The 72,089-nt window shown below is 38.6% G+C and overlaps 4 protein-coding genes across 5 annotated transcripts; 2 read left to right on the plus strand and 2 right to left on the minus strand.

Annotated features, from left to right (window-relative positions):
* Positions 1 to 4,860: 4,860 nt before the first annotated feature.
* Positions 4,861 to 17,775, plus strand: LOC107830585 (uncharacterized). 2 transcript variants are annotated; one of them, XM_016658198.2, is made up of 16 exons: positions 4,861 to 4,987; positions 5,815 to 6,323; positions 6,552 to 6,792; positions 8,038 to 8,312; positions 9,324 to 9,491; positions 9,579 to 10,355; positions 10,451 to 10,542; positions 11,119 to 11,181; positions 11,289 to 11,377; positions 11,476 to 11,541; positions 12,789 to 13,433; positions 13,688 to 13,762; positions 13,977 to 14,047; positions 14,133 to 14,190; positions 16,196 to 16,409; positions 16,809 to 17,775. In XM_016658198.2, exons 2-16 carry the CDS (start codon positions 5,905 to 5,907, stop codon positions 17,474 to 17,476), a joined length of 3,921 nt encoding a protein of 1,306 aa, XP_016513684.1. In that variant the 5' UTR covers positions 4,861 to 4,987; positions 5,815 to 5,904; the 3' UTR covers positions 17,477 to 17,775. The 2 variants fall into 2 exon arrangements, with proteins under 2 accessions (XP_016513684.1, XP_016513685.1); XM_016658199.2 differs by having other exon boundaries at positions 16,196 to 16,403.
* A 15,000-nt stretch (positions 17,776 to 32,775) lies between these two features.
* LOC142168327 (uncharacterized) lies at positions 32,776 to 33,252 on the minus strand. The gene has a single exon (XM_075228994.1). It carries the CDS (start codon positions 33,250 to 33,252, stop codon positions 32,776 to 32,778), a length of 477 nt encoding a protein of 158 aa, XP_075085095.1.
* Positions 33,253 to 34,906: 1,654 nt separating this feature from the next.
* On the plus strand, positions 34,907 to 35,773 carry LOC107830588 (germin-like protein subfamily 3 member 2). The gene has a single exon (XM_016658204.2). The coding sequence runs from the start codon at positions 35,046 to 35,048 to the stop codon at positions 35,679 to 35,681; it is 636 nt and encodes a 211-aa protein (XP_016513690.1). The 5' UTR covers positions 34,907 to 35,045; the 3' UTR covers positions 35,682 to 35,773.
* An 851-nt stretch (positions 35,774 to 36,624) lies between these two features.
* Positions 36,625 to 39,452, minus strand: LOC107830584 (protein trichome birefringence-like 36). The gene is made up of 5 exons (XM_016658197.2): positions 38,988 to 39,452; positions 38,245 to 38,416; positions 37,884 to 38,065; positions 37,597 to 37,755; positions 36,625 to 37,160 (listed from the first exon to the last, which is right to left on the minus strand). Exons 1-5 carry the CDS (start codon positions 39,299 to 39,301, stop codon positions 36,863 to 36,865), a joined length of 1,125 nt encoding a protein of 374 aa, XP_016513683.1. The 5' UTR covers positions 39,302 to 39,452; the 3' UTR covers positions 36,625 to 36,862.
* Between the last annotated feature and the right edge of the window lie 32,637 nt (positions 39,453 to 72,089).

Here is a 72,089-nt window from a genome sequence, read left to right on the forward strand (position 1 = left end):
TCGCAGAAGCGGTCATTTTGTCACATAAGAGACATCGCAGATGCGCATTTTCTTCCGCATATGCGAGCTCCTGTTGGGCAATGGATATTGGGACTTTGCAGATGCGCATTTTGGCTCGCAAAAGCGAGTCCGCAGATGCGCAAATCTGTCCGCAGAAGCGGAACTAGGCAGAAACATATAAGGACCAAAAATGGTCATTTCGCCATTTTCGATTGGATTTTTAGAGCTCGGTTTTAGGGCGATTTTGGAGGAGTTCTTCATGACTTCGAGTTGGGTCAGTATCCTATATCCAAAAGTGATTATTTTTCATAAATCCATGGTTATAATCATCATTTAATTCGGAATTAAATGGAAGAAATTGGGATTTTTGCAAAATCTTTTAAAGAATGAAAATTTAAGATTTTTGAGGTTGAGTTGTTATCGGAATTGGATAAAATTGGTATGGTTGAACTCGTATCAGAATGAGTATTTGCATTTCGTAAAAATTATGTCAGGTTCCGAGAGGCGGGCCCCGCGTTGATTTTGGTTGACTTTTTATAATAAAATTTTAAATCGCCGTTATATTATTCGGAATTGGTTACGATGAATTTTAATGAAGTTATACAATTAATTTGAATAGATTTGAGCAGTCCGAAGGATTAACTCAAGCAAGACGACTATTTTGGAATATCAGTATAACTTCAAAAAGGTAAGTATCTTGCCTAACCTTGAGTGGGGGAATTACCCCTTAGGCATTGAGTTGTATGTGCTATTTGTGTAATGTGAAAACCGTGTACGCGAGGTGACGAGTACGTACTTGGTTTATATGTGCAAATATTATTGGTTGAAATTCGTAGACGCCTTTATGTATTAAATTGAAAAATTGTTGGAACTTAGTAAATCCTTGAATTGTCATGCCTCATTCCTTGTTTGTCGAATTTGTATTTTATATGATAATTGGTATTATTGTTACTTGTATTTTCATGTGAATTCTATGTGTTGTTGATTTGATAATTTTCTTGGAATTAAATTCATTATGAAAATTCTTATCTGCAAATAATTATTAAATAAGCTTAAAAGAGGCGTTAATATATTTATCAAATTTTTGGATTAAAGAAGGCGTTGTCCTATGCTGAGTTATTTTTCCATCTCTGTTGTTGTTTTGAGGTTTTATATGCGTTGTGCGGAGCCTTGGGCTATTTGTTGAGAAATTTATTGATTTTGCTATATCTTTGAAATTGGTTGTGGTCATTGGGAATAATGTGTTGTCATTTAAACACTCTTCTTGATGTTGCTTATGTTTCCTACCTTGGTTGTTACTGATATACATGTGCTTGGTAAGGAATAGTGTAAAGCACGAAGGGTGATGTCGTGCCATTTGAATTATATTATGATGTGAAGGAGAGTGTAAAGCACGAAGGGTGATGCCGTGCCATTTGAGAGTGTAAAGCACGAAGGATGATGCCGTGCCATTTGAGAGTGTAAAGCACGAAGGGTGATGCCGTGCCATTTCATTTATATTATCATGTGAAGATGAGAGTAAAAGCACGAAGAGGTGATGCCGTGCCATTATTTTTATATTATCATATGTTCATGGCACGAATGGTGTTTCCGTACAGGCGAGGACAAGAGACATATATTATATTGTGTATCTTTTCGTTGTGTATACATTCATGCCTTTATCTTGAGATGTTATTGTGCACATATATTTTCTATGTGACTTGTAGCCGTTGTTGCTTCATGTGTGCCTCCACTTTATTTCTTTATTGTTATTGGTATTTCTCCCACCTAATTGGTACTTTATATGTATGCACGGTGAGAAAGATATAAATGCACGAAGGGTGTTTCTGTACTAGTTGATTGGGTGAGAATGAGACAAGTGCATGAAGGTATTGCCGTGTCATTTGATGTGATATGTTGAATATATTTCTCACGCCAGAAAAGTTAAATGAGGTGTCATATGGTGACTTTTATTTGAAAGAATTATATTACAAAGATATTTATTTGAAAGAATTATATTAGAAAAATATTTACTTGAAATAAGTATATTTGAAAGATATTTACTTGAAAGAATTATATTTGAAAGATATTTACTTGGTAAAATTATATTCGGATGATATTTATTTGAAAGAATTATATTCGAAAAATGTTTATTTGAAAGAATCATAATGGAAAGATATTTATTTGAATGAAGTATATTCAAAATATATTTATTAAAAATGATTATATTCTATAAACTTTTATTGAAAAACTTCTAGATAAAAGATGTATATTTTGAAGGACTTGATTAATTGGATGTACCTGATTATTATTCATTTGAGCAATATTCATCGTGTTCATGTTGCCTTGCTTAGGGCTGTTTATTTGGATCGGATATCCGAAATTCGAACCGATCCGTTCAATTTCGGATTTCGGATTGTGTTTATTAAAATTTTGGATTTCGGATTGGTATACTTTTAATACGATCCGATCCGATCTGAAATTTAAAATTATTAGGGCATGTATAAATTCTAAACTTTAATTCGGATAATTAGTACTTCCTTTATATTTTTCTCCAATTTATTACCTTTACAATTGATGGATTTAGCTCTATTGGCACCATAGTACTCTCATAATTGTATAAACATAATTTTTTCTTACTGTACTACCTCTTTTACAAAGAAAATATACATATGAGTTTGCAACTTTGAGGCATAATAATCCGATCCGAAATCCAAAATTCCGATCCGATCCAAACTTTAAAATTCGATCCGATCCGATATTAATTCGGATCGGATTCAGATTGTATTTTCTAGAATCCAAAATCCGAAAATTCGATCCGAAACGTGCTAAATCCGATCCGATCTAATCCATGCACAACTCTAGCCTTGTTGTTTAAATCACTAGTTGATTGGTGTTGCTATCACTGCTATTTATTTTCTATTAGACCATATTACCAACTAAACACATTTTTTTTCCCGAGGGTCTATTACTCCATGAACTATTTTAAAATAAAATTATTTACTCCTTAAAAAACGACAACCAGATATGTACAAAGTGGTAAAATACACGCACCTAAAATGTGTATTTCTTACTTAAAAACTTTTTTCACCCTTTTCTCCTTCTTCCTTATTTTTCTATTTGTAGACATTCATTACCATATCCGGCCAAAAGGCAAAAGCCTCATATGAGCTCCAACTCCAAAAGATTGACAATCTGGACGTCACCAACTTTTCTTTGCATTATGGCCTTTTGTTAAGTATGAATTGTAAATTTAGTAACTTTGCTAATGGGACAACTAATGATTAAATCAAAAAATTTGTAGTTCTTCCACTCACGGTATCAACACATCTCGCTAGACACGGACTTTAATATGTCTAACATAAAGTATTTTTTAAAGCATTATTTTTTTTCTCTTTCCTAATTTCTCAATCATTTTTCATTTCAATGGCCAGAACTTGTTAGATTAATTACATTTTTCATTTATCACGACTTGTCGTATACGACAAGATCTTTATTCTCTGGCGAGCTAAGTTTTTATGGTTTTTATATAATACTTGTTTGATATTGTCAGATATGGCTGGAGAACGAAACTCCGACGAAGACCTTTGCTCTGGTGAAACTCCATTGTTGTTGGCCGTTATGACTATTCATAGGTTCTTCACTAAATCATGCTCGTTGGTCCCTCTAGTTGTAGCTCTGTTTTTGTTATTAAACATATTTGCTTTTGATTTCTGGGTTGATTTTACGTTGTATTGGATTTTCGCTTCGACATTTCGCTGTTGAAAAGATGTCCCCCTTGTTCGTGCGAGAAGAGGTTTAGAAGACAGAGAAGACTAATTAATTATATGTAATGTCCAATCAAAAGATGACACTTGTACATGTTAATCAATTTTAAAATTATTTTTGTGCCATTAAGAGAGTGTGAGAAGACTAATTAATTAGATGTAATGTCCAATCAAAAGATGACACTTGTACATGTTAATCAATTTTAAAATTATTTTTGTGCCATTAAGAGAGTGTGCACACTCTCTATGCTAGCCAGCACTTAGAGTGGTGTTTATTGCATTTTAAAATAGTTCAGGGGTAATAAGACACCTGAAAAAAATGTGTGTAATTGGTAATATGGTCACAGGTCGGGAGGATTTTATGCATTATCCCAAAAGGGATAAAGGATAATGCATACAATCCTCCCCGACAAATAAAGGATTCGACGACAAGTACACTTCCTCCTTTAGTCATTGGCATCCTCCCCGACAAATAAAGGATTCAACGACAAGTACAACAACAACAACAATCCAGTAAAATCCTACTAATGGGGTATGGGGAGGGTATTGTGTACGCAAACCTTACCCCTACCCCAAAGGAGTAGAGATGTTGTTTCCGAAAGACCCTCGGCTCAAGAAAACAAAAAGACAAAAGGACAAAAGAAGACAATATTAGTATCACCACAACAATCATAGTAAAAATAGGAACACCATGAAATGCAAAAGAAAGGTGCAAAGCAAAAGCGATAGCTAGCAAATAGGACATATATTGAAAAATAAAGTAGTAAAATACAACATTTTCACTAGCTATCTTAGACAAAAACCCTACCTGGCTAGTACTGCAATAGTACGAAGTAAGTCAAGACTCAATTATATCCTAACCTACAACTCTAATACTCAACCTTCACATCTTCCTATCAAGTGTTATGTGCTCGAAAATCTGGACAAACGCCATATGCTCTCATGTTCAACGATAAGTACACTTCCTCTCCTTTTAGTCATTAGCATAAAGTACCCTTGTTTCTAAGGGAAACTTTTGCTAATAACTAAAAATCCTTTTTACCCCCAAAATTTAGCGCGGGCTAAACAACCGCGTCAACTAAATAAAGAACAACAAAAGAAAAAAAAAACAAAAATCAAGCCCTCCATTACACTATTTTGTCTCTCTCTTACACTTTTTTATCTTTCTTACTTTCTCTCTCATTACTTCAAGCTTTCGCTGTTTCTCTCTCTTCGATCCCTTCCCGATCAGTGAATGCTGGGTACGTTCTCGAATCTTCCATAGCTCTGTACTTTTCACGCAATTTGTGCGAATTTGTGCAGTTTCTACGGGTTAGGGTTTGGGTTGATAAACCCTAGGTTTTCAGCTTTACTGAAATTAGGGTTTGACGATCAGTTGAAGTGTTGTGAATTGTCAATTGTTGTATCATTCTGCATTTAGGTTTTGTTCAATCAGCTCTACGAGTTCCAGCTGAATTTTGCTTCAATTGAGTGTGTTCAATTGCTCTTAATTTAGTCAAAATTTTCAATTTTTTGCCTTTAGACTTGGTTTATGGAATTTAGTCAGCTGTGTGTTACGGCCATGTGATATGAGTTTATGTTCTCTATTTTTTTTTGTCTTAATTTTGGTTGAACTTATTTCTGATCAGTATGGAAAATTGGAACAATTAATAACAATTCATGGATGAGATGCTTTATATTTTGCCCAAATAAATGGATAATTTTGTTGGAAATTGAATAATTTTAAACTGTTAGATGTTCTAGAATTTCTTTCCCTAAAATCTACTCTTGGTTGCAGTAATAACTTATTTGTATATATGATGTATAAATATGCGTCTCGCTGTATTTGTAGTTATACTGTGTTAATTTCTCGCGGTGGAAAGGTTTTTTGTGAGGTAATGATCCATGGCTTCTGAAGGTGTGTTAAGTGGAAAGGACAATTAAATAGTTTCTCAAGGGCATTGCTTAGGTCCTCGTCCTGAATTTTGGCGAGCTTGCATTTCAGAGAATGATTTTTCATTGGCTTTGTAGTTTTAAGATTTTTTGGCAAACCTGGCGTTTGATTGCCTCTTATCTTGTGTCTTTAAAGGTTGTAGCTTTAAAACAAGCCAATTTTTCTGGACCCAATTGTAACCGTGAAGATCTTTGGAGATATGATGTTCTAGTTCTGAGTTTGTAAATGGCTGGAAATGGGAGATTTAACTTGACTTCAGCTGGCAGTGACTCGGGTTTTGTTGGAAACTACACCAATGGGCCTAAGGGGAGCTATACTGGTCCCACTATGGACAGGTCTGGGAGCTTCAGAGAGAGTTCAGACACCCGTATATTTGGTTCAGGGAAGGGTGCATCCAGGGGGACCGGTGCAGTCATGGGTGATTTGCCATCCCTGTCACAGTGCTTGATGCTGGAGCCGATTGTAATGGGCGACCAAAAATATACTCGTTCAGGTGAGTTAAGGAGAATGTTGGGTGTTGCTGTTGGGAGTACTTCAGAAGACAATTCTTTTGGTGCTGCTCATTTGAAGTCTACACTTCCTGTGTCTGTGGAAGAATTAAAGAGGTTCAGAGATAGTGTTGCAGAGACGTGCAACAAAGCCAGGTATTTTTTTCCTGTTAATCAGTAAACTAGTTTTTATTTGGATTAATTAGTTCTCTTGCATCCTTCTTCATGGATTTGTATCTTTACTTGCACCGATCATCTCTCTCCTTCTCTTTTTGTGTGTGTATTTGCGTTCTTTCTTGGGTATTGGATAAACTTTGATTGAAAGTTACCCTACTTTAAAGTTAAGTTGTATCTGCTGAGTATGCTGTTTTTTTCCTTGGCTAGTGGTAGAGCTAAAAAGTTCGACGAATGCTTGCATAAGTTGTCAAAATTTTCTGAAGGCATGATTTCTAAGAAGCAACAAAGGAATGATCAGTTAACAAATGAGAGATTAGGTGGTTCAAGCATGAAGATGGGAACACAGATACATCGAGGCCCTTCAGACCCTGTAACACAGAAGATAGAGGAGCGACCTAAAAATAGTACTCTGAACAAGCGTGTACGCACATCAGTGGCAGAAACTCGGGTTTGTAATTGATATCATGCTATTTATTTTGGTTGGCCTTCGAGCAGCTACTTTCTGTGACAACTATATTCTCTATCCAAGGAAAGGAGGTGTTTACCGTGTATGATAAAGCCGTATAATGCTCTGAAAATTATTATTTTTACCCCTTATATGTTCTGCATAGCCCACAGGGTATACATTTTTTTTGATAAGTATAACCCATAGAATGATGAAAAACTATTTCTAGAGAATTGTACAAAATAACTTGGAGAAAGACTGTTTAGACTTTTTAAAAGATATATAGGAGAATGATGTATCTTTTAGTTGGCGATCTACTTTTTGGTATACCTCTTGCATAGTTTTTTTTCTCACAACATCAATAAATGCTTTCTTTAAAAAAAAACATTACTTTCATAACAAAAGGATATATGGAAGAAATATCGTTCTTCCATGTTGCTCATGGGGTAATGAAAAGCTATTTACACAGGGTTTAGAAAGTATATGTGTACATTCCATCTACTTCAAGTTTAGAAAATGATTGAGAATGATGCCAGGGCAGTAAGAGGAAGAGAGATTGTCCCCTAAACTTTGAATGTTGGTTTTATTTTTGTGTAAATAAGTGATTTGAAGGAAGGAAAGCTCCTTTTATGTTGTGATTGGCAATTAATGAATTAAATGTAAGTAGGAGCAAGTCGCTTTTTTCTGTTTTGCAAGTTCCATTTACAAGCAGTGAGAGGCTGGTGTTCCTCAGATTTTTTGAATTACCTCTAATTGAACTGCCATAGATTATTTAGATCTTTTTGAACAGGAAAAGAGTAAGTTCTGTGATTTGGACAGATTATCTAGATCCTGTAAAGATGGAAGCACTGTGTCAGGATGGTCTTCCTCTGGTTATTCTTCAAAGATAGAGAGAAGTATAGCAGGACAAGATTAAGTGCCATCTTTAGAACCATCATTTCTACTGGGTGGTGCATGATACCACTTGTTTTGTTTCCTCTCTTCACCATTAAAAGGAGCTCAGAATACACAAGTATTAGCTTTCATTCAGCGTATTCTTTTTTTTTTTGGGGTGTTGCAATGGAAGAACTGTTTTGCTCATCATCTAGCGGTGCATGGTTAATGAAAATTTTGCTTTCTGTCGAATGAATACCCTTGCATATTGCTTTTCTTTTTAATCTTACATATTGCTTGATGAGAATTGTAAGCTTCATATGCATCTCCTTGATCAAATCGCCTAATGACCTTTTCCTTTTCCATATAATTCAGGCGGAGTACCGGAATAGTGCTCTATCCAGGCTGCCTATGATAGTAAAGGACCGGGACATGTTAAAAGATAGTAATGTTGATTTTGATATGGCTGAAGAAAAGATTCGCAGATTGCCAGCTGGAGGTGAAGGTTGGGACAAGAAGATGAAAAGGAAACGTTCAGTTGGTGCTGTCATTTCTAGGCCCTCGGACAACGATGGAGAGCCTAAACGAATGCTGCATCATAGACTTGCCAGTGATCCTGTTCTGTCACCTTCTGATTCCCATGGTTTCAGGTAATTACTGTCCTGTTCAGAGTTTCTGGGAATTATCCCCAATATCATCACTTTCATGTTGATTTCACAGTTTTGTATAAGAATGTTTAGTTGCGCTATTTACCATCTAAGATGAAGGATAAGATTGGTTTAAATGCTCTGGCCTTGTTGAGTTAACACATTGATGTTAATTTGGACCAACTGATGCTACATTTTGCACTCAGTTGTACAAGACTAGAAATGTTTGCATATGATGGCTTTAGTACAGCATTGCAAATTTGACTTCGAGGAAGTATTAGGACATTTCTATTCTGTATTATCCAGGTCTAGATAGGTTTATGAAGTTAAAGGATTTACTTTGCATTGTGTTGTAAAGATATAGCGGGCAAGTATTTTACTTCGTCGAAATGCTGTACTCTTCTAGGGCAGCAGCTTAAAAATTAACCATCTTGTTTTAGTTGGAATGTGTAGAATCACTTAGGAAAATAACCAGTGGGGAGCTAGTGGCCTAATATAGATATTAAGTTGAGTTTGTTCTTTGGTTCATTGTTTTCTAGACCCCTCATCCCATCAAGTTCCAGTTCTTCGCTGGTAGGCCTACTTAAGTTAGGGGTAATTGTCTTCTACCAACCTCTAGTGTTTAATCGACGTGATTCTAGCTAGAAGTCAGTCAAATAAGAATCACTCATTTCTTGTGTCATCAATCTCTTCATTCATTGCGGTTGCTGCTTCTTTGTGTGAATAGTGCTTTTCATGCCCCTTACAAAAATATAGTTGTTTTTCATGCCCAAATGAGAAGATTGCAAGAGGAATCACATTTGGCTTTATTTTTGTAGGTTGAAGTAAGGAACTAAACTGAAAGTGGGATACATAATTTGATGCTTTATCATGCATGTTTGGCTACTGTGGTCTTTGAACATTCTCCTTTTAATATGCCTTCATGTTGTTTTCATTTTTGCACTGACTTTGTTACCTAGCACATACTCAAGATGAATAACTATCTATGTTGTACTCACTAACACTTCTGCACAGGCCGGGAATATCAAGCGGTGCTGGTAGCATTAATAAGTCAGATGGCTCATCACCTGCTGGTCCTAATGCTCGTTCAATGCTTAAAAATGAACAGGAAAAGGCTGCTCATTCTAAGGATCCAACTACTGGTCTGAATAAAGAACGGATGCTGGAAAAAGGCAGCATTAAGTATGTCTTGGCGCATGATTAATTAGTTTTTATCTCCTAGTGGTTGTTCTCAAACTGATTTCTTACTATGCGGTTTTCTTTCTCTAGGTTGAATAGTCGTGAGGAGAACCATGCTGTCTGTCCCAGTCCAATAACAAAAGGGAAGGCCTCAAGGGCACCACGAAGTGGCTCCCTTGCTGCTGCTAGTTCACCCTCTAACATTCCCCGTTTACCTGGAACATTGGAAAGCTGGGAACAGCCCCCAAATGTCAACAAAAATCTGGCTGTAGGCGGGGCTACAAATCGCAAGCGTCCGTTGCCTACAGGATCCTCGTCTCCGCCCATAACCCAATGGATTGGTCAGAGGCCTCAAAAAATTTCTCGTACAAGGAGGGCTAATCTTATTTCACCAGTTTCAAACCAGGACGAGGTGGAGGTGCCATCCGAGGCATGTTCACCTTCTGATTTTGGAGCTAGGTTAACTCCTGGTGTAACAAGTGGTTCTATTCTTTCAAAGGCTGCCAACAATGTTACGCAAAACCTTAAAGTTAAAGCTGAAAGTGTTTTATCCCCTGCCAGACTCTCTGAAAGTGAAGAATCCGGTGCTGGTGAAAACAGATTAAAAGAAAAGGGTGGGAGTACTTGTGAAGGTGAAGAAAAAATTGTAAATACTGTTCAGAGTAATGGGATCTCCACCTCACATATGAAGAAGAACAAATTTCTTGTCAAAGAAGAAATAGGTGATTGCGTGCGAAGACAAGGCCGAAGTGGAAGAGGCTTGGCATTTTCTAGGAGCAGCATTTCTCCTACAAGGGAGAAGCTTGAAAATCAAGTCACAGCTAAGCCGCTTCGTAACTCAAGGCCAGCTTCAGAAAAGCATGGAAGGTGCTCGTCTTTTACTGAAGAAGTTTGATGTTTGAGTTTGGGCTTTTACTGCTTCTCTTTCTCCATCAACTTATATATTTATTTGATTGTGGCAGTAAGTCAGGCCGTCCTTTGAAAAAGCACTTGGAACGCAAAGGGTTCTCTCGTCTTGGGAATTCATTGAGCAGTGGTTCTCCGGATTTCACTGGTAAATTCCCTATTTGCTTACTCAAGTTAAGTCTTTCAGTGTAAATTTTTCCTTCGTTAATATGGGGTATGTTTCTTAAATTCTTAGGGAACTCGGCTGCCCTTCTCCAGGATTTTGCTTTTCAGTTTCATGCAGTCTCTATTTGTCTTTTAATGAACTATTTGTCTTTATCCATGATTTGGCTTTTTAGTTTCTAGCAGTATCTGTGTGTGTCCACCTCCTGACGGGGGTGAAGTAGGTGGAGGAGTAGCTGATTCATTTTTGTATTTCCTTCTGTTCTCTGAAATATGAAGTCAATTTTCAGTACATTATCAGCTGTATAAAATGAAGCTGGTATTGACTGTGGACAAATAATTGAAGGGGTGGTGAAAGAATAAGAAATGGCTAAACTTGTATCTTTGATACTACTGAACTTGTGTGATTTTCTAGTGATAGATGCATTCCACTGTTTGGTATGTAGGTTATATTTTTGGTGCTGTCCCTGGTGCGGTTGACAATTAGTAAACAATCTACGTGGTTCTGGTTTTTCCCCTGCCTCAAACAAATAATCCTGCTATCACATTTTCCATATTTCAGGGGAATCAGATGATGACCGTGAGGAGCTTCTAGCTGCTGCAAAATTGGCATATAATGCTAGTTGTATGTGTCTGACATCAAAGTTTTTCCCTCACTCTGTTGTATCCTTCTTTTCTGTTGGAAAAAATAAACATACTGGGGCACTTAATTTATTTTGGTTGCTGTTTTAGTTCATGCTTGTTCAAGTGCATTCTGGAAGAAAGTGGATAGACTTTTTGCTTCTGTCAGTTCCGAGGAGAAATCCTACCTTCTAGAACAGGTGACAACTAATGATGATTTTGATTGTACCACACAGCTATCGTCTTTTGTCTGATATTAGATGGTCTCACCAAGTCTTATTCATTGATGTTTTATCAGCTGAATTCAGTGGAGGAATCTCATACGAATCTCTATCAAACAATAAACCATACCAATGGTGTTCTGGTACTTACTGATCCATAATTTTCTTTTTCTTGCACCATAACTTTATTTTTAGCAGTGATTTGGTTGGTAGATAGTTTATGCCATAACTGGGATAAGAAATACTCCCTCTGTTTCAATTTAAATGACAACACTTTCCTTATTAGTTTCTTCCCAGAAGAATGACACATTTCTATATTTGGAAACAATTTAATTTTAAACTTTTTATTTTACTCACTTTATCCTTAATGAGAAGCTTTTATAGCTACAAAAATGTCATGGCCGTACAAAGCTTTTGCCCTTTAAGCTTTTAAGACCACATGTTTCAAAAGCCTTCTTTTATCCCTTAAACTTTGTGTCAAGTCAAACTACATCTAAATTGAAACGGAGGGAGTATCTGTGTTTGATTTCTTTTGGGGGATTGGTTTGGATTCTGGTGGGCCAGCTAGGGCCTTGGGATGCCTATATCCCTTTACTAAATTCTTTCCCCCCAGCTTCCTCAGATTTTCCTCATAGCTAGGGCCTTGGGATGCCTATATCCCTTTACTAAATTCTTTCCCTCCAGCTTCCTCAGATTTTCCTCATAGCTTTTCGGGTTTCACTTTCATTAATATGTTAGCCTCAATCCCTGTGCCACCACCTGAAATTCTTTTCAAGGTTGGTTATCTTTTATTTTTGTTTTTATTAGGGTTTCTTCGAAATGTTTCATTTGTTGCTTGGAGCACACTACTGTATAAAAGTTTCGTAATGTATTTAAGAGTATTATCAGTAATTCCTGGTGATTGTCACTTGATTCAAATCCAAATTCTTATCTTTCCTTTAATCCTATGCACAGACAGAAAGTTTATCCCCCTCTTAGTCCTCCACAATTTACGTGTTTTTAAATCTCTCCTAGTGGATTATACACTTCTTATTTATCCCTTTTAACAAGAGAGGTACAATCGACAGCGCAGATGCTCTCTAGCAATCTTGTTTTTAGAGAATACGCTCCTTTATATCTTTAGTATTAAGAGTTGTATTGATCTTTATCACTTGACATGCTTCAGTCACTGTCTAGCTGGAGCTTCCTAAGTGTTACCTCCTAATGCAAGACTATTGTTATTCTTTGTATGCTTACTGCGAACTATATAATTAAAATGTTCGATAGGTCTAGCCAATTCTCATATTCTACTGCTGCCTGTTGGAAATTAAGATATCATTTTAACAATATATCATATGTTATTGGCATGTGTGCTCTAGCTAAATACTTCTCGTGATGCTTGCTTTTCCAGGATGATCATGATGAAACTGTTGAGAAGAATAGATGCATCAAGAATCATAATGGCTCGAAAGTGTCATCTGATACACAACTGGTCGATCGATTCCATGATTCTATCCTTAGTGCAAAATTTGACTCAGATAGAATTTTTGATAAAGTTACTCCACTTTACCAAAGAGTACTGTCAGCTCTAATTATAGAGGATGATATTGAAGAATGTGAAGAAAATGGGTTTGACATATTTACGTCGCCGCAAAATGGTCCAGAAACTTTATTACATGGTGCTTGTATCAATGATTCTCAGACTAGAAAAATGAATAGGCCAGAAGTTGAGTATGAGGCAGTTTTTGATTCTCAGATAAAGAAAAATGGGACTGGAAATGAGTTTGTTTCCTGCAATGGATATAGTGCATATCGTAGAAACCCTGATGTCCGAGGACCTCCATACAGTGATGAGATGTCACGAGGAGATAATGGATATTTGCATTCAGATGTTGGACTGTTTGTAGGCCTTTCCGAATGTGATCCAGATGTACCACAAAGGTTGCAGATTAGTAGTTTTGGTGTTTCCTCATTTGAACGTCAATATGCAGAGATGGCTCTTGATGATAAACTCTTGCTAGAGCTGCAGAGCGTTGGCCTCTATATTGAACCTGTGGTATGCTTTCTCCCATTGGTCATTGTAAAAGAAAGATATTTCTCATCTTTCATTTGGCCTCTAATTTTGAGAGTCCCCTCCTGTCATTTTCCTTCCTCTGAAATGCTTATTAATTTGCATTTTTCATTTTGAGTGGCGTCAGAGGAGTACTTTTCACAAATTGCGACAAATTATATGCTTTTTTCAAACATTTGTATCTATGGTTATATGATTTAATTTTTCCCATTCCTTTTTCTTTTGCATCCTTGTTACAGCCTGACTTAGATGATAAAGAAGATGAAGTGATCAACCAAGAAATTATGCAGCTGGAGAGGGGACTCTGTCAAGAGGTTATCTTGCGTCACTACATAGCATCCTAATAATTTGCTCATTTTCCGTCTCTTTCCTTGTTTTGATTGTTGCTAAATATGCCAGCAAATATAATTTCATGAACATTGAGAATAGATGGTTCAAACAAAGACGGTCTCTTTCACGTCTATTTGGACATCTTTGTGTACATGCCGTATACCACTTTAGTAGTTCATTTTGTTCTATTTGCTGTAGATTGGTAAAAAGAAAGCATATATGGAGAAATTATCTAAAGCAATTCAAGAAGGCAAGGGCGTGCAAGGATGGTAAGATGTTACATGCCATCAAGTTTGCTTCACGTTTCTGCAATGTGAATTCATGTGTGCCTTATAAATCCAATTGAACTTCCAGGGACCCGGAGCAGATTGCAATGCATAAACTTGTTGAGCTGGCTTACAAAAAGCTCTTGGTAAGGATTGCATTCTTTTATCTGTATGTTCATCAAGCTTTCTTGTACTGTGCTTCTTGTTGTAGCGCCTGCTATTCTCAACAAACTATTTTGTGTTCTTTTTATTTTGCCTCTGTACCCCCTCGGGGAAGGGGTAAGGTCTGCGTACACATTACCCTCCCAGACCCCTCTAGTGGGATTTCACTGAGTCGTTGTTGTTGTTGTTGTCATCCCTTTTTATAATCTTCTCCTGCTACTGTAGCTGCTCTCTTCTAAAGTCCTGTATTTGCTTAGAAGGTTGCTGTGGCATTGAATCTTTTACTCTGACACACGCTGCTTTTCATTGCGAGATGTTGTGAAGGATACTTGTAATAACTATATAAGATCTTTTGATACTTTTAAGGAGTATAAGTTGTTGACCGGAGCAGTCTGAGAATTTGGAGAAAGCTAAAATTTGCGAAGCTTGCTCCAAGCAACTGACTTTGTAATACGTGATCTGAAACTCAAATGCAATATATATATATATATATATATATAGCAGCAGATATTATAGATTTTTAGAGGCAATTCTAGTTATTGTGCCTTTTCTCCTTAATCTCTATGTTTGAAAGAGGAATAAAGAAGACTCGGCTGATATTTTAGGAATTCCAATTATGTTTTTCTGATTGATTAAGGTTTGATGTTTATTGACTAGATTTTAAAGTTCAATTATAAGATTCCGATCAAAGAAAAATCGATCCTAGTCTAGGTTTTTTCAGGTCAATTAGATTTTGTTGAAAAATGGCCCCAGCATGTATGGTCATGCTCAGACTAAAAAAACATAATAAAGATAACATACAAATTGCGCTAACAGGTGTATCTGGTATTGTTTTAGTACTAAGGGTTCTTCAATTGTTGTAACAATTAAACCCTAATGATGCTGTTGAACATGGTGAATTTTAGTGAGTTGTCCATAATTTCAGCAGGTTAGAACAACTGCAATATTTCTGTACTTTAAATATTGTGGAAGCATCATTGGAACTACATCCAAATATTAAAAAGTTAGAGCAGGTAGTTTCTCTCACTCTGCTGGAGTTTTATTTTTCTTCAAAAGCAAGTAGAAACATAGCGAGTAATGTGAATTACATCAAAGGGGCCCTTACAAGAAAGCATTTGGTGGGCTACTCTTACCTAGTTTGAATCCTAACTCTACTCTAGATTCTTCATCTGAATCTGAAAGTAAGTAATATCAAAATATCCATCAAGTTTTTCTATCCATACAAGTTTCCTAAGATATTTTTTTGATCAGATACATCTTTATATTGTAATTTTTGACTATGCATCTACTTGATGCCTCTAGTAGATGCCTCTTGAATGAAACCTTTTACTTCATAAAAGAAAATATATTTTTGATCAGTAAATAAGAGATTTTATAAATAGAACAAAACCAGACACCAAGATTATTTTGTGTATCTCATATACATCCTGGGGTTTACACCAAAAAACTAGCACATACAAGCACCTATATTCATCTCCTGTGCAGTCATTGCTTCGTCCTCAAAACACCTAGTGCTCCTTTCTTTCCATAGAAACCCAACTAACACATGCTGGAACGGTTGTCCGCTATTGAAGAATTTAGAAGATTTACTATTGGATAAGGCTTATTGTAATTAAAATGATGAAACTTTACTAATTGTCTTTGCTTATATTTTACATAAAGCTGTATCTCCTGCAAAGTATGTTGGCATCTTACATATACATTACGGTAGTTAAATAAGGGTAGTTCATTAGCTAGCATACCGACATTGCAACTCATAAATCCTAGAGAATTTGTACAGACTTGGCTGAAATGAATTAAATTTTGTAGAGATTGACCCTCCATCTGTTAATGGCTACCTGATTTTGGGCAATTTGAATTTATTTATCTTTATGCTGTGCATCATATTAGTTGCTAGAGCTTTCGTAATTGATTTACTACGGCATATGGACGTGACTTAACTTTGTGATTCAGTTTAATAACTGCTAATACTTTGGATTAATTTGACAGGCGACTCGAGGAAGTCTAGCTTCCAAAAATGGGGTTCCTAAGGTGTCAAAGCAGGTTGCATTGGCTTTTGCAAAGAGAACACTTTCCAGGTGTCGGAAGTTTGAGGACACTAGAGCTAGTTGCTTTAGTGAGCCTGTGCTCCATGACATTATTTTTGCCGCTCCGCCTCGTATTAATGAGGCAGATCTTTTGGCTGGTGAAGCAGTTGGTAATAGTAAGCTTTTAACTATGAGTTAAATTATCATGTATATGGGAACGACACTCTGATGACAATGCTTTAGCAACTTTGAGCTAGTTACAATATTTTCTGTTTCCTTGAGCTCTGGGTCAACCAAATATTTTGGTTCTTAGTTTTTTATCTTTCCTTTTTTTGTGAAATTGTATTTTGATCTTCACATGCTTTAGTATCTGAAGTTTGTTTCTTGCACGTCCTGTGCTTGTCAGCTGGGTGGTATTTACTGGCGTTGTTTCTAACAAGAGTTCTAGTTTTAGTACAATTGTACTTTCATCTTCACATGCTTTAGTAATTTTAGATTTGTTTATGCTTGTTGCTATTTGCTCTAATCAGATGTGTTGTAAGCCTGTAATAACTGACATCTCTCTTGTTTCACAGGCTCGTGTCCTGTTAGTGCTGATGGTGTTTTGGTTGATCCATATGAAAGGTTTAATCATCAATCTGATCAGGCTTTTGCTAAAATTGGGCCAATATTAAATAGAGGGAGGAAAAAAGAAGTACTGCTTGATGATGTTGGTGCTGGTGCTGCTTTCAGAGCCACTTCTACTCTCGGTGGAACTCTTCTAGGTGGTGCAAAAGAAAAGAGAAGTGAAAGAGATAGGGACTCTTTATCCAGAAATACAAACGCAAAAGCTGGACGATCACTGGGGAACTCCAAGGGTGAGCGCAAGACAAAATCAAAGCCCAAGCAGAAGACAGCTCAGCTTTCTACATCCGTAAATGGATCTTTTAACAAATTCATGGAAATCACGACACATCCAGTTTACCCTTCTGCTAATGGTTCTGGGGAATTGGTCAATACAAGTGGTAACAGAAAAAGAGAGGGTGATGTTAATTCATCGAGAGAGAAGAAAGAATCTGCTGACAGCGTGAATGTGCCACTGAATGACATTGATGCGATAGAAGAGCTAGGTGTAGAATCTGAGCTTGGGGCGCCTCAGGATTTCAATACTTGGTTCAACTTTGATGTTGATGGTTTGCAAGATCATGATTGTGTGGGGCTTGAAATACCAATGGACGACCTTTCCGAGCTAAATATGTTTTGACTGTGACTGCTCATTGTACATTCTTAAGGACTATTTAACTGTTTAGTTGAGAATGCTCTTTTGCTTGTTCAAGAAGTGATGGCTTAAGAGATCTCTAGCCAATTGGCGCTTGTAATTATGGCCATTTTTTGTATACTTATTTGAAGGGAATGCTAGAAAACCTCATTGTTTAAATTCGGAAAATGTTACCTTGTAAGCAAATTAGCAAAGATCGCAAGGGCAATTTTGTTTTGTCATCTTTTGTAATGTTCCAGTTCCTTTTCCCAATATAATGCATTTTTGACTTTTTTCTCTGGATACTAGTTATGTTTTCCTAAAGCTTGTATATAAGCATAAGAATCTGGTACCTGGCTGTTCTTTTTTTTGGTCTTGCTAATCCTTCATTAACTGTCTGCATCTTATGAATCTTGGACTACTGTAATTTTATGTATAACATTTAACTTCTTGATTTTCATGTTTTAGTAGCAGATGCATACTGGTAAGTACCTTGAGCATACTCACCTGTCAAAACAGTTGCTTCTTCCTTAATGGGCGCTAGGAGGATTGTCACCAGCCAAGCACTGATGGGTCAGCCTGAGAAATGTTTGCATAGGAAGCCGACAGGTAACCCATCCTTTACCTTAACGAACTTGGATAAAATGAGCCACAGCTTTAATTTATACATTTCTCCATTGTCAACTCTCCCTCACATTATAAATGTAGTTATACTTGTAAACATACTCCATCTCCCTCACATGATAAGTGTATATATACTTGTAAACATATTCCACTATCCAGATTTTGACCATTTCTTTATGGTTTTTGGATGTGCATAATTGTTTAAGATTGTGCTAAAACTATTAAACTGCTGAATATCCTGTTTTTATTGCGTATCTTCCTTCTTTGTTGACTAATTGCCAAGCTTTGCTGATAGATTGTATTTTCATCATGCATTATGTGTTGCTTACCAAAGTGAATTGCTGTACTTTTATTTTAGCTTTCAAGACTGAACTGCTGTACATTTATTATATATGCCAAGTGACATCATTGATGATGACCAAGTGCCAAAGCTTTGGTGAGAACACCTTCCTTTGTGTTGCTATCTGGACTTTCCTTTGTGTTGCTATCTGGTGCGTGACTTCCGTTGATCTAGGAGGTTCGGTGCTACCATTTTTGTGTTTACTCATGTATATATATTCGTAACTTGTTGGATAGTTCTTTCCTCTGATTGTGTCATTGTATTCCAATCATAGTTTGTTGTAGTGGAAGGTGAAGACATCTTAAATTTATATAGATTTTGGTACTTATTGACCATATTAGCCGAGGGAATGATACCTTATCAAAAAGAAAAAAAAAATGTCGAGGGGATGATGTGGATAAATTATCTTTTAAGTTAGTTCTGTCACTTTTTGTTTAGCAGATTGATCTTGTTCTCTCAACTGTTTGGCCTTGTAAATTCAAATTTACTCTATATGGTAGTTCTTTCCTTGGTTCTTTATGTACTGGTTGGTTTCTTTGATAGACCCTCCTCCCTTTTTCCCAACTTGGTTACCATTTCATGAATAGAAAAGACCATCTTAATGTATCGTACCCAAAAAAAGAAGAAAGATGGAAGAAAGAGAGAGATTGTCTTCATATACTTAGGTTCTTTCATCTGCCTCCTCCTCGTCATCTAAAGATCTTTTTCCTGCTAATGCCTCTTTTTAATACGGCTAAAGAAATTCTGTCTATGAATAATGCTGCTGCTTACTGCTAGTTGGATAGTGCAAGATTGGCTTACATGATTTGACGCAATGTATTGAAATTCTTATTTCATTTTACTGTGTATGATTGCCCTGTGGAAAAAAGTAATACTTTGTTTTGCTGGAAGTATACTTGCAACTGATGTTTGACTTTTCACGTCACATTGGATTTTCTATTTGATTAATTATCAGATGCAGTTCCTCTGACATGCCGTTTAAGAAAACAGGACTGATTGCATCAACGATATGAAGAAGGATTAGTGTTGAAAATTTTCAGGACCTACCTCTTGCACAGTCTTTATGTGTTGGTTTATTTATTGCAAGTAACTTCTCTAATGTAACACACATTTGGGTGCTGCCTGTTACATGTGCATTGAATCCGGTAGCTCCAGGAAACTGTCAGAATCATATGGGTCTTTCATTCTATACCTCAAGTTTAATGACATATAAAAACTGCTGTTTTCCATCCCTCAAAGCATGTATTGTTTCTTGCCTTTCCCAACTTAGCACTGCCGGTAATTTCTGTCTATTTGTACATACTATATTCTAGAAAGAGGAAAGAATTTGACTTTCCATCTTTCCACCCCTTCAACTCTCAACCATTTAGGTTTTCATCTCTCGACACTTTCTTCCTGCATCACGCCTGTAATAATGCTGAAGTTGATATGCACCAATGAAAGATGATATATCATCTTGCTCTTTTCTATTTTGCTTTACTCTCTCCATTTTTGTCCTGCAAATGCCTTTTTTTTTTCAAATTTGTAGCATTCATGGTTTATGTTTGTATTTTCATTCTTTTTATTGCTGCTTCTCTTTTCCCTCGGTCACTAATTTCCATCAAAATTTATGAGCAAGGTTAACTGTGAGGACACTTGTATTGCAGGATCTATTATGTACGGAAGCCTTTCTAACTTATATTCTTTTTGGGAAGTTGGAGTGTTGGTTTCTCTGCATTAACTACTCTGTTTCTGAATTTCAGCCCTTTTATGATCCAATCTGCTGCAGTCTTTTAGGAATAGGATACTCCTTAATAAAAGTGTAGAAGGAAATTAGTTTTGGACTCGGGAGTTGAAGGTCTGTTTTTGGCAGCAAGTTCTGGTGGACGTATGTTTTTTTTTTTAAAAAAAGTTGGGTAACCATCTATGGAATTAACTCCAGTTTTATACATGAAAAACTTCAAATTCTCTCAAACATTTGAGTTCTTGGACTTTCGTTAAAGTATAACAATAGAATCACGTTCAGTCTCACCATTGTGGACTTGACCCCAACCTGTATATATTAACAAAAAGATGTAGTAAAGTGCGGGATATGAGACTATCATTTGCTATAGATAGCATGCCTTGTACATACAAGAGGAAGTACCACACCCTGTAGGATAGGATTAAGAACCATTTACAAAAGCTATACGACAAAATGATTCTTGCTGTTGCCTGTTGGTGAGGATGAAGGCTCGAGTGTCTTAAATAACAAATTAGATTGAGCAATTCGATGGGGGAAGTGTACAGATAGCCACTGATTAGAGATGTTTTTATTTTTTAGTCATTGTTTTAAATGTATTTACTCTTTAGCCAGTGCTTAATAAATTTTTACCCGCCGGACAAAAATACTCTTGTGCTAGACATATGTGTTGTGTAAATACTAAGGACATGGTGTCATTAACTTCATGAATGTTGTGTAAATATTTAGGACAAAGTGTCCTGTATTTGCACCTTCTGCTGCTAAACTTTAGGACATCATGTCCTTAACTTCATATATGCAGTGTAAATGTTAAGGACATGGTGTCCTTAACTTCATGTGTGCAATATAAATGTTAAGGACATAATATCATTAACTTGTATTTGCAACTTCTGTTGTTAAACTTTAGAACATCATGTCCTTAACTTCATATGTGCATTGTAAATGTTAAGGACATGGTGTCCTTAACTTCATGTGTGCAATGTAAATGTTAAGGACATAGTGTCCTTAATATTTTACACATCACTCGTGTTTAAACTTTAGGACATCATGTCCTTAACTTCATATGTGCAGTGTAAATGTTAAGGACGTGGTGTCCTTAACTTCATGTGTGCAATGTAAATGTTAAGGACATAATGTCCTTAACTTGTATTTAAATGTAAATATTAAGGACAAAGTGTCCTATATTTGTACCTTCTGCTAATAAACTTTAGGACATCATGTCCTAAACTTCATATGTGCAGTGTAAATGTTAAGGACATGGTGTCCTTAACTTCATGTGTGCAATGTAAATGTTAATGACATAATATCATTAACTTGTATTTGCAACTTCTATTGTTAAACTTTAGGACATCATGTCCTTAACTTCATATGTATAGTGTAAATGTTAAGGACACAATGTCCTTAACTTCATGAGTGATATATAAATATTAAGGACATGGTGTCCTTAGCTTCATATGTGCAGTGTAAATGTTAAGGACATGGTGTCCTTAACTTCATGTGTGCAATGTAAATGTTAAGGACATAGTGTCCTTAACTTCATGAGTGATGTGTAAATATTAAGGACATGGTGTCCTTAACTTCATATGTGCTTTGTAAATGTTAAGGACATGGTGTCCTTAACTTCATGTGTGCAATGTAAATGTTAATGACATAATATTATTAACTTGTATTTGCAACTTCTGTTGTTAAACTTTAGGACATCATGTCCTTAACTTCATATGTGCAATGTAAATATTAAGGACATGGTGTCCTTAACTTTATATGTGCAGTGTAAATGTTAAGGACATGGTGTCTTTAACTTCATTTGTGCAATATAAATGTTAAGGACATAATATCATTAACTTGTATTTGCAACTTCTGTTATTAAATTTTAGAACATCATGTCCTTAACTTCATATGTGCATTGTAAATGTTAAGGACATGGTGTCCTTAACTTCATGAGTGATGTGTAAAATATTAAGGACATAGTGTCCTTAATATTTTACACATCACTCATGAAATTAAAGACACCATGTCCTTAATATTTACACATCACTCATGAAGAAAGGGTAAAAATATCTTTTCGTATCAATTTTAATAGAGTAGTGGCTATTTTTGCTCAACATTAAAAATATTGACTAAAAAGTAAATACCACTTTAAAAAGTGGCTATACCACGCCATTTCTACCAATTCGATCAGTTTCAGCAAGCCCGACTTGTAAGCCCTTTTACCACAAAAGGATGTGGTATAACGGATGAGGCTGCTCTTTCCTTAACCAAAGGTCTCGGGTTCGAGCCCTGGGTATGAAAAAATTCTTGGTAGGGAGCGTTCCCCCCTCCCCCCCGGAATGGGTCCTTACGCAACACGAATCCGAATATAGTCGGGCTCCAATGCGGGTATCGGGTACCGGGTGGAAAATAAAAAAAAAACCATTTAAGCCCCTTTCGCCGAATAAAGTGACATTGCTACAGTGCATTGTTTGACCAAAAAGTGTGGTTCTCGGCTCAAATAATTAAATCTATCTATTAACGGGGTTAAACCTAATTAACAATAATATTTCTAGATGCGAATTATGAAAACGTGATCAATGTTGAACAGATCTGGTAGAAAAATAATAATGGTGTGTGACAATCATCCCAAATAACATGAGTAATAAATGAGCATTAAACAGCAATGAACAGTAATAAATGGCATTTGGGTAAAGACGCAAAGAAGGGAACACTTCAAGTCGAAGTACGCAAAGACGGAGGCACGGGACGGCTAGTTCATTGCTCGACCTCTCAAGCACTCTCCAGGTCGACCAATGAAGGGACTAGATAGACTGTGCCTGGGATTGGAACGCCAGCCAACGCCCGAAAATTTATAAATTTCTCCAAGTGTATGAACAAAGCAGCAATGCATGAAGTTTATTTCTATTTTTTCAAGTGTACAACCAAGGCAACAATGCTTAAAGATTACGATGTCGACAAACTCCGCACTTAGAGGCATATCTTTCTAAACATAGGTTATGTTCGGCCTTGTTCGAACTAACACCTATCGGCCCTCGGCCATAATTAAACATAGGTTATGTTCAACCTTGTTCGAACTAACACCTACCGACCATCGACCATAATTAAATATTGGTTATGTTCGACCTGTTCAAACTAACACTTACCGGCCCTCGGCCATAATTAAACATAGGTTATGTTCGACCTCATTCGAGTTAATATCTACCGGCCCTCGACCATAATTAAACGAAGGTTATGTCTGACCTTGTTCGAACTAACACCTACTTGCCCTCGGCCATAATCAAACTTAGGTTTTAATTCGACCTCGTTCGAATTAACACTTACCGGCCCTCGGCCATAATTAAATGAAGGTTACGCTCGACCTTGTTCGAGCTAACACCTACTGGCCCTCGGCCATTATCAAACTTAGGTTTTAATTCGACCGCGTTCGAATTAACACCTATTGGTCCTCGACCATAATTAAAATTAGGATATGTTCGACCATGTTCGAACTAAGTGATTACGACTAGAAAATCAAGGCAACCAAGCGACAGAATTAAAAAATATACAAATACGAACCACAAGAAGAGAATCAGATGCAAATAACGAAATTGGCATTTCATACTTAGAATATTTTTTTACAAAGGCTCATGAAAACACCACCAGCTACACACAAAAATAAACAAAGATTCAAAAAAGAAAACTACTGGCCACCACCATCACGGTCTGCGACATCCTCGCCGACTTGGCCCTCAACAACGTCGCCCTCTTGACCTTCAACACCCTCGCCTTCGCCCTCAGGATATGCAGCGTCATACCAGGCATTATGATCAAGCCGATATACACCTTTGTCCCCCTCGTCCTCGCCGGCCTCTGGCATAGCAGGGTCATACCCGCAAGCGACTCGATCTTTGCCAGCCTTAACACGAGCATCTTCAAGGGCGGCCCCAGAAACAGATCCCGCCGTATGCAAATCTCAAAACACATCTAACTGGGCCTCGGAATGAATCCACTCCTCGTACAACTCTCGAGGAATATTAGGAAAGTCCGAGGTATGGGAAGAGAATGGTTGCGCCAGTAATTGGGCCTTCTCGGCCTCAAGAGCAGCAACTCAGTCATGGAGGTCAGAAGTTTATTTCTCCAACTCTCCGATCCTCTCATCAAGCCATTTTTCTTTTAGCCTTGCCGTTTCCAAGTCGTTCTCCCGCTTAGAACAAAGAGTCCGGATCACCACCTCAAGGGCCTCCATTTTCCTCGAAGCCTCCTATCGAGTGAAATCCGCCCTATCCAGCTCGTTATGTTTCTTGGTGATCTCACCATGAAGAACCTCCATCTATAGGCGATACTCCTCCAATTGCCTGCGCAACTCGACCACCTGCATCTGGAGGTCGCCACATTGGACCTCTACGACCCTGCTGACCTCGAGCTCTTCTTCCTTGTTTCTTAACGTCCCCTCAAGGACACTGCACTTATCGATGACCTTCACCAACTCGTTATCCTTTTGCTTCAGATCGTCCCGAAGGGCGTGCAAATTGCCGCCCTCGCCAAACCGCATGCGGATCTCCCGGTATTTGCCACGGTACTCGAAGTATTTGCGTTGCAGCTTCTTGAACATTGCCTTACACCTCTCCTCCCTTCGGGCGCTATCAATTTCCAAGATCATGGTCTACAGTCACAAAAAGAAAGAGAATAAAAAATAAGAACGCCTCCGCTGACAAGGGCAAAGAACTAAAACGAAGCCCAAAACTTTGAATATAACAGACAGGGAAATAGAAGCGTTGAAAAATTTACCCTAAGAGCGAGGTCATCTATGCTCCTCGATAAGGTAACGTCATCCAGCACCTTGAGAGTTTCACCCTCCACGTCAGAGCAAATAGGACCAAGGGCAGGGACCATGTTCTCTGTGTTCTTCAACAGATCACGATCCATGGGGATCGCAATGGTCCACGTAGACCCCTCCAACCCCACCTCGAGTTGAGTAAATCCTTCTTCCATCATCCTCAGCTCTGCAGTGTCAAGGTCTGAGCCCATCTCATAGCCGTCCTCGGCAACACCTTTGTATCTCCCATCAGCTAGCTAAGAATCACCGTCAGCCGGCCGCGAGGTCGATGCCCCTTCTTGTCGCGAAGTATAGGAAACCCTAGCGGCCGGCCCTTCGACTTCTATCATTGTAGAAGGACGAGATACGCTCTTTACGTCCTCCGCCGATCTCGGAACCTTAGACACCAGCTCGACATTCACCTTCAAGAATTATGGTCGCCGTCTCACGGAGAGTAAAATCATCCATCACAGAATCCATGGCCCGGGCAGCCCCGTCGCCAACGTCCACGACCTTTTCTTACGGGGCACCAAATCCCCGTCACTTGGCGATGATTCCTCCTCCTCGTCCACAAGACGATACAAAGGAGAAGTCGGAGGCTCCGCCGTCGAAATATCCACAGGTGGAGAAGAGATTGATGCTGAAGTAGCAGTAGGTGGGACCGAAGAGCGAGTAGACCTAACCGCGATCGTAGACGGGGCAAAAACCAAAGAGTGAACAGACCTTGCCGCGGTCGTAGATGGGGCAGACGCCGAAGAGGAAGCATTTTTTCTTCTTACAAAATGCGGGTGGGGGAGCTCCCGGCCTCCTCGAAGGCCCTTAGGCTGGAATTAAAAGTAGTGCAAAAGAAAAGAGGGTCAACCAGAGCAAACTATAAAATGGTAAGCGACTAAGAGGCCAAAACGAAGAGACTCACCGGCTAAGGAGGGAGCAGGCCAAAACTTCTTAAAAAAGCACGGCCACTCATGAATTCCTCCGATGTGAGGGAGGAGCCGGTCGACCCAATCGGAAATGTCCCCGACCAAAGGAGGGGCGTAGTTTTAACTGCATAAGAGATAAGCAAAATATCAGAACTCACGACTAAGAAAGTAAATCAAATGCCTCAACGAAGAGAAGTTAAACACTTACGAGTATAATTCCAAGTTTCGGGGAATCCTTCTGCATTGTCCACTACGCCCTTAGTTCTGACGAAGAAAATATTGTGCCAGAACTGTCGGCTCGCCTTATCATCCATCTTCACCACCAGACACTTGCCCCATCGATGGCAAAGGTTTAACATTCTCCCCTATAGAAGTTAGGGGCAAAGAGATGCATCAAATGCCAAAGCGTGATCTTGACCTCGGCCAATTCCGCAAACTTAATAAGCATCCTAATGAGCTTGTAGATATACGGTGCGAGCTGAGTCGGGCAAACGCCATAGAAATCGCAAAACTCCTCCGCCAAGGGGAGAAGGGGAAGAGTGTAGCCAACATGGAATGGGTAGGCGTAGAACGCACAATACCCGGGGCGGTGGACTTGTACCACATCCCGCCCTGCAGGGACCAACTCGATGTGAGCGGGAATGTCAAATTTAGCTCTAAGCTATAATAAATCGGCCTCTGTCATCACCGACTCGGAGATCTCGGGCTCAGGCTCAAGCGTCTTTATAGAATCAGACCTGACTTTCTCACCACGAGGAATTATCTCCTCCACCGTGGGGAAGTTCTCATCCTCAACGGCAATAAAGACGCCCTCCGCGTGAGGGGGCAAAACCATCGCCAAGGGAACCAGGTTATTTCCCTCGCTCGGACCAGAAGATACGTTAACCAAAGTTTTGAAGAAAGTGAGGATATTCAAATATCGAAAAGTTAAAAGCAACAGGGATCGCTAGAGCAGGAAAAGAAGATACATAACAATGGAATAAAAAGAAAAAGGCACAAGGTTTCGATATGGAAAATCTGTAAAACACGAGTGTATGCCCTCACATCCCTATTTATAAGAATTCAGGCATCAAAACTAAGAAAATATGCCATCATTACCTAGCACAAGTATCAAAGCGGAAGATCCAATCAGCAGACGCACATGAAACGATGCAAAGCATTAGAAAAATGCACCATAATGACGCATGACGTCACTTTGATCCAGAAACGACATAACCCCAAAAGTTGCAGCTCGCGGAAGACCACGTCGCTATCTTGTCTCAAACATCACGACCCGACCCACTCGTCTAATCTTCTCGACCACGACAAACAGAATCCGCTCGTCAAGGTCGTCTGAGGTCGGACTCAATAAATAGAGGGACTAACTATATAGGTCAAAATCCGCCCTAGAATATTTCGGGCAAGATAACACTAAGGAAATGGTCAGTCGAGGTCGACCAGGAAGCACCGAGATTCGTGGTCGAGATGTCAACTATGATCGAGGTCGAGCACCGTTAACAGAGCTATAACAGCTAGTTTTCAAAATAGGATATTAAAGCGGATATTCTAGTGGATATTCTCTGCACTTGTACTATTAGGGTTTGTTAAGGATATGTCTCATATATATATAGGAAAAGAGACAATGGTGTAGGGCATGTGATATTCATTTGTAAGAACACACTTTGATAAAAAGATTCTCTCCCTCTTACCAAGAGACAAACAATACATTTTTATCAAGATTCTTGTCCACATTATTCCATACTTCCCACCAGATCCGAGGATATTTCGAACATTCAAGGATTTGTCTGTCATTCATCATTGTCAGGAGGAATAATATCTAGCTTCTTCTTTATTGGATGAATCATTTCTTTATTTACCCAAATATCATTTATTATTGTTCATTGCTATTTAATGCTCATTTATTACTCACGTTATTTGAGATGATTGTCACACACCATTATTATTTTTCTACTAGATCTGTTCAATATTGATCATGCTTTCATAACTCGCATCTAAAAATATTATTATTAATTAGATTTAACCCCTTAGTACATAGATTTAATTATTTGAGCGAAGAATCACATTTTTTGGTCAAACATGCATGACCAGCTGTTGTCAATCTGCTTGTTTTCACTAAGCGATCTGTATTCTATGGAAACTTCATATTGACGTCTAGTCTCAAAAACTTTGTGCACGAGCTGTGGTTGTCATTATCATGACATTATTTTGCTATAACTTCCTCTCCCTGAAAATTTAAAGCCACTTTATGTGGCATGTGTACAAGAATATTTTAATATTTCATTTTTTGGTTAACATTAAAGAGAGAGTAAGTAAGTTTTTTTTTGGGGAACACGCAAGGAGCTGAGAGAATCGAACCCACATATTGAATGGTAAACTCAATCGTTGCTATAAAGAAACAAAAATGGAAATCAACATTCTCGTTTCTCAATAGCACATGGATCAAACTTTTTAGGTTTGCCCCAGTGTCCGGTACCCGTATTAGAGCCTGATTATATCTGGATTCGTGCCGCGTAGGGCCTCATTCGGGGAGAAGCGCCCTATCTGCTGCAGCACATCCTTTAGTTGTGCAATGTGATCAAACTTACTAACTTCAAATCGAATTATACTCTTTGAAAACATATACTCAATTGACCTTACATTTGATAAAATGAGAGAATGATTTGAAGATTTTCTTCTTTTGTATATTCAACATAAACATGTGTTTTTTTTTCACTGTATATACCTAGGATTATATACAAAAGGGACGAAATTGTACATAAACTAAAATACAAGGAAGAAAAAAATAATTAATTAAAAATACATTGTGTAATGTGCTAGCACTATGGAAATATTATGGAACAATGTAGTAATGGGAATAAACAATTAAAGTACATGGTGTAATGTGCTAAACACTGAGTACTAGGGGAATATTCTTGAATAATGTAGTAATTGTACTTCATAATTAGAAAATTCTAGATATTTTTCTGCAAAGCTTCATCGTCTCCAACACCACCCCCCTCCCCAAGTTGGAGGGGGAAGGAAACACACCTAACTTGCCTAATAAATCACGATAAAGAGGTCCTGTGAGTGATTTTGTGAAGAGATCTGCCAACTGGGCAGAAGATCGAACAAAAGATAATGAAATCAGCCCAGCTATATATTGTTCTCGCACAAAATGACAGTCGATTTCAACGTGCTTTGTCCGTTCATGAAAAATAGGGGTTTTCGCTATGTGAATTGCTGCTTGGCTATCAGAGTGAAGGGTGACTGGAAGAGAAATAGGAATTGACAGATACTCAAAAAGACGAACCAACCATGTAAGCTCTACGACCACTCGCCTCATAGATCGGTATTCTGCCTCGGCCGAACTGAGTGAGATTGAAGTTTGCTTCTTGGATTTCCAATAGATCGGAGAGGTACCGAGGGAAATGTAAAAACCACTCACCGACTTCCTCGATTCCGGGCAGGTTGCCCAATCGGAATCACAAAAGGTTAGGAGTTTGAATGATGAGGAAGAAGACATAAAGATCCCAAGCCCATGATCTTTGAGAAAATAGCGAAGCACACGGAATGCTGCATCTAGGTGTGGCTGTCTTGGGCCCTGCATGTACTGGCTGAGGTGTTGGACTGTGAAGGACAAGTCTGGCCGGGTGTGAGTGAGGTAGTTAGGTTTTCAAAGGAGATGACTATACAAGGTAGGATCCTTAACTGGTTCCCCTGTTTGAGTAGACAGACGAGTAGATGAATCAAGGGGAGAAGAAACATGTGGTAAATGGAGGGAGTCAAATTCTTGGAGAAGGTCTACAATGAATTTTCCTGAGAAAGGATGAGTCCATCTGTTTCTCGGATAACTTTCATCCCTAGAAAAAAAATGTAAGTCCCCAAGATCTTTAATTCTGAATTCTTGATTGAGAAATTCTTTCAATGCATGCAATTCTGCACTGTCGTTTCCTGTCAAGAGTATATCATCCACATAGATAGCCACTATAGAAATGGAAGAATTTGACTTTTTAAAGAATAAGGAATAGTCATTTAATGAGTGAGTGAATCCCTTAAAGTTCAAAGCAGCTATAATTTTAGCATACCACTGTCGAGATGCTTGTCGTAGCCCATAAAGCGATTTCTTTAACTTGCATGCATGAGTAGGTGAAGGAGGTACAATCCCAGGTGGGAATTTTATGTACACTTCTTCGTTTAGGTCTCCATGTAGGAAATCATTATTCACATCTAGTTGGTATAGACCCCATCCTTTCTTTACTGCAGTGGCCAATATGCATCTGATTGTGGTCATTTTTACCACGGATGAAAACGTTTAATTGAAGTCTATGCCCTCTTTCTGTATGTCTCCTCTAATGACTAATCTCGCCTTTAGTCTTTCCGCACTGCCATCTGAATGTTGTTTAACCTTATAAACCCATTTGCATGGTAAAGGTGAAACCGTTTCATTGAAGTCTATGCCCTCTTTCTGTATGTCTCCTCTAATGACTAATCTCGCCTTTAGTCTTTCCGCACTGCCATCTGAATGTTGTTTAACCTTATAAACCCATTTGCATGGTAAAGCTTTCTTCCCAGGTGGTAATTCAATCATTTCCCAAGTCTTATTAAGTTCAAGAGCCTCAATCTCTTTATCCATTGCTTCTTGCCACCCTGGGTGATGTGCTGCCTGTAAATAGTTGAGAGGTTCTTGTATATTAGACAGTGTGTTTAGCATGTGTTGATTAGTAGAAGATAGTCCACTGAAATATATACAAGTAGGTATAACAGGTGTGAGAAAGCAAGAGTTGCTAACATCTGTGAGTTGGAGTGCATTACAGATATAATCTTTGAGATAAGATCGAGTTGTGTGTGGTCTGGTAGACTTTCTAATAAAAATATCCATCATAGGATCAGAATTTAGAGGAGGAAAAGCAGGTACAAATGTATGTAATTGACTAGGTGATACTGGAGAATCTGGAGAGAACTTAGAAGAAGAGCTAGAGGAAATAGGTGTGCTAGGATGAATTGAAGAAATGGGAGAATAACAGAAATCAATTGATGATTCAGTAGGCTCTTTGGAAACTTCAGTGTGAGGTCTGGTAGCAAAGGGTGAAAGTTCTGGAGTCTGGTTACTTACACTAACTTTAGCAGTGGGTAAAGAAACATCAAAAAAAGAATTAGACTTAATAGAAGCAAATGGAAAGAATTCTTCATGAAATACAACATCTCTAGAAATGAAGGGCTTTAAATTCTTGAGCTTCAACACTTTGTAACCAATCTTTCCATGAGGATAACCTAAGAACACACAAGGAGTAGCCCTTGGTTCAAACTTAGTTCTATGATTTGAGAGAGTGGAAGCAAAACACAAACACCCAAAGCATCTAAGGTTAGAGTAATTTGGCTTGCTTTTAAAGAGAACTTCATAAGGAGTTTTAAATTTTAAAACACTTGAAGAAACCTGTTGATCAAATAGTTTGCGGTTAGAAGGTAGTCACCCCAGTATGATATAGGTAGGTGTGATTGGTATAACAAGGCTCTGGATGTCTCTAATAAATGCTTGTGCTTTCTCTCCACAACTCCATTTTGTTGTGGTGTGGACACACAAGTGGTTTGATGAATAATACCTTGTGACTGAAAAAATTCTAATTGAATATTCTCACTTCCCAATTCAAAGGCATTATCTAACCTCATAATTTTGACTTTGCTGTTAAACTGCCTTTCTACCATGGCTAGAAAGCCTTTTAGAATAGTGAATGCATTGGATTTGTTGGTTAGTAGATAAGTCTATGTTCCTCTACTGAAATCATTAACAATTGTAAGAAAATACTTAAAACCATCATATGTATCACTATTGTATGGTCCCCAGGTATCCATGTGAATTAATTCAAACACTTTCTTGGTAGAAATAGAACTAGAGGGAAAAGGAAGTTTCGATTGCCTTGCCATAGGACAAATAACATATGGAGTGAAAAATTTAGAACAATTGGATATAGAAACTGATGAAATATTTTTTATATTGCTAAGGGGCATATGGCCTAATCTGTAGTGCCACAACTTTTTCTTTACACTTGAATAAGAAAAACTAAAACATGACTGTAAACCATGATTGGAAACACAATTCCTTCTTGGAATTAAAACTCTTCTAAACTTAGGTAAACTCTTAGACACTATTATTGTATGTATGGATCTGAGAATGTAGAGGCCCCCTTCCTCTTTACCAATCTTCAGTGGGCTCTTCATTGAAGGGCCCTACAGAAGGAAACATGAAGAGGGAGTGAATAAAACATATTGCTTGAGTTGTCTGCACAACTTGTCCACAGATAACAGATTATATTTAAAAGATGGAATGTAAAGAACATTTCGCAGAATCAGATTAGGCAAAAGAGAAACAGTTCCTGAATGAGTGACTTTAACTCTGTAAGAGTTTGGGATTTTAATCATGAGAGGTTCATGCAAGCCTTTTAAATCTGTGAAAGATTGTTTGTTGAAAAACATATGTTCTGTTGCTCCACTATCCAATATCCAAGAATCATCATTGATTTGAATTAAACATGCAAAAGAGTCAAAGAGATTGGTTATACCAGCACAACTCACATTTGCTGCAACATCAGAGGTTCCTGGATTATTTTGTCCCATTTTCACTTGCTGAAGGAGCTGCAACAGTTCAGCCACATTCTCCTTGGTAAGGTTCTGACCTCATGTTGCATTTTCTGCTCCCTGTTCACTTTCCTCATTTGAAAAGAAAGCGTTGTTTGCCTGGGCACCTCCCTGAAACCTTTTCTGCTTTGTGAACTTGAAATCTGCTGGAAACCCATGAATCCTATAGCACTTGTCTATGCTATGTCCAGGCTTCTTGCAATAAGAACAAATTCCTGCATTTTTCTTAGATTCAAAACTTATTTTCTGCATCTTGTTCTCATTAAATTTCCTGAAGTTTCCCGGTTGGTTTGCAGCAATGAATTATGCAGATTTCCCTGAGTATGCAGGGGTAGCATGTATCTCCCTTTGTTTCTCATCTTGAATCACAAGAGAGTATGCATGTCCAATGGAAGGTAAAGGTGATGACAACAAAATATTGCTCCTTACCCTAATAAATATGTCATTCAGTCCCATTAGGAACTGCAGTAGTCTCTCATCTTGGTGTGCTTTCAAGCTTTTGATTTTTGCTCCACACTCACACTCACAAACACAAGCAAAAAATATGTTGAGTGCACCTAGTTCATCCCATAGGCTCTTCATTTTGGTGAAGTAAGTTACCACACTTGAATTTCCTTGCACTACTGAACTTAGCTCCTTTTGTAGTTGGAACAACTTTGCTCCATTTGCTTGACCAAATCCATCTTCCAGGTCACTCCATAAATTCTTTGCACTCTGTGAATAGAGAACACTCTCAGCTATCTTTTTGGACAAGGAGTTGAGCAGCCATGAAAGTACCATGTCATTACATCTAGCTCAAGCTTGTTGGATTCTAGAATCAGCCTTAGGGACAACCAGGGTACCATCGATAAATCCCAACTTGTTCTTTGCAGACAAGGCAATAATGACTACCCTTCTCCAACCTCCATATCTGTTTTCATCAAAAGCTGAGGACACAAGGTTCATCCCTGGATAGTCAGAAGGGTAAAGGCAGTAAGGATGAGTAGAGTTAATCACTCATGAAGCAATGGTAACTGCAAGTGCAGGAGCATTGGTAGTGGTAGTAGCAGAAGCTAAAGTATCAGCCGATTGTGGTGAAGAATCCATAGCAGACAAGCTTAAGAGAAGAAGAAAAATGAAGAAGGAAAGCTGATTTATGAATGAGAAAGCAGAAAATGATAGCAGAATCAAACCTGCTCTGAAACCATGATAAAATGAGAGAATGATTTGAAGATTTCCTTCTTTTGTATATTCAACAGAAACGTGTATTTTTTTTTCACTGTACATACCTAGGATTATATACAAAAGGGACAAAATTGTACATAAAATAAAATACAAGGAAGGAAAAAATAATTAATTAAAAATACATTGTGTAATGTGCTAGCACTATGAGAATATTATGGAACAATGTAGTAATGAGAATAAACAATTAAAGTACATGGTGTAATGTGGGAAAATATTCTTGAACAATGTAGTAATTATACTTCATAATTAGAAAATCCTAGATATTTTTTCGTAAAGCTTCATCGTCTCCAACAAGACCGCTTGTAGTGCAAATCAAATACAGCAAGATCGACGAAGAATTTTACAGCATAGCCCCACCGTATCAATTCTTTATCTCATTAAGCAGTAATTAGAATAGTGACTCGTAATTAAATGACAAGTTTTCCTTGTATTACGAGTTATCACCATGTGCTAAGCCTGATATAGGAAAAAATTTAAAAAATAAAAAGAAAGGTCAAAAAGTGACTAGCTAGGTGGAAGGAGTTTAGAGGGGGAAGTGGTCGAGTTGTATCCACCTAAACCATTATAAAGTTGTTAGTACTGGTGATATAGTCCACCACCAGAAATTAACAATGACTTTGGTCCCCTTAGCTATTTGTTAAAAGAGCACAAGGACACTATTATTATACGATCAGGTTTTGATGGACAAAGTTATTCAATATTTATATTGATAGAAAATAATAAATGCATAGCAAAACAGTTGAGGTGAATACAAACTAGCCAGACACCAATATTAAAGAAGAAGAAGAAAAAAAAAAGAAAATATTGTCATCATGCGGGGTTGTCAATTGTTATCATTTTCTTTTGCCCTGGGGGGTTGTAGATGTGAAAATATAGCTACATTATTTTCACTTGTCTTTTAATTTAAGAATAAAATAGTTCCTGTACCATTTTCCTTTCCCTGGGGACCTTATTTTATTTAAAGATTAGCTATCATCACCTTTTGCCATTATCTTGCAAGAAGACAACAGCAGAAGCATGGCAAACCACTGTCTGATGCAGCCATTTATGTTGTGAGTAACTAATCCTTCTTAGCTTAGTTCTCAAGCAAAGCTTTGCTTGTGTAGCACCACATCATTATTTCCTCAATAATTACTCCTATAAAAAGAAAACTTTTCTCAGTAAAATTTCCATATATTTCATAACAGTAGGCCAATTATTGAATAGAACCATTCACTAGGTTTCAATTTTCTTGCTATTATATATTTTTGTCTGTCTAGATTAGTCAAGGTTGAAAGTTGAGCCATAGTTTCTCCTTTGAATGCAGCAAATTCTTTAAAATTCTCTTTCTTGAATATTGATCCTAGACCATGATTTCTCAAATCACATTTTTTCTAGTTATTTTTTTTCAAAGCTATCTAAGCCTAGCATATGATCCTGATCCAGTTCATGACTACTGCATACCAAGGGCTGAATTCTCTTCAATCTTCCTTTCTTGTAAGAATTCATCGTTGGTCACAGTCGAAGATTTTATCTATTCAGGTATTAAAGATCCCGGGAACTTTAAACATACTGGATTTTCATCCATTCCAGTGAGTTCCACTGTCTTTCCTGGACTGAACACATTAGGCATGTCATTTGTGCGCGCTGATTTTGACGTTGATGGCATCAACGTGCCACATTTTCATCCGCGGGCAACTGAGACTGCATTCGTGCTCGAGGGGAAGGTTTATTCGGGGTTTGTTGATTCAGGAAACAGAGTTTTTGCTAAGGTTCTTGAGAAAGGAGAAGTAATGGTGTTTCCAAAAGGTTTAGTTCACTTCCAAATGAATGTTGGTGATACCCCAGCTACTATTTTGGGAAGTTTTAACAGCCAAAATCCAGGATTGGTGAAAATCCCATCTGCTATTTTTGGAACAGGAATTAAAGAGGAGCTTTTGATAAAGGCTTTTGGATTGAATGATAAGGAGATTGCTAAATTAAGGAAGAAGTTTGTTCCTCAATAGCTGGGATAGATTATAGGAAAAATTGTAGTTTCTGTTATTTGTTTCTTTCTTCTTTATTCAATAATGCAACTAAATTACATTAGTTCCAAAAACAACTGCTGCAGACTTTTAAGGGTTGCAACTTGCAACATAAGAATACTGAGAATTAGTAAAACTTTTAGATTTCTTTAAGTTCTGAGGGCGAATTAAGAAGCTAATGTTCATGTTTTGTATCTAGGCTAAAAAATGTCTACTAATTGGTTAGTTTAGAAAAATTGTTTTAGAAGATCCCAGAAAAGAGTGAGAAATTTAGGCATTTCATTCTTTTTGAACGCACTTAGAGATCCTATGTTGTTCGGACTCTCCAAAGATATCGATAGGATGGGTGCGTGCCGGATCCTCCAAAGGTGGTGCATTTTTTGAGGATCCGACACGTGTGCAGCAACTGTTTGGAGAGTCCACGCAACATAGGCTAAATCAGGGTACATGTCGGATCCTCCAAAGGTGGTGCATTTTTGGAGGATCCGACACATGTGCGGCATCTGGTTTCGAGAGTCCACGCAACATAGGCTAAATCAGGGTACAAACAATAGCTTTTGTTGAAGGGCTTTCAATTGCTAAGTAATAGGTAGAATTCTCCAGCAATACATGAATTATTGTAATAGGTTTGTTGCATTTTGTTGTCTTCTAGTCAGAGATATAGTTCTTCTTTTGGTCATAACATTGTCGACATCAGAATGTGAAAAAAGTAAGAGAAGGACCATATCTCAAAGGCAAAAGCTAAAGTGCTGTCATATTGATAAACACCATCATTTGATCAATGTTCAAGCTGTTAAAGTTTACCCCAGAAATGAAGAGATACAAAAAATAATTGGGGAAAGATCACTTTTAGTCCGCGGCAAAAATTATTTACATCCGGTAACTGTAAAAGTGTATAAAATTTTCCCAAATATTTTTATAGTACGAATCAAGAAGGCAAATCACTCTCGTTTCATTAATTTGCACTTATGAAACTGCTTAAGACTTCAAGAACTAACACAGTCACGCGCATTCAGAAGCATCAGTTGTTTACATCAAACACTAGGCACTGAAGTAAGTGCTAGAAACATCATGCTAAAATAAAAAGGAACGAGAACTCAACGTTGAAAACAAGCCATCTCAATGATGACCTCCTAAGCTATATCGACACATCTTAGTACTAATTAGAGCATGGCGTTCAGCATTTCGTTCCAGGTATCAGGTACTCCGGGAAGACACCAATGGCTACAATCAGATTTATAGTCTCCTAAGTGTTGCTTACCTGTTTGGCTTACGAACTTACTATAGACAGAAGGATGCCCGTCTCTACGAAGAGCTGTCATTGTCGTTATATCCTGGAAAGATACTGGAAAACTCATCCTTCTTAGCACTTCTTTTAGCACAAGTAGGGGTTCCGGAACATGAGGGTGACTAAAGAATTCCAGAGGCTCCCTCTGATTAAAGCATTTCCATCCATTTTCCCTAACAAATCATAATGCAACAACAACAAATAAGCCTCATTGTCAAGCAAATAGGGGTCGGCTATATGAATCCTGACTGACCATAAAAGGCCAGCCCGGTGCACTAAGCTCCCGCTATGCGCAGGGTCCAGGGAAGGACCGGACCACAAGGGTCTATTGTAGGCAGCCTTACCCTGCATTTCTGCAAGAGGCTGTTTCCACGGCTCAAACACGTGACCTCCTAGTCACATGGAGGCAACTTTACAGTTATGCCAAGGTTCCCCTTCGAATCCTCACTGACCATGTCTTGCTCAATTTAAGTTCATTTCAGACCAAATATTATTTGAATGACAATAACAAATATGAAAGTGAACATTTTCTTCACACATTCTATGAACTAATATAGGATATATAGGGAACTGCATATTTTGTAGAAATGTGATAATCAAGATGAGTACCTGTTATGTCGAGGTGACATGCTTCTGAAGAAAACTCGAGTTTTTCGAGGATCAAGATTCAAATCTACCCATTTAGCCCATGTCATTAGTCCTTTCTCATAGGCAACCATTGGATTCATGTTTCTATAGAAACTGTTTCCTTCCATTATTAAGTCCCACCTGAGTTTCAATAAATGGTTCAATAAAACTATGTCAATGACCTCATAGCAGTGCATTAGTTTTTCTGGTATATTCAAGAATCATATGCGACAAGAAAGGGTAAAAAAAGAGCGTGAAATTTATCTTACGAACTATATTTATCGGAATGAGTCCACCAATGAGCTGAATCAAAAACAAGAACATCAGCTCCTCTCCAATACTTTGCATTCTCTTCAATCATGTCCAAATGCAATATTCTCTTGTTTTCTGGTCCTTTCTTCAATTCAACCAGAAAAGGAGCCCAGCAGAATTCTATTGTTGTCTCAAAATCCTTTGAAAAACCAATCAACCATCAGTTAACTAGTTTGGAACTTTTAGTACTATGTTTTATATCAGTTTTAGTTATAGTAATAAGGAAAGAGTTTAACTTCTATACACTGATGATTGACGGACATATAACAAAAAGTAACTTCCTGTAATAAGAGAAACAAGATTCTAACACTTTCTCACCATAGCATGGAAAGCCATAGTAGGGCCAACATAGGTTACTGTTTTTCTAGCCATAGGGATAACAGATTGAACTAAACAAACAAGAGACTCCCATTGATTCCTCACTATTGAATCACCCACAAGCATTATTCTCTTCTTCCTCATCCTTCCAAGAAATTCCAATGCATTAAACCTGCATTTCACACCAAGAATATTAGATCATCGTATGAATATTTCCAACAATTCAACCAACAAAAGACAATGGTCAAAAACACCAAAATATCTTAATTTTACGCTCTACGTTGGGGTATTCATACCCTTATTCTTTGCAAATTGTCTCATATTTGACCTTGATTTTAACAAAGTTTCAGCATAGGGTGAATTTTAGAAAATGTCCAAATTTAGCGATCTACTATTGACTATAGTTTATGATTACCTTCTGTTATACTTTTGGATTGAGCTCCGTTAGAATCAAGAGCAAATACTAGACGATTTGCTAAAGGCATTTGAGTGGCCAACATATAATGGTTAGTAAAATTTAGATATTTTGTATAGTACATGAACATTTTTTACCCTTATCACAACAACAGCAACAAAAAAACATAATGTAATCTCACAAGTGGGGTTGGGAATATAGTGTGTACGCACACCTTAGCCCTAGCTTAAGAGGCAGAAAGTCTGTTTCCGATAAACCTCAAGAAAAGAATTCTTTTTTTTTACCCCAAAATAAAGACTAAAGAATAAGACATTACAACTTTAATTACCTAGGAATTTCACAACCATGAGGTTTCCACTTCCACTTTTCATAGTCAGAATCAGGACGGCCATTCTTGGTACAAGTTACAGCAGTACTAAGATAAGGACAGCTAGAGTCATAAAGAGGATAAGATTGATCATAAACCCATTTTCCAGAAGTTAAATCACATCTTCTCATAGCAGAATGCTGGCTATGAAACATAGAAATTTCATCATCTCTGTCATCTAACCATTTTAGTTCCTCTAACTCATACTGTGAAAAAATCCCAGAAATGAAGCTCAAAACAAGAAAGAAAAGCAAAAATGACTTATTCTTTGCCATTAATTGCAGCAAAATGAGAAAGCATGCAACTCAAATATGGAATTTTGGAGTGATGTTAATTACTACTAGTAAAGAGGGGTTGTGTTATCTATATGGAGTTTAGCTTTCTTGAAAGTTGACAAAATGTGTTGTATTTTCGCCATGACTGGCGGGGAGAATGGGCCATATGCCATGTGGTAATCAACTTTTTTTACTCATTACCATTGTTTCTAGTAAGTAGGAGAGTAGTTAAGATGTCAAAATTCAAATCATCAATGTTTCTGTACAATGTCCATAATGTGTTCTGTTTTTTATTTTTAAGTCTCACTTTATTATCTAGGAATCAAGGCAGATCTATCAAAAAGATAGAAAATAATGGAAATTGAAAATCCAGGTAGATAATACCAACTAGAAAACTAGTGCTTTCCGGCAAAGGGCGGACCTATTTGTATCGATGATGGGTCACTGGATCCAGTAAATTTTGACCTAAATTTTGTACTTTTTAGAAATTATTTGGTATAAAGAAAAATTTAAAGTTGAATTGTTACTTAATATAGAAATGTATTATTTTTTTGGGACTAAGTAAAAAGTAAAGAGTGTCACATAAATTGGGACAGAAGGAGTATATGTATATGTGTATACTTTAAAATAATTAATTCAAATAACTTGGCACCTTAAACGCCAAAGTCATTAAGGGCACTGATTGAACATAATACTGATGGCCCCGTTACGTTAAAATCCTAGGTCGAGTATATATATGACCAGTAGTGTATATTAGAGAATCTGTATTGTTATCTTTCAAGTACGGTTATTGAAATATTATAGATTCAAATAGAGCATTTCAACAATTCATAAAGTTAATCTTAACTAACTTGGGATTGAGACATTGTTATTATTATTATTATTATCGTGAGTCAAACTTTTATTTACTGACATTGTGAAAAAAAAACTATACTATGAAATCAATAAAAATATAACTACAAATAATCATTCGTTATAAGTGAGATTAATAAGCTGAAGTATAAAGCAAGTAACTTGTTATAACATATTAAAGTGTATACGTAGTGTAAAAATTCAATACAATGCAAGTGTATACGAGTTTTTTTTTTTATTTTATTTTATTTTTTTGTTAAATCCCTTCCAAATTAGGAGGATCTATAGTGTTTTCACACTTATTCTCCAGCGTGACTCGAACCCGGGACCGAACTCTTCTTGTATTGAATAAGAGTTAAACTCTCTTTTGGAGGGGCTGTTGGCCACTTTGAAAGGGCATAATAATGAAAAAGAAAAAAGGGGATTAGAGAGTTTGATTACACCGTAATTTAGGGGTTGTTGACCAGTTAACATTGTTATTGCTTTTTCTTTTTCTTTTATGTTGTTCTCCTTTTTGCTTTTCTTAACATTCCCTTTGGGAATCCATTGGTGACAAGAGCCTTAAGTGGCTAATTTGAATAAGAATACCTAAACTGACAGTAACTCATAGGTCAGTTTAACTTCTATTTTATTAGTTAAGTTACATTAGTTCATTCCAATTTGATATGGTACCATAAAGTAATTCTTAATGAAATTTTATGATACTTAATTATAGTAATAACAATTGCAATTTTAAGAATCATATATTGTTATTCATTTTTATAGTTTTTTCCATTGTTGTGAAAAACTCATATATAATAGTTTTGGATAATGATAGGGCATAATTGTCTTTGGGTTTACTCTTTTCTTGTGTCTTTAATACGAAGGAAGTTATGTGCAATGGAAAGTAAAACAATAAGAAAGAGAGGTGTAATTCCCTGAACAAAGGAAATGTGTATGTAATTTAGTTCAACACCTCGAAAAACGGGAGATTTGTAGTCGTACCCTATATATATGTCACCTTTTAACATGTATCATATTTTTAAAAATTATTGATTTGGTAGCCAACTAACAAAAAATCCGTAATAATATGACAATTACACCCCTGACAAAAGATATAAAACATGCATCACGCATAAATTGTGTGATCTACAACCTTATTCGTGAAAAAAAGATCTCTTCCTCTCCTCTCAGCAGCTTTATCAAAAAATCAGAAACTTGTCCAGATTCATCTTCTGAATCACACTTGCATGAAGTTATTTCACGTTGAATCTAAAACTTCATGCTAATGTAGCATGAAGTTGTTTCATGTTGAAACTAAAACTTCATGCTAATATAACATGAAATTGTTTCACATTGAAACTAAAACTTTATGCTAATGCATGCTGAAATTATTTATCATGCGGTCTACAATTTTGTCAAGAGTTTTATCCGAAACTTCAGTCTAAACATGCTGAAATTATTTAGTTCATTTGCTAAAACTTCCGACTAAACATGCTTAAGTTTTTTAGTTCATTTGCCAAAATTTCAGACTAAACATGCTTAAGTTTTTGTCTTGCAGTATGTAATTTTCTAATGAGTTTTTGCTAATGCATGCTGAAGTTATTTAGTTCATTTGCTAAATCTTCAGACTAAACATGCTTAAGTTTTTTAGTTCATTTGCTAAAATTTCAGACTAAACATGCTCAAGTTTTTTAGTTCATTTGCTAAAACTTATGACTAAACATGCTTAAGTTTTTTAGTTCATTTGCTAAAACTTCAGACTAAACATGCCTAAGTTTTTGTCTTGCAATATGTAATTTTCTAATGAGTTTTTGCTAATGCATGTTGAAGTTATTTAGTTCATTTTCTAAAACTTTATACCAAAATATGCTGAAATTTTGTCCTGCAGTCTATAATTTTGTCATGAGTTTTATCCGAAATTTCAGTCAAAACAAGCTGAAATTTTTTAGTTTATTTGCTATAACTTAAGACTAAATATGCTTAAGTTTTTGTCTTGCAGTATGTAATTTTTTAATGAGTTTTTTCTAATGCATGCTGAAGTTATTTAGTTCATTTGCTAAAATTTCATACCAAAACATGCTGAAATTTTGTCCTGCAGTCTACAGTTTTGTCATGAGTTTTATCCGAAATTTCAGTCTAAACAAGCTGAAGTTTTTTAGGTCATTTGCTAAAACTCCAGACTAAACATGCTTAAATTTTTGTCTTGCAGTATGTAATTTTCTAATGAGTTTTTGCTAATGCATGCTGAAGTTATTTAGTTCATTTGCTAAAATTTCATACCAAAAACATACTGAAGTTTTGTCCTGCAGTCTACAGTTTTGTCAATAGTCTTTTATTAAAGAAGGGCAAAATCATCTTTTTAAAATGCTTTTAACAAAAAAATGAGTACGGATGCAAACGGAAAAACAAAACGGGTATAAGTTAAAAAGGGGCGACCAAATAGGGCGCCCCATACAATTTTTACTCAAAAAACTAATTGTAAAGCACTTGCTTTAGGCCCAAAAAATGTTAAGTATCACAAACTACTACTACAACATATATAAATATTAAAATACTTTAATTATTTTTATCAATAATTTAGTCCTTTATTTTCATGTTAATGTTTAATAAACTTCTTTCTCTCATTATTTAGTATAATTTAATATTTTTCCTACTAATCTTATTGTTTTCCCCTGCTGGTCTAATCTACGGCACATCTATCTATTGTTTTGTTCATTTAATCACTCAAGTCTATCTACTAAACGTCTAAACCAACCCATTCTCATTTTTGCTTACGTAAATAAAAAAAAAATCTGGATTCTAACGTTTCAGTGAAGAAGCAGTCAAGTACACAAGTGGGTAATAGGCAAGGTTTGCAATGTTTAATTCTTTTACATTATAAATAATTATAAAATCAATTAGTTCACCTTTTTTTAAAAATCTTTCCTTATACTGTTATACTCATATGCCTAGTTTGGTAAACAACAAAGGCCATTGAATACTTTGAATTGCATTCTTTTTCATTATTTATCAGAAAATTCTCAAACTTTTGACTTCACGTAGAAATATTAAAAATATGTATGAAGATGATAAAAGTTTACTTGAGATGATTTAATTTTATCTTAATTAGATCTCAAAGTATATTGGTATGTATAACACTAAGATGATTAGATTAGAGGCGTCAAAAAATAAAATAAATCTAAAATCACATGAAAATAATTAGCTTAGAAAACCTAGAATTACACATAATTAAGAGCAAATTTAATTAATTATCAATAGGTTCGACTGAACCCTAGTTTTGTAGCCAAGTATACTTGTATATATATACATGTAGAAACCAATTGGTTTTAGGCAAGAGCCTTAAGTGGCTAATTAGAATAATGAATAAACCGACAGTAACGCATGGGTTGCATTAATTCATTCCAATTTTGGTATGCTGCCTCAATATAATTCTTAATGAAACTCTATGGCATCTAATCTAATTATAGTAATAATAGTAATAATAAATATAATATAATAAAATTAGAAAAAACGAAGGCCTAGGAGAAGAAGAGAATTAGAGAAGCCCTAGCGTTCAAGTCGAAGCAATTAGAGAAGGTTCAAAGATGAAAAAAAATGCAAGTCGTCAAAAGAAGAAGAAATCAGGACCTCCCAATCGAAGAATATGCAAAGGTACCTGTTGTGCGTGTGTTCCTTTTTTCAAGAACTAGGGTTAGGATGTTCAAACTGAATCGAAAAACTGCATCAAATCGAAAAGTTAAATTATACCGATTAGAAAACCCAATTAGGTTTGGTTTAATTTGATTTGGTATTGAGTAAAAAAATTCAATAAATATATACTTTTTAGATACACTTTTAAGACTTCATATAGATTTTTTTTTTTAAAAGTGTCTAAAAATGTTTGTGATCCTCTCATGAATATGATATTTAATAGAACTATGAAGTGCATCTATTGTTATTTACTTTAAATAATGGTTTGTATCATTACTATCTTATCAAGTGTTAATGAAATGAGTCAATTTCTTTGTTCTTCTATATTCATATGTCAACATCTATTAAACTCTTATATCTTTTTTAAATTTGAAATGGTATTTTATTAGATAATTTTAAAATTAAATAGTACATATTATTATTTAGGTTTCATATTGATTTTTGTGTTTAATTATTAAATTCGTTTAACCTCGAAAGCGTACATCAACAAGAAATTATTGTTAGCTAACTAAGAAAATAACAATCATGTGCTACTAAAAACAATTATTCCATAAGATTATTTTAATAGATTGTATGTTTATTATTTTTTAAATTTTTACTAAATATATACATGTATCAAAACTTTATCTATAACTTTAACAAAACTGAATCAATCCAAACCGATATAGTTGATTTGGTTTGGTTTTGATAAAAATCGGACCAATCCGGCTTATGTACACCCCTAACTAGGGTGGTGTTTGAGCAAATTTCATATATAAAGATTTATGTATACGGTCAACATCGAGTTTTCCCTTCGTATGAATAATCGAGGTTGGAACATGACAGACCAAGGTTCAACTTCGTGTAATATCAAGCCATGATGCGAAGTTAGGTTACCGAGCTCGAGACCCAGAGGTCGAGCAAAATAGAGACTGGTCAAGATCGAGATCGGCTAAGATCAAGGTCGAGCAAAATAGAGACCGGTCAAGATCGAGATCGGGCTAAATAGAGACCGATCGAGGTCGAGATCGACCGAGATCGAGGAAAGCTTATCGAGCCAAAAACAGAAAGCCGGAATATCCGTAATTGAGCGAGAATCTCGGCGGAAACAACGCATATCAATGAGAGGCCAATTAATTAATCTATCATGGGATTCCTTGATATATTTAAAAATTATATTAAGAATATGACCTCCCCACTATATAAAGGGGGTCTGATTATTTGTAAGGGGGATTCATTTGAATTCATAGAATATAAAGCAATATACTATCTTTTTTCTCGTTTTGATATTTAGTCATATTGTTCTTCTATCACTTACTCTCCATTCAGTCTGAGGGTAATAAAACTTGAAGGCTTAGGCTAATTAATTTATTCGGTTTGTATTCATTTCTTTTACAGTTTATTTCGATATTCATTTATATATTTTCTCAATTTATACTGAATTATACTACGTATCATTAGAACCGCGTATAAATTCAACTGTCATCCATTTTTCGGGTAAACAGTTTGGCGCCCATCGTGGGGCTAAGGATAATAGTGGTTATTTGATACAAATCTTTGTAAAACACATTATTTTATATTTGCTCTTGGAAGTATCTCTGATTTCAGGCTAAAAATTATGAACTCTCAATTAATACCCCTACATATCGACAACGAATCTGGTCATCAAGGGGAGAATAACAACGAGATGCCCGACGATGGAAGGCCACCCGCTGACCCCATTGAAACTCGGGTCGTGGATCCGATTGATGTTAATTCGCATGTGGCCATCGAAACGAACTAACATTCCGGTCCCGAAAACAGCATCCATGGTGGAATCCGATCTGCAGTTTGAAATACCCAAAATATTGGAGAAGACGGGATCAGCCTGCGTATGATCTTTGAAATAGTGCAAGCTCAACATGTGGCGATAGCTCAGTTGCAGAGCCTAACCCAGGAACCGAGCAGGGCCGAGCCCGGTCCACCCAAGAAGTCACTTACAGAACGGGGCCAGTTGCGGTAAGGTCAAATGAACAAGAATTGGGGACTAACCCCGAAATTATAAAGATGCTCGAGGAACTGACAAAGAGAATAGAATCAGGGAAAAAGAGGATCGAAGCAAACGACAAGAAAGTGAAAACTTATAACTCCAGGGTTGATCAGATCCCGGGGGCACCACCAATATTGAAGGGTTTAGATTCCAAAAAGTTCGTACAAAAGCCTTTCCCCCGAGCGCAACTCCCAAACCGATCCCTACGAAGTTCTGCATGCCCGAGATTCCTAAGTATAATGGAACGACCGACCCCAGCGAGCATATCACCTCTTACACATGTGCCATTAAAGGGAATGATCTATAAGACGACGAGATCGAATCCGTATTACTAAAAAAATTCGTGGAAACACTGTCAAAGGGAGCAATGATATGGTATCATAATTTACCACCTAACTCTATCAATTCTTTTGTCATGCTTGCAGATTCTTTTGTAAAAGCTCACGCCGGAGTCATAAAGGTCGAGACTAGAAAGTCAGACCTTTTCAAGGTAAAGCAAAAAAGAGAACGAGATGCTAAGAGAGTTTGTATCTCGTTTCCAAATGGAACAAATGGATCTACCACCGTTCACAGACGATTGGGTCATTCAAGCTTTCACCTAAGGACTAAATGAACGAAGCTTAGTGGCTTCACAGTAGTTGAAGCAGAATTTGATTGCGTACCCGGCTGTTACCTGGGCCGATATACATAATCGATATCAATAAAAGATTAGAGTCGAAGATGACCAACTAGGGGCTCCTTCTGTATCCGCTACCAAAAGAGACATCGATCGAGAACCGAGGATGAACATGGATCGATACCAGCCGTATAATAGAGATCGCAGGGGCAACGGACATGGGCACAACTCCGTACGAGGTGAGAGGAGAAGCGATCGAGGACAAGGATCTCGAGAGCTGATCAACAAGAATGGTTTCGACAGGCATACCGAACCTAAGGAAGCACCGCGATTGTCGGAGTATAACTACAATATTGATTCATCCGCCATCGTATAGGCTATCGGACGCATAAAAGATACCAAATGGCATCGACCTCTGCAGACCGATCCAGCATAAAGAAATCCCAATCAAGTATGCAAGTATCATGGTACCCATGACCACAGAACGGAAGATTGCAGGTAGTTGAGAGAAGAAGTAGCTTGGTTATTCAATTAAGGGCACCTTCAGGGGTTTTTTAGTGATCGGGCCAAGAATCACTTCAAAAGCAGAGAGTTCAATAGAAAAAACAAGCAAGAAGAACCGCAACACATTATTCACATAATTATCGGAGGGATCGATGTTCCCCAAGGGCCAGAGTTTAAATGCACTAAGGTCTCGATCATAAGGGAGAAGCAATCTCGGGATCAGGATTACATACCGAAAGAAACCTTGTCCTTCAACGACGAAGATGCAGAAGGAATCATGCAACCCCATAACGATGCACTGGTAATATCTGCACTCATGAATAAGACTCAAGTTAAGCGTGTGTTAATTGATCCAGGTAGTTCGGCCAACATCATTCGATCGAAGGTTTTAGAGCAACTCGGTCTACAGGACCAGGTTATGCCCGCGGCCCTAGTACTAAACGGATTCAACATGGCATGTGAAACTACTTAGGGCGAGATAACTTTGCCAGTAAACATGGCCGGGACCATCCAAGAAACAAAATTCTACGTGATCGAGGGCGACATGAAGTACAACGCCCTGTTCGGGAGACCATGGATCCACAACATGAGAGTAGTACCCTCGACCCTTCACCAGGTTCTAAAATTCCCAACACCAGAGGGAATCAAAATAATCTATGGGGAGCAACCTGCTGCAAAGGAAATGTTTGCTGTCGACGAAGTGATTTCGGTATCGTCACTCTCATCGAAAAATAGGTCAAATTTGAAGGAGGAGACCAAATAACAATCACAAACATCGGCCTAGACCCAACTAGAAAAGCAGGAGTCTGACGAAGATGATGATTATGGGATCCCTCGATCCTTCATAGTCCCCGATGATTCCAACGCTACCAAATCAACGGTCGAAGAACTGGAGGAAATCACACTAATCGAACAATTGCCCGAATGAAAGGTATACCTGGGCACGAGGTTAAATCTCGAGCTCAGGAAAAAGCTTATTCAATTTCTTATATCTAATATGGATTGTTTCGCTTGGTCACATCTTGACATGACAGGGATCCCACCGGAAATCACCACCCATAGACTAAGCTTGGATCCGAAGTTCCATCCGGTGAAGCAAAAAAGAAGACCCGGGTCTGAGGTCAAACATGCTTTCGTTAAAGACGAGGTAACCAAGCTTCTTAAAATAGGGTCAATCCTTGAAGTAAATTACCCTAAATGGTTAGCAAACGTAGTAGTAGTCCCTAAAAAGGGAAACAAGCTTAGAATGTGTGTAGATTACAAGGATCTAAATAAAGCATGTCCCAAGGATTCTTTTCATTTGCCTAATATCGATCGCATGATCGATGCCATGGCCGGCCACGAGATCCTCAGTTTTTTCAATGCCTATTCCGGGTACAATCAAATACAAATGAGCCCGGATGATCAAGAAAAGACCCCGTTCATCACTATGTATGGTACCTACTGTTACAATGTAATGCCATTCGGATTAGAAAATGATGGTGACACTTATCAACGCCTAGTAAATCGGATGTTTGAAGAACAAATAGGAAAATCTATGAAAGTTTACATTGTCGGGTCAAGCAAATTTCTCGGGTTCATGGTATCTAAACGAGGAATCGAAATCAATCCCGACAAGATCAAAGCTATCGATGTCATCATGGTGGTAGACAACGTAAAGGTCGTGCAGAGGTTAATCGGGCACATGGCCGCCCTGGGCCGATTCATCTCGAGGTCCTCCGATAAAGGCCATCGATTTTTCTCATTGCTAAAGAAGAAAAATAATTTCACATGGACCTCAGAATGCCAGCAAGCCTTGGAAGAGCTTAAATGGTACTTATCGAGCCCGCCGCTGCTTCACACACCAAGGGCAGACGAACAACTTTACTTATATTTGGAAGTATGAGAGGTAGCGGTAATTGGAGTCCTAGTCCGGGAAGAACGAGGTACGCAATTTCCCATTTATTATATCATTCGGACCTTAGGTGAGGCCGAAACTAGATATCCCCACCGAGAAAAATTGTCGCTCGCTTTGATAAGCGCATCTAGGAAACTAAAATCATACTTTCAATATCACTCCATATGTGTTGTAACAATATATCTACTTCGAAATGTTTTGCATAAACTCGAGATTTTGGGGCGGTTGGCCAAATGGGCCATAGAAATCAACGGGTATGATATTGAATATCGACCCCGAACAACAATTAAGTCTCAAATTTTGGCAGACTTCGTAGCTGACTTCACACCGGCCCTAGTACCCGAGGTCGAAAGAGAACTATTGATAAATTCAGGTACGTCCTTAGGAATCTGGACCCTCTTCACGGACGGTGCTTTGAACGTGAAAGGGTTCGGGCTCGGCATCGTACTAAAACCACCCACAGGCAATGTGGTTAGACAATCTATTGAAATTGACTAACAATGAGGCCGAATATGAGGCCATTTGCATGTCTCGAACTAGCCAAAGGCTTGGGAGCGGAGGTGATCGAGGACAAATGTGACTTACTCCTCGTAGTGAATCGGGTTAACGGAACCTTCGAAGTTAGAGAAGACCGAATGCAAAGATACCTAGATAAATACAAGTAACTTTGCACCAATTTAAGGAGTGGACTTTGCAACATGTGCCTCAAGATCAGAATAGTGAGTCTGATGCTCTCGCGAACTTAGGGTCATCAATCGAGGACAACGAACTCGATTCAGGGGTCGTCGTGCAACTCATGAGATCAGTAGTTGAAGAAGGTCACACCGAGATAAATTCCACAAGCTTGACCTGGGATTGGAGAAATAAGTACATAGAATATTTGAAGACCGTAAAACTTCCCTTATATCCGAAAGAATCTAGGGCCCTACGCATGAAGGCAGCACGATTCACTTTGACCGAAGATGGGACTTTGTTTAGGAGAACGTTCAATGGTCCATTAGTGATATGTCTGTGACCAGGAGACACCGAGTACGTACTAAGAGAAGTTCACAAATCACTTGCGAAAATCACTACGATATTGAATCACTTGTTCAAAAGGTAATCAGAGCCGGCTATTACTGGATCGACATGGAAAAAGATACGAAAGAGTTTGTTCGAAAATATGATGAATGTCAAAATCATGCGCCAATGATTCACCAACCCGAAGAACTGCTCCATTCGATCTTGTCACCATGGACATTTATGAATTGGGGAATGGACATCGTCGGCCCTCTCCCATTGGCACCAGGTAAAACTTAATTTATTTTGTTTATGACTGATTATTTTTCTAAAGCACAGGCTTTCGAGAAAGTTAGGGAGAAGGAAGTCATCGACTTCATTTGGGATCACATCATATGTCGATTCGGGATGCTATCCGAAATTGTGTGTCACAACGGGAAACCGTTCATCGGCAGCAAAGTAACCAAATTTCACGAAGATCAAAAGATCAAAAGAATCCTATCAACACCTTATCATCCTAGCGGGAACGAGCAAGTTTAATCAACCAACAAAACCATCATCCAAAATCTTAAGAAGAGGTTAACTGACGCCAAAGGAAAGTGGAAGGGAATCCTACCCGGACTTCTTTGGGCATATCGCACAACCTCGAAATCCAGTACTGGGGCTACCCCATTCTCATTAGTTTATGGCGCTGAAGATCTAATACCGCTCGAGCTGAGTATCCAGTTCCGATATGCAATAAAGGAATCAAATAACGAGGCCATGAATATGAGCCTAGAACTATTGGACGAAAGGCGTGAAACCGCCCTCATCCGATTAGCTGCCCAAAAGCAACGAATCAAGAGATACTACAATCAAAGAAAAATTAATGGGGAACAACTACCAAGCAATTGGAACATATCTCGCCTAAAATGGTACTACTGCTAAGGTACGCCCTTTCTTTATTCCTTTCCTATTTTCTTATTAACACATCCAGGTGGTCGACAAGAAACGACAACGGACGTTTTAGCTAACGGCACCAAGTCCTTAAGTCTGAAAGCACGTGTTGCACTCTTTTTTCCTCAAACGAGTTTTATCCCAAATGAGTTTTTTCGGCAAGGGTTTTAACGAGGCAACAATGAATAGTGCTAACTTAGAATCAAGCCCGATTACGAATCGGCATCGGAGATCCATTCGATATTATCCGAGGTTCCTTTGCAATCAACTTCGAATACTGGGGGCTACCCTTGGATATGCGTTGTCTTCAAATATCAACTCTAGAAATAAAACTACTTCATAAAAGGAGGATCTCGAGAAATAGGATTTATTGTAAGGGTCAAACGGTCAAATCGAACTGTGCCCATATAGATTGCTCAAAACCTGTTTCCATCGAGAATAAAAAGAAATTCAAATGGTCAAATCGAACTGTGCCCATATAGATTGCTGGAACCCTGTTTCGATCAAGAATAAAGAGAAATATGTTCCTTACAAACATCTTATGCTTTAAAATAAGCATAATTTCTTTCTTTTTCCTTCTTTGCAAAGAGCTTCGTACTTCCGAGTATAAACAAGCTCAAGGGCAATACTTAACCAGAATACGAATGACCTCTCCCTCACTTGGGGACTGCCATCCGACTCAAAACAGCCCAAGTCATCGGGCCCCGGGAGCAAAAGACCTAATAAGAAATGCCCCGATTTCTAAAGGTCACGGCCACCCCACTCGGGAACTATTATCTCGGGCAAGCCCAGATAAAATGAGAGAATAAGCCCAACGGGTAACTCCCGAACTAAAAGGCTATGACCGATTTAACACGGCTCGGAGACATCCGAAATCCATAACAAAAATAGGCCTTCAAAAATGTTAAAAAAATTTCACGACCAGTCCTAAAGGCTACCCTCGGCAAAATCTCAAACTTATGAAAAGAAATAAAGGCAAGATTTGTTCGAACCCTCGAACACAACCTATTATTTTGTACTAAGGCATTTTTTAACCTTTATAAATACAAATAGAGCAAAGGAAAAATACGAGAGCTGAAAGGGCAAGAAAAGGCATATATTTATACACAATAGTTTTTTACAACGGCCAAATCGGCCTAAATTTACAACGGCCAAAAAACGGCCTCAGAAAAAATGCAAAAGAAAAACAAGAAACCTAATGTCTTAAGTGTCTTAGTATTCATCGGAGGTTGCATCTCCATCCTCGGGATTTTCTCCGTCTTCGGATTCATTTGAGGTCTCAAAGTCTTCCTCAGGGAAGGACAGCTTCGGGCCCTGGCTTCCTTCGTTTTGGCATTTTCAATTTTGGCCACAATATCGAAGCCCTGGGCACTGACCCTCTCAAGAGCTTCCCTCTGAGCCTGGCATTTCGTATGTTCGACCATGCCCTTGGCCTTAGCCTCGTTGACCTCGACATCGACCCTAAATTGGGCTACTTTAGCCTTAACTCTTTTGTTAGTCTCAGTTAGCTCGGATCTGGCCACTTCGAGTTCACCGGCCAAGTTTGCCTTATCAGAAACGGTCAAATCCAACCGATGTTAAAGCTCTTTGATCTTCTCGATCTACTCCAAGGCATTCTCTTTCGCAGCTCGTACCTGGGTCTCGGCCGACTATAGTTGAGCTTGGACGATCTCCTTTTTCGAGGCTAGAATGTCCATGTTATTTTTGAATTTTATGGCCTCGGCATGTATCGCATCCACCTGCATTTGGAGTCGTCTGATTTGTTCGAACCTCTGTCGGGCCTACAGAATCGGATCATTAGTAGTTATCTCCAATTCATCTTCACTATCGTGAAGCACTCGATATAGCTGCTCTGCCATCTCAGCATGCTCATCCCGAACCGATGCCAAATCTGTCCGAAGCTTCTCACTAAGAAGTTTGTAGGTGTCACTCTTCTTACTGAGGTTCTAAACATCAGCCTCATGCTCCTCCCGAATTTGGAGGAAAGCCTCCTGATGCAACACCGAAGTCTACAAACAAGGAAGAAGATGTTAGAGTTATCTACAACTCTAAGTATAAAAGTAACAGTAGAGATACCCTCGAAGTTACCCGATTCAGAGCATGTTGGGCCTCGTTGAAAAGGCAAGCGGATCCTACCGCGTTCATCATGACTTGATCCTCTTTGGTCACCAAGGACCTAAGGTAAATAGCAATCCCCACGGGGGGAGAGAAAACTCGGGCATCCTCCGGGACGGAGAGCACTATTTTCTGCCTACGGCCGGGATTAGCACTCGGGGCCGGGAATCGGTCCACCAGTTTTGGGCTCGATGAAGACCCGCTTGTGCCCGACCATGATGCTTTCTTCGGTACGGGTAACCCACTGAACCCGATAATATCCTCCGAGGCAGTGGACTCGAGCCCATCCAGAAAACCATGAATATCAGTCAACCCCTGAATACCCTCGAAAGCTCGACTTTTCAACATGTTAGCCTCACAGATCATAGCATCCAAAATCTGAGAGGATCTAGTAATGTTGATTATCCCGAGCTCGTCCCTCGAGATATCTTTTGCTGCCCAAGAAGTCTTGCCCCCTGTCTCTCCTTCGACCATCTCAGCTCGGGACGGAATGGCCTCGGCTTTTCCTTGTTCAGGAATTATGGCCAGAGCTCCCTTATCAACCTCCTCCGATTCGGAGGATTTTTGTATCACAACATTAGCCCACACACATGCTAATTCCTCTTCTCCTTTTTCGGGATCTTCCCTTAATCGGCGGATCGAGTCCGGAGGCATAATACCGGAGCCCCTCTTGGGCTTACGAGATTTCTTTGTCAGTTTTTTCTTTTCTGAGACCGAGGAACTCAGAGCCTCTTTTCTCTTCTTCTCTTTGACTTGCTTCAGAGCAGGGACCTCTTCGTCACCAGATGGAGGCATCATGGCAACGTCCTTCCCAAGTCCTACAAAGGAAAAAAATTAGGGTAAGCAAGAGAAGAAGATCAAATGATAAACAATCTAAGAAAGAGACTTACCATGACTGCGGACCTCCCATCGACCTTTTGATTGTTCCATCCAAGCGCACTCGGAGTACGGTCTCTGCAGCAGCAAATATTCAACCCATTGTTTAAGTTCGGAATCGGTTCCGGCATCCGATCCACAGCTGTAACAAGCATAGAAAAAGTGAATCAAGAAAATGAAAAGCAGAGCCACAAAATTAAATGTTTGAAGGGGAATAATACTCACGATTCATGTTCCATTTCTCAGCAAACGACATGTCATCAGCAGGGATCGGGTCTGAAGTTTTAACTCGAACGAATCGACCCATCCAACCTCGGTCACGAGTCTCGTCTATGCTCGAGAAAGGTGCTTTGATGCCTCGGCGAGCAAGTTTGATTAGCCTCCTCGATAGAGTCAGGGACTGTAAAGGCGCATGAGGTAATCGAGGGTGAAAATACACCCCTCGATTTTTATCGGGAAGAATCGGAGGAGAATCACTATTCTTCAAAAAGAATGGTGGATCTGGTCGAGGGTCACATCATATCTCTTGCAAAAGGCAATGATGATAGGGTCTAAGGGATCCCACGTCATACCGAAGAGGGTTTTTCAACCTTAAAGTCAATGACGGTTGAGCACCCTACCGGAACGATTTCCTCAAAATGAGGCTCCGCCGCATCTTCGCCAACGGTGGGTCATGATGAAGAAGCGGCCTCTTTTTGCGTCATTGTTTTGGAGGTTTTCACCATTAATAATCAAAGGAAAAGAGAATTAGGGTTGTATGCGGTGTGATAATTGTGAAGCGAAAGGATTTTTTGAAGAAGATGCAAGAGTAGAGAAGAGGTTTTGAGTGAAAAGTTTTGAATGAATATGAGGTTTGAATACTTATAGTCTGGTAATGGCGGTTCAAAATTGGTAGTGGCCGACAAATGACTGACATGCATTTAATGCCTTGGAAAGTGAACAGACAGGACATTTGTCACATACGTCATAATCGGGCTCTTCGCTGATGTCGTCACCCACCGAGTCAGAGTTCGGAAATTCATATCATTTCTCATCATCTTCTTTCCGAGAAACGAGGGGACTATCTGTATACGGTCAAAACCGAGTTTTCCCTTCGTATGAATAATCGAGATTGGAACATGACAGACCAAGGTTCAACTTCGTTTAATATCAAGCCATGATGCGAAGTTAGGCTACCGAGCTCGAGACCCAGAGGTATGGACTCTTTGGCATATGTACATGGGGCATTTCATTGGATCGGGTTTTCAAAATATCATTTTGTTATTTCATTTAGTATTTCAAATGAGGTGTATGGAGAGATACCGTTGCCAGATCAAATCTGCCATTCTTACAACAGGTACGTCCAACCTGGCGTTTCAGTATTGGAAGGAATGATTTGCACTTATTCTTCTTGTATTGATGAGACAACAGGAGGTACTTTTAGGATATGGGTTATGAAATACTATAGTGTCAAAGAATCTTGGACTGCACTGTATACTATACGAGATGATAAGTTTTTATCGAGTATACCGAAATATAGGTTTGGGGGTGGTGAAGTACTACACTACTAAACACATTTTCAATATTTGGGGAAAGGATTTTGGACATCAAAAGGTCCATTTGAGTTATGGCCTCAATTTGATATCTATCATCTAGGATTTGTTTTTATGGAAAGCTTGATCTCTCCAAAATAACTTACTTAGTATTTGCCTATGTTTAATTGAAACACTTTTTATTTCTTTTAGAAATCATATTACAACCTCTCCTCAACTGACTATGATGATGATTCATATTTACGACTCCCCTCTTGTTTGAGACAGAGGCGCAGTAGTTGTTATGTTGTAACCTCCTTATTCTAATAAGTTATTTACCCGAAAAATGGATAGAGTTGAATTTATACGTAGTTCTAAGGATACGTGGTATAACTTGGCACAAATCGGAAAGTAAGTAGAAATATATTGAGTATTGAATGTATAAAGAATGAAATACAAACCAAACTGAGAGGAAAACGATTTGTGAACAAGCAAGACGAATCAATATACAAAACCCAAAAAAGGATAATCTTTGTATGAATATTAGTATGTTTTTCTCCGTGAATATCAATAATATGAGAGTGTATGAATGCCTTAATGTTGGATGCTTCTACAGAAATAGTAGTTATCCCTCTTATAGTAGAGGAATCCTACTTTAGATATAATTAAAAATACATAGTAGGGATCCCATGATAGATTAGCGCTTCCCTAATTCCTGCCGGGATTCTCTCCCTTAGTGCGACTGTAATGGCTCTTGTCTCTTGGCTCGATCTTGGTCGAATTTGGTATTGGTCGATTTCCAGATTTAGAGCTCGATATTAAATCGATCCCGATATTGACTCGAGCTCGATATTGACTTGGGGCTCGGTATCGAATCGGGCTTGATATTGGTCGGTCTCTGGCTCCTAAGCTCGATGACACCGCTTCACTTCATAGTTCGATTTGGACTCGAGCTCGGTAATGACTTCGAGCTTAGTATTTGATCGGTCGTAGAAATTCGAGCTTGGTAACCTGGATTCAGATCTCATCTCGATATTATGCAGATGACCTTCGGTCCATTATGTTCCAATCTTGACTAACCATACGAAGGTCGAAACCGATTTTGACCGTATACAGATAGTCCCCTCATTTCTCGGGAAGAATGTGGCGAGAAACGACATGATTTTCCAACGGTATGACTAAATATACACTGACGTTTGCATCGAGCCTGACCATGACGTATGTGATAGATGTCCCATCGATTCAGTTACCAAGGCATTAAATGCATGTCAGACAATGGTCGGCCATTGCCGGTATTGAACGTCATTGCCAACCTTATAAATAGCTCATCGTTTTACCATTTTTTACTTTTACATCTCCAATTTCCAAATCTTCTAAGTTCTTTTTCACATCTTCTGAGTTCTTCATCTGTAAATCTGTGATTTTCACTGCAAAATCCCTCTTCAGAACACCAAATATTGTCATCTTCCTCTATCTTTAATCTTCAAATCCAAATGGCAAAAAATGCCAAAAATCATTTCTCAAAAAGAAAAAATTTCTTCTTCGCGGCCCGCCGGCGATAAAACACCGGTGGAGCCACGACCTGAGGAGTGTGTGTCCCGGGGGTGTGTTCTTACCTCTGATTTTAAGATCGACAAAGCCTCGCCGGTTCCCGGTCGATGCGAGCCAGTATCAAGATATATGTGCTCGATAACCGAGGGACATCTTAAATAGTTAAGGAAAGATTACAACTGGGATAACAAAGAAGTGATAATCCCGACTCCCAAAGAAGATATTACTACTCATGTGAAAGGGTTTTAAAGTGTTTATACTTACTCATTCACGTTGGGCCCACTCGACCCAGTTGTCATCGATTTTTGCCGCCAATACCAAATAACTCTAGGCCAAATTCATCCTTCTTTTTGGCGGATCGTTATTCTGATCTGTTTCTTTGTGAACAAAGTCGAGGGGATGCCTTTCACCCTCGACCACCTCATTAGATTGTACAGCCCCCGCCTCTATCGAGATGGGTTATTAAGACTCCAGCGTCGGTCTAACAAAGTATTGTTCTCGAACATATACGAGGACAAGGACTGAGGCTGGATGGGCATGTTCGTTCGAGTGAAGACTTCCGACATAATCCCGGCCGAGAAGATGCCATTTACCGAGGAATGAAATATGAAGCGTAAGTATAATTCTACTGTTAGCTACTATTGTTTTGCTTCTTCATTTTTTTCTCACCGATCCTTTTTTGTGATATAGCGGTTGCTTGGATGCCCGGTGCTATTCCTAACCTTGAGAGCTAGGTACGGGACCTAGATTCGACCTCCACATATGTCGAGCGCTCGTGGCACGACTTATCAAAGGGCCGATGGGAGGCTAAACCTCATGGTAAGCCTTTTTCCCATGTCTTCGATGATTTGACAAAATGTCTTTTTTATACTTAACCAATTTTCTTGTGTGTAGGCCTGGGCAAAGATGCGGTCATGAGGCCCTCGTCTGGAGAGGAAGAGACTCCGTCCCCAGTTCCGAAACCGGCAAAAGACAACAAGAGAAAAAGGGACTCTACTTTCGAGGATCCAAAACTTAAGACAAGGACGGCTCGTAAGTCGAGGAAGAATACCATCCCTTTGACCGAAGAATTAGTTCGGCATCTAAGGGATGAAGATGACGAAGAAGAAGAAAATGACGGGTCCATATTGGTGGCTCGAGTGAAGAAAACCATCAATGCCCCAAAGGCAGCTGGGTTGATGGCGGTTGATGAGGCTCCATCTCGAACTGAGGGATATCGGAAAAGAACTCGAACAAAGTCCCCGAGTTGTTGGAGATCGAGGATGCCTCCCACCGAAGTCAACAAACGGTGGGTATATATGAAGAGGCCGACCCTGAAGCTTTTCGAACTGAGGAGAACGCCCCAATCGACTCGCTCGAGGCAATAGTAATCGGAGACTCGCCTACTCTCCCTGCTTTTTTCGAAGGGGCAATTCGGGAAGCCCGAGCTTTGGGGACCCTCAAGGTAGATGGGGCCCATGAGGGAGAGGACACCTTTCATGATTTGTTTACCGGTATCGAGGATGCTGTCGGCCCGAGTGACGCGTCGGGTCTTTTCTTCGAGGTTCAACGAGCCCTAAATTGAGTAAGTCTCGATTCCCTTTGTTGATGTCATTTTTTTCCATTTTCTGCCTAGCTTTTTCTCTTTTTCGTATAGGCTTTAGCTCTTCATCAAGAGGAGTTTTCCAAGTCTCAGCCAGAGCTGAGCCAATGTTAGGCCGACTTTCGAGGGCTTTCGGAGGAGAGAAATGCCCTCAAACTTCTTAGTGTGCAGAAAGAGGAAGAGATAAAAGATCTTTGAGCCGAGTTGGCCAAGGCTCACCAAGATTAGACAGACCTGATCGAGCAGGTAATGAAAATTTTAAAATCTCATGGGCTCGACTCGGGAATTGTGGCTAACATTTCAATCTCACAGCTGCAGTAGAAGATTGAGAGGATTGAGTAGTTTCGTGAGGAGGTCGACACGATAAAGGCGGAGTCCTTGGGATGGAAAGAAGGTATGGACCGTCTTGCTGCAGAGAAAGAGACTGCTCGAACTCAATTATCATCGGTCGAAAGTCAACTTAAAGGCATGAAGGAGAGAAGCTCGGCTCAAGCAAGAAAAATAGAGGAGTTCGAAGCTTGGTTGGCTTCAGAATTTGCCAAGGCCGAGAAAGAAAAGGTCGAGGCGGATGCAATCATGGCCATCTATCGGGTCGATGCTGAAGCCGCCCAAGTGCAAGCGATAGAGGCAGCCGAGACCGCTCAAACTCGAGCACATTGGGTTGCTGAACTCGCCAAATGTCAATCTCTGAGGGAAACCTTCGAGAAGATCCATGCTCGAGGTTTTGATCTTACCGAAGAGATACTAAAGGCTAAAGAACTTGAAGCCGATGCTGGAGCCCTGGCTTTCGATGATGATGATGAGAGCAAGAGTGGGTCTGAGAGCGGGGAGGGGCCCGATGGAGAAGAGACTGCCCCCGGAGATAAACAGAAAACTTAGGTTTTTTTCCATTTTGATATTTTTGTGTAGGGTCTTGATCGGACCTTGTAAATACTCTTATATATATAAAGATATTTTTCCTTTCCTGGCTTGTCTTTGTCTTATTGGCAATATTGTGAAGATTTTGTTTCATTCATGCCTTATGAAAGTTTTCATAAGTTCGAGGCTTTAGACAATTTGATCGAAGTCGGACCTTGTAGTCTTTATAACCGAGTGAGTGTTTACTCGAACTCGAAGTAAGAGTAGCCCTTAGGCTTAATAGTCTAGTGAGTGTTTGATCGAACTCGAAGTAAGAGTGGACCTTATGCTTTATGGTCGAGTGAGTGATTGCTCGAACTCGAAGTGAGAGTAGCTCTTAGGCTTAGTAGTCGAGTGAGTGTTTGCTCGAACTCAAAGTAATGTGGCCCGTAGGCTTAGTGGTCGAGTGACTGATTGCTCGAACTCGAAGTAAGAGTGGCCCTTAGGCTTTATGGTCGAGTGAATGATTGCTCGAACTCGAAGTAATGTAGCCCGTAGGCTTAGTGGTCGAGTGACTAATTGCTCGAACTCGAAGTAAGAGTGGCCCTTAGGCTTTATGATCGAGTGAGTGATTGCTCGAACTCGAATGAGGGTAGCCCTTAGGCTTAGTAGTCGAGTGACTGATTTCTCATACTCGAATGAGGGTAGCCCTTAGTCTTAGTAGTCGAGTGAGTGATTGCTCGAACTCGAAGTAAGAGTAGCCCTTAGGCTTAATAGTCGAATGAGTGATTGCTCGAACTCGAAGTAATGTAGCCCTTAGGCTTAGTAGTCGAGTGAGTGTTTGCTCGAACTCGAAGTAATGTAGCCCGTAGGCTTTATGGTCGAGTGAGTGATTGCTCGAACTCGAAGTGAGAGTAGCCCTTAGGCTTAGTAGTCCAATGAGTGATTGCTCGAACTCGAAGTAAGAGTAGTCCTTAGGCTTAATAGTCGAGTGAGTGTTTGCTCGAACTCGAAGTAATGTAGCCCGTAGGCTTAGTAGTCGAGTGAGTGTTTGCTCGAACTTGAAGTAATGTAGCCCGTAGGCTTTATGGTCGAGTGAGAGTTTTGCTCGAACTCAAAGTGATGTAGCCCTTAGGCTTATGTGGGGCTTGATTTCATTGATTTTTCGGTTGGTAGTCCCCGGTTTGTGGGGTAATGGTCGGCCCTTAAGCCTGTTTGCATAATAGATCACGAAATAGAGGATGGGTTCTGAGCTACGAGATATCGGTAAAGAAGAAATTTCTCTTTATGTCATTATATATGTGTTCATATTTTGTACCAGGGATCAAGCAAACTACACGAGCATGGTTCGTTTTGACCATTTGGCTCTTACAATTTTTCCTATTGAAACCATGTTATCATGAAGTAACTTCCTTGCATCGAACTTGATAATCGAATTTGATATATTCGAGGGTAATGCCCCCCAGTATCCGAGGTGATTGTAAAGAGGCCTTAGATACTGTTGAAATATTCTAAGTTAGCACGATAAATGGTTGCCTCATTAAAAACCTTGCCGAAAACCCCATTTGGGACAAAAGCGGTCTAAAAAAAAAAGAGTGCAACGCGTGCTTTCAGGCCTAAAGGCTTCGAGTTGAATACTCCATCCCCGTTTCTGGTCGAACACCTGCAAAGGTTAATTTTGAAATATAAATGAACATAGGAGGGTCGTACCTTAACAGTAGTATCATTTTAGGTGCGACACGTTCCAATTGCTTGGTAGTTGTTTGTGATTTATTACACCGAGCTTGTAGGATCCTTTTCCGACAATTTCGAGAACCTGATACGGTCCTTCCCAGTTTGAACCCAGTTTTCCTTCATTTGAATTTCGGGTGTTGAGGGTGACTTTCCTTAGCACTAAGTCCCCGATTTTAAAATATCGAAGATTGGTTCTTCTATTATAATACCTTTTGATCCGCTATTTTTGGGAGGCTAATCGGACGAGAGCTGCTTCTCATTTTCCATCCAGTAATTCTAGGCTCGTGTTCATTGTCTCATTATTCGACTCATTTTTCGCATACCGAAATCTGACGCTAGGTTCTCCAACCTCAACCAGGATAAGAGCTTCGGCACCATAAACCAACGAGAATGGTGTTGCTCCGGTACCGGATTTTGATGTCGTGCGGTACGCCCATAGGACTTCGGGTAGTATTTCTCTCCATTTTCCTTTAGCGTTGGTTAATCTTTTTCTTAAGATTTTGGATGATGGTTTTGTTGGTCGATTCGGCCTATCCGTTCCCATTGGGATGATAAGGTATTGATAGGATCCTTTTGATTTTGTAGTCCTAGAGAAATTTAGTTACTTTACTGCCGATGAATTGCTTTCCATTGTCACATACAATTTCGGATGGCGTCCTAAACCGACATATGATATGGTCCCAAATGAAGTCTATTACTTCCTTTTCTCTGACTTTCTCAAAAGCTTGTGCTTCAACCCATTTAGAGAAATAATCAGTCATAAACAAAATAAACTGAGCCTTACCTGGGGCCGATGGGAGGGGGCCGACGATGTTCATTCCCCATTTTATGAAGGGCCATGGAGATAGGACCGAATGGAGATGTTCCCCGGGTTGATGAATCATGGCCGCATGTCTTTGGCATTTGTCACATTTTCGAACGAACTCCCTTGCATTCTTGTTCATATCGGTCCAATAATACCCTGCTCTGATTATTTTGTGGACCAATGAATCGGCACCAGAATGATTCCCACAAGTGCCCTTGTGAATCTCACGTAGGATGTAGTTGGTAGCTCCTGGTCCCAAACATATTGCCAGTGGACCATCGAAAGTCCTTCTAAATAGTGTTCCATCATTGGATAAGGTGAACCGTGCAGCTTTTGTGCGTAGAGCTCTCGATTCCTTTGGATCCAATGGAAGTTTCCCGTTCTTAAAGCACTTTATATATTTGTTTCTCCAATCCCAAGTTAGACTTGTGGAGTTTATCTCGGCATGACCTTCTTCGATTACCGATTTCATGAGTTGTACGACGGTCCCCGAGTTGAGTTCGTCATCCTCGACCGACGAACCTAAGTTCACAAGAGCGTCGGCCTCACTGTTCTACTCTCGAAGTATATGTTGCAAAGTCCATTCTTTGAATCGATGTAAAGTCACTTGTAATTTATCCAAGTACCTCTGAATTCGATCTTCTCGGACTTCAAAAGTCTCGTTGACTTGATTTACCACGAGAAGGGAATCACATTTAGCCTCCACGACCTCGGCCCCCAAACTTCTAGCTAGTTCGAGACCTACAATCACGGCCTCATACTCGGCCTCATTGTTAGTCAATTTTGTAGTTTTAATAGACTGTCTAACTACATTACCTAGGGGCGATTTCAGTACGATGCCCAGTCCAGACCCCTTTGTGTTCGAGGAACCATCCGTAAAGAAGGTCCAGACTCCCGAAGAGGTACCTGATTTTATCTGTAATTCTTTTTCAATCTCGGGTATGAAGGCCGGCGTAAAGTCAGCCACGAAGTCCGCTAATATTTGAGATTTGATAGTGGTTCGAGGTCGATATTTGATGTCGTACTCGCCGATCTCTATGGACCATTTGGCCAATCGACCCGAAAGCTCATATTTGTGTAAAATATTTCGTAGAGGATAAGTTGTTATAACATATATCAGATGGCACTGGAAATATGGTTTTAGTTTCCTAGAGCACTTATTAAAGCAAGCGCTAATTTTTCTAAAAGTGTGGATATCTAGTTTCAGCCTCTTTTAAAGTTCGGCTGACATAATAAATAGGGAATTGCGTACCTCGTTCTTCTCGAATTAGGACTTCACTTACCGCTATCTCTGAGACAGCTAGATACATATAAAGTTGTTTGTCTACCTTCGGGGTATGAAGCAACGGAGGGCTCGATAAATACCGTTTTGGCACTTCCAAAGCCTGCTGACATTCCGGAGTCCAGGAAAATTGCTTTTCTTTTTAAGCAAAGAGAAAAATTGGTGGCTCTTATCCGAGGATCTCGAAATGAATCGTCCCAGGGCGGTTATCCATCCCATTACCTTTGCACGGCCTTTACATTATCTACCACTGTGATGTCCTCGATTGCTTTGATTTTATCGGGGTTAATCTCGATTCCTCGATTGGACACCATGAAATCGATAAACTTGTCCGAGCTAACCCCAAAAGCACATTTTTCGGGATTGAGCTTCATATTGTACTCCCTTAGTGTGTCGAAAGTTTCCTGCAAATGCTTTAAATGGTCCTCTGCTCGCAGAGACTTAATTAACATGTCATCAATATAAACCTCCATTGATTTTCCTATTTGCTTTTCGAACATTCTGTTTGCTAGGCGTTGATAAGTTGCACCAGCATTTTTTAGGCCGAATGACATTACATTATAACTGTAAGTCCCGTACTTAGTGATAAATAAGGTCTTTTCCTGATCCTCCAAGTTCATCTGTATTTGGTTGTACCCGGAATAGGCATCGAGAAAGCTGAGAGTCTTGTGGCCGGCCGTGGCGTCGATCATACGATCAATATTAGACAAAGGAAAAGAATCCTTAGGGCATGCTTTATTCAGGTCTTTATAATCTATATACATTCTAAGTTTGTTCCCCATTTTAAGGACTACCACCACATTTGCTAGCCACACGGGGTATTTTACTTCCCGAATGAACCCTATTTTAAGAAGTTTAGTTACATCGTCTTTGATGAAGGCATGTTTGACCTCGGACTGGGGCCTTCTTTTTTGTTTTACCGGGTGAAACTTTAGGTCCAAGCTTAGCTTATGAGTGGTGATTCCCGGTGGGATCCCTGTCATGTCAAGATGGGACCAAGAGAAACAGTCTATGTTAGCTATAAGAAATTGAATAAGCTTTCTCCTAAGCTCAGGATCTAACCTCGTGCCCAGGTATACCTTTCGTTCGGGCAGATATTCGACTAGTATGACTTGCTCCAGTTCTTCGATCGTTGATTGGGTAGCGTTGGAATCATCGGGGACCACGAAAGATCAAGGGACCCCATGTTCATCATCTTCGTCAGTCTTCTGATTCTCTAATTGGATCGAAGCTGACGTTTGTGATTGCTATTTGGTATTCCGTTCCTCCTTCGAACCCGATCCTTTTGCTGATGATAATGATGATATCGGAATCACTTCATCGACGGCAATCATTTCTTTTGCGGCCGGTTGCTCCCCGTAGACCGTTTTGATTCCCTCTGATGTTGGGAACTTCAAAACCTGGTGGAGGGTCGAGGGTACAACCCTCATATTGTGGATCCACGGTCTTTCGAACAGGGTATTGTATCTCATATCGCCTTCGATCACGTGGAACTTCGTTTCTTGGATGGTCTCGGCCACGTTAACTGGCAGGATTATTTCGCCCTTAATAGTTTCACATGCCATATTGAATCCGTTTAGTACCAAGGTTGCGGGCACGACCTGGTCCTGTAGACCGAGTTGCTCTACGACCCTCGATCGAATGATGTTGGCCGAACTACATGGATCAATTAACACACGTTTAACTTGAGTTTTATTCATTAGTACAGATATTACTAGTGCATTGTTATATGGTTGCATGATTCCTTCCGCATCTTCATTATTAAAGGACAAGGTTCCTTCAGAGGTGTAATCCTGAGTCCGGGATCGTTTTTCTCTTACAATCGACATCTTAGTGCGTTTAAGCACCGGCCCCTGGGGGTATCGATCCCACCCATGATCATGTGGATGATGTGTTGTGTCTCTTCTTGTTCATTTTATCTACTGAAATCCCTGTTTTTGAAATGGTTTTTGGCCCTGTCACTTAAAAATTCTCGAAGGTGCCCTTTACTGAATAACCAGGCTACCTCCTCTCTCAGTTGCCTACAATCTTCCGTTCTGTGGCCATGAGTGCCATGATATTCGCACATTTGATTGGGATTCCTCTGGGCATGATCGGTCTGCAGAGGTCGAGGCCATTTAATATCTTTGATGCGTTTGATAGCCGACACGATGGCGGATGCATCGATGCTAAAGTTATACTCTGATAACTGTAGTGCTTACTTAGGTCTGGTATGCCTGTCGAACCCATTCCTGTTCATCAGCCGCCGAGACCCTTGGCCTCGATCATTTCTCATTTCACCTTGTACGGGGGTTGCGTGAAGGTTCGCTACCCCTACGATCTCCGTTATACGGCCGATATCGATCCTTGTTTGACCTTGGTTCTCGGTCGATATCCCTTTTAATAACGGACCTAGACCCCAACTGGCCGTCTTCAACTCTGATCTTCGATTGATATCGATTATGTACATCGGCCCAAGTAATAGCCGGGTACTAGATCAAATTCTGCCTCAACTGTTGTGAAGCCATCGAGCTCCGCTTGTTCAGTCCTTGAGTGAAAGCTTGTACAACCCAATCGTCAGTGACCGGTGGTAGATCCATTCATTCCGTTTGGAAACGAGATACGAACTCTATCAGCATCTCGTTGTTCTTCTGTCTTACCTTGAAAAGGTCTGACTTCCTTGTCTTGGCCTTTATGGCTTCGGTGTGTGCTTTCATGAAAGAATCTGCAAGCATAGCAAAAGAATCGATAGAGTTAGACAATAAATTATGATACCATATCATTTCTCCCTTTGACAGGGTTTCACCGAATTTTTTCAATAATACAGATTCGATCTCATCGTCCTCTAGATCGTTCCCTTTAATGGCACCTGTGTAAGAGGTGACATGTTCGTTGGGGTCGGTCGTCCATTATACTTAGGAATTTCGGGCATGCGAAACTTCTTTGGGATTGGTTTAGGAGCCGCGCTCGGGGGGGGGGGGAGGCTTTTGTACAAATTTTTTGGAATCTAAGCCCTTCAATATCGGAGGTGCCCCGGGGATCTGATCAACCCTGGAGTTATACGTTTTCACTTTTTTGTCGTTTTCTTCGATCCTCCTTTCTCCTGACTCTAGTTATTTTGTCAGTTCTTCGATCATCTTAACGATTTCGGGATTAGTCCTCGATTCTTGCTCATTTGACCTTACTATAGTTGGCCCCGTTTTGTGGGTGACTTCTTGGGGTAGACTGGGCTCGAGTCTGGTCGGTGCCTGGGTTTGGCTCTGTAATAGGGCTATTGCTACTTGTTGAGCTTGCAACATCTCAAAATCATACACAAGCTGATTCTGTTTTTCTCAGCGTTTTGGGTATTTCGAGCTGCAGACCGAGTTCCACCGTCAATGCTATTTTCAGGGTCAGAACGTTGGTTCGCCTCGATGGCCGCATGTAAATTAACATCTATTGTCTCTTCGACCCGAGCTCCAACAGGATCGACGAGTGGCCTTCCACCCCCGGGGGTGAAGTTGTTGTTCTCATTTTGAAGGCGAGCTTCGTTGTCGATAGGTAGGACCATTAATTGAGAATTCGTCGTTTTCAACTTGAAATCAAAGATACTTCCAAGAGCAAGTGTAAAATAGTATGTTTTGCATAGATTCGTACCAAATAACCACTGTTATCCTTAGCCCCACGGTGGACGCCAAACTGTTTACCCGAAAAACGAATAGAGTTGAATTTATACGTAGTTCTAAGGATACGTAATATAACTTGACACAAATCAAAAAGTAAGTAAAAATATATGAGTATTGACTGTATAAAGAATGAAATACAAACCAAACTGAGTGAAAAACTATTTATGAACAAGCAAGACGAATCAATATCCAAAACCCAAAAAAGGGATAATCTTTGTATGAATATCAGTATGTTTTTCTCTGTGAATATCAATAATATGAGAGTGTATGAATGCCTTAATGTTAGATTCTTCTACAGAAATAGTAGTTATCCCTCTTGTAGTGGAGGAATCATACTTTAGATATAATTAAAAATACATAGTGGGGAACCCATGATAGATTAGTTTTTCCCTAATTCCCGCCGAGATTATCTCCCTTAGTGCGGCTGTAATGGCTCTTGTCTCTTGACTCGATCTTGGTCGGATTTGGTATTGGTCGATTTCCAGATTTAGAGCTCGATATTAACTCGAGCTCGATATTGACTCGAGCTCGATATTGACTCGGGGCTCGGTATCGAATCGGGCTTGATATTGGTCGGCCTCTGGCTCTTAAGCTCGATGACACCGCTTCACTTCATAGTTCGATTTGGACTCGAGCTCCGTAATGACTTCGAGCTCGGTATTTGATCGGTCCCAGAAATTTGAGCTTGGTAATCTGGATTCAGATCTCATCTCGATATTATGAAGATGACCTTCGGTCCATTATGTTCTAATCTTGACTAACCATACGAAGGTCGAAACCGATTTTGACAATATACACAAGTTTTATTAGTAAAGGCTGACCGGACTTTGCACGGGTCAATGTGTTTGTTGCAGATTATGAGTTTTTAGCGCGAGAGCAAGTGTTATGTTGTAGACTGGTACTTTCTTTTATCTCCTGTTGGTTCTATCTGTCTTTGTTCATCAGCAAACAAACAAACCAATCCTATATTTTTATTTGTAAACTGTACTAATGAATCACACGAGCAATATTGCGTCATGAACCAGACAATGTATAGCTCCTAAAACCAATGCCTAAAGAGGAAATTTGAAAGGGATATAGTTGTAGTATTAAACAAATGTATTGATATATTCTACTACAGAGACAAATATTAATGAAACAAAGAAGAAGAATGATATATAATAAGACGGACTCCGTAATTGCAAGCAGAGCTTTTGCCAAATGCAAAAGTAAAACAAATGACAAATTACCTGCATATAAGTTTGATGTGAGCTCTATTATACTTTTGGAGTGTGACAGCTTTGAATTGAACCTGTGTTCACTCCTGCATTGCCAATTGCAATCATCTCCTAAAAGTTTTACCTAACATTTTTCAATCTAAACAGGCGTGTAACAAGGTGTGTAGCACATATAGAATCACCAACCGAGGAAAAAAAAGAACATACAAGCATTTCTCCAATGGCAATATCGTCAAAAAGAGAAGGCTTTATCCACCCTTGTATAACCAACCATCCACCCAACATCACATTCTTCAATTTCCAAGTAATCTCTCCACTTAAGACAATAACAATTACGCCTCGGTCTTGAACAACATTACGGTCGGCGATATGAATACTCACTTTTTTCTTTAAATCTAACTCATATCATCGTCAATGCAAAGTAAAATAATAGTACTAACATTAAAAGTTCTCTAACAAATTTAAAGTCTATTCCTATTTATTTAAGTATCACCTATATGGATATTTTTTTTTATTGTGTCTTATCTTTAGCTAAGTCTGCATTGACTCCGAGGATTTGTAGGTCTTTCGAGACAACTTCCTTCCATGTCATTTTAGGTTTACCTCGTCTCCTTTTAACACCTTCACTCACCATAGTTTCACACTTACTGCCCGATGACTTTGTAGGGTAACACAAGACATGACCAAACCATCTCAAGCGACCTTCTCTCATTTTATCCTCAATGCGTTCTATTTGCACCTTCTGGCGAATGTGGTCATTTTAAATCTTATCTTATCTTGTATGATCGCACATCCATCTTAGCATTCATATCTCTACAACGCTCGTCTTATAGATATGTCTGGACTTAACAACCCAGCACTTATTACCATATGACATTGACGGTCTTATAGCTATTCTATATAACTGACCTTTCACTTTGGTAGGCATCCTTCTATCACATAATACCCCGATAACACTTTTCCATTTCAACCATCATATTTTGATCATATAGGTAACATCTTCATCTATCATTCCGTTCTCTTGAAACAACGAACATGGATATCTAAATTGTTTGTATTTTGGCTCTGCAATCCCATCTAGTCTCACCTCAACTTTATTATTCTTATGCTGACTAAACTTGCATTGCAAGTACTCAGCCTTACTTCTATTTATCCTAAATCTCTTTCTCTCCAAGGTGCTTCTCCATATCTCAAACTTGTAGTTGACATCCTCGTTAGTTTCGTCAATTAACAAAATATCATCAGCAAATAATATACATCATGGGATCTCATCTTGTATCATGTTAGTTAGCTCATCCCTAACCAGGGTAAACAAGTAGGGGCTCAATGCCGACGTAAACCCATTGTTATAAGAAACTCCTCTATACCTCCTACACCTATTTTCATACTAGTGATGGTTCCTTCATACATTTCCTCTATGGCATTCCTTTAAATAATCTCTCCACTTTATTCAGAAAAATCTATTTAGAAAAGTAAGGAAATATCACATTATCTAATGTTACACAACACATTGTTCAGAATCTTGGACACAAAAAAAGAACAAGAAAAAGTATTAGGTATTCAATCAACAACATCTTCCTAAGCGAGTCCTTATGTTGCCTTTTAAAACAATGGTCACAGTTAAGCAGAACCTTCCAACAGTAGATGCAGAGAAGGTGCTACATAAATGATCAATATTTTTGTCCAGAAAAGGGCCAAATATACTCATTTACTTTGATATATTATTCATATTTATCCTCCGTTATATTATCGGGTCAAATTTACCCTCACCGTTAGCAAAGGTTTCAAATTTAGCCTCCAATCTAACGTAAAGCCCCAAAATCCCAAATTCCTTCTATTTACTATAATGTTTTCTCACAAATTACTTATCCCTGCGTGTGCTCTACCAGAGAAGAAAATATCCTCTACAAGTTGATTTCTTGTTCCATTTGATTATTTAGAGCAGGAAGACTTAAGAAACTCGCCACCTCCGGACATGAGAACACTAGTAAATATTCCTTTGAAATGATGTTCTGGACATAAATTTAAACAAATTATTTAATTTAGGATTTCTCAAGCAATACTAACGAATCATATGTCACAAATTTCATGCAAAATTGCATGCACAAGCAAAATTTCCATCAAATGACATGCTAAATCCAAATCCTAAAGGGAATGCATTTACATGGATACCTACGGCCTTGCTATGCCTGTAGTCCATAAAGAATAGTAAATATTAGTAACAACTTCATAAGCGAATACATTTTAATCACCTGAAGAATCAAATAAATCTCTTTCAAATTATCTATGGTATTTCACTCATCCTCATTCCGTTAGAGACATACCCATAAAATGTGAATTATGCCTTTCATTTATGGTTTGAGCATAACCAAAGACAAGGGGAATAATTATGATGTAACTCCACACGGTTACTTCTATAATATGGACCTTTTTTCTTCTCTGGTGGATCACACGGAGGAGATGACTGACTTGTGAGGAAGAATTGCAATAAATAGAAGGTATTTGGGGCTTTCCGTTAGGTTAGAGAATAAATTTGAAAACTTTACTAACAATGAAGGTAGATTTGACCCGATAGTATAACGGAGGATAAATATGAATAATATATCAAAGTAGAGGGGTATTTAATCATTTTCCCATTTCTGTCCAATGTCCACGATATGTTCTGAATTCTTTCTTTCAATTCTGAATTTAATATCTCGCAATTCAGACAAATCTAGCCCCCCAAAAAAAATGAAAGTAACAAGTTCATATAGGTGATGCCAACTAAAAAAAATAGAGCTTACTAGAAGAGCCGTAACTAGAGTCTCTTAGAAAACTCCTAGCATTAGATATTCTTTGTACGGAGTAACAGAAATTTTACTAATCCAAACAAAATATTTATAATATTGAGAATTCATGTGGCCGGCTTCAATTAGCTTGAGATTGAGGCAATAGTCAGTGTTATTGTGAGTCTAATTTTTATATATTAACTGTGTGCTTCTTTTTGTTTCCTCTATTAGATCAATTAAAATCAACGATAAAGTAACCGTCTATTATAAGTACAATTAATAACTTTAAAATATCAAGCAAATAATCGCTACAACAAATTAAAATACACGTATAATATAAAAATTATATACTAGTTAAATTCTTCTTTATTTGGAGGGTTGTTGGCCATTGTGAAAGGGCATGGCGATAAAAGAAAAGGATGATTAATGTAAAAAAAATTTCGCACCAAATGTTTACACCAAATCAATAAATGAATGACATTTATTACCTTATTAAACTATAACTAATGGTCTTTAGTCATAGTTAACTTATATTTATTTTGCACGTAATTTTAAATAATACTACTTGCTTAATATTCTAGCTATTTCCGTTAAGATCTTAACATACGTTAAATAAATGGAAAAGAAGGAACAATGCCGTTAGAAAAGCAAATGAATATCAAACAGTAGGGCACCCCAAATCTCCTTCTTTCTTCATACAGCAAAGAAACACATGTTTTGTTGAGGTGAGAGCATTGCTATTGCGTTAATCAAATAATTTTTCTCAATGTATTATAATAATCACAATCTTTATTGATTTTTTCAAAGCCTTGTAAAATTTAGTAGTTTTTCACAATTTTCAGTTGTTTCTCGACTCCCCTCCTCTATATAAGTAACCCCTTACTTCCCCTTCTTCCCATGCTAACTTTCAGAATTACTCTTTTTATCTGCAATGAAGAAATAAAAGTACGAAGACACAAGATGCAAAATGCTAGAAAATGATAACATTGGTTATTCTGATTCTCTACCTATTTAAAAATTTTGTTTATTAAAATTAAAACATTTAATAGATTTAGAACTCTTAATAAACTTTTATTTATCTCTCATAGTTAATTTAACTAGACTTAATGTAAACATGTAATTTAGCGGTTGTTGACTAATTAACATTATTATAGCTTTCCTTTTTTTTTTTTTTTTGGAACCCCAGGAAAACGCTCAACCGCTACAGCCTCTAGCCTTTTGGTGAGCACTATGTGTGCACTGGGTAAACCTTCACTGTGTAATACTCTACAAATCATACAAAGTACGGAAAAGGTCCAAAACTGCCCCTGAAGTATCGAAATTGGTACAAAAAGGCCCTCCGTCCACGTATTTGAATAAAAATGCCCCTACCGTTATTTGTT

Source organism: Nicotiana tabacum, chromosome 13, assembly GCF_000715075.1.
Source record: "Nicotiana tabacum cultivar K326 chromosome 13, ASM71507v2, whole genome shotgun sequence".
Lineage (NCBI taxonomy): Eukaryota > Viridiplantae > Streptophyta > Magnoliopsida > Solanales > Solanaceae > Nicotiana > Nicotiana tabacum.

Bases quoted from the DNA above. Each gene is read 5' to 3' on its own strand.
- LOC107830585 (XM_016658198.2), top strand. From the start codon at position 5,905: ATGGCTGGAAATGGGAGATTTAACTTGACTTCAGCTGGCAGTGACTCG. The intron at 6,324-6,551 runs GTATTTTTTTCC...TTCCTTGGCTAG, and splicing joins GAGACGTGCAACAAAGCCAG to TGGTAGAGCTAAAAAGTTCG. The intron at 11,378-11,475 runs GTGACAACTAAT...ATGTTTTATCAG, and splicing joins AATCCTACCTTCTAGAACAG to CTGAATTCAGTGGAGGAATC.
- LOC142168327 (XM_075228994.1), bottom strand. From the start codon at position 33,252: ATGGTACTTTCATGGCTGCTCAACTCCTTGTCCAAAAAGATAGCTGAG.
- LOC107830588 (XM_016658204.2), top strand. From the start codon at position 35,046: ATGATTTCTCAAATCACATTTTTTCTAGTTATTTTTTTTCAAAGCTAT.
- LOC107830584 (XM_016658197.2), bottom strand. From the start codon at position 39,301: ATGGCAAAGAATAAGTCATTTTTGCTTTTCTTTCTTGTTTTGAGCTTC. The intron at 38,417-38,987 runs GTAATTAAAGTT...TGTGAAATGCAG, and splicing joins CATGGTTGTGAAATTCCTAG to GTTTAATGCATTGGAATTTC. The intron at 37,161-37,596 runs GTACTCATCTTG...ATGATTTGTTAG, and splicing joins ATGTCACCTCGACATAACAG to GGAAAATGGATGGAAATGCT.